Here is a 72,089-nt window from a genome sequence, read left to right as displayed (position 1 = left end):
AGCCAATGGTGACAGAGTTGAAGGCTTCCGAATCAGATGCATGTTCCAACTCTGAGTCAGAACCCGACAAGGGGAATGACAATGGGAAGAAGATTATTGACGTGGAGCCTAGTGCCACCATTTCCACCGCAAATATCCAAAAGGATGAGCCTGAAGATTTAGAGGATGGTGAGCACCTCTTCCACTCATATATGTGGGTGAAGGGTTCTTTGCTACAGTTCATTATCGACAATGGGAACCAAAATAACCTCATTTCAGCAGAGGTCATGAAGCAGTTGAGCCTATCGACCACAACACACCCACAATTATACACCATCAGGTGGCTTCACCAAGGACGATATCTCCACGTTAATCAACAGTGTTGCCTTCCCTATAACATCATTCCCTTCACAGATGAGGTACTGTGTGATTTTTCTCCTCTTGAAGTTTATGATGTATTATTAGGCCAATCATAATTGTGGAAGTGACATGTTGTGTATGAGTCTAGGCCTCACACTGTTATTATTACTTTAGGCAATAAGTTGTATAGGATACCAGAGGTAGCACTGCCTACCACCATTTCTTTGATCACTACAAAGAAATGTAGTAAGATCATTTCCCAAACAAGAAATTTGTTTTCCTTATGATTCGCCCTTAGGGCAAGAAGAAGATTATGGCCACGACCTCCAGACAAGGCTCCTCTGCACAACAACAATAGATGGACAAGGTCGTGGACGAGTACAGGGACATCTTCACCTCACCCACAGGGGTACCTCTACACTCTTAGGTCAAGCATTCCATCGATCTAACCCAGGGTGCGCTGCTACCCAATGGACCAATCTATCGACGCTATGTTATGGAGAACGATGAAATCAAGAGGCAGATTCAAGAGTTGTTGCAGAAAGGGCACATCGAGCCAACTTCATCACCCCATGGGAGGCCGATCGTGCTAGTACAGAAGAAGGATTAGACTTGCAGACTTTGTACTGAGTATTGGGCCCTAACAGGATCACTGTCCAGAATAGGTATCCAATCCCACAGATTGATGACCTTCTAGACTAGCTCAAGGAGGGGAAATATTTCAACGAAATTGACTTGAAGACTGATTATCGCGAGGTACCATTCAAACCCTCAGATGTGTGGAAGATTGCCTTTAAATCCAAGGAGGGCATTTTCGAGTGGCTGGTCATGTCTTTCCGGTTGACGAATGCCTCCGCAACCTTCATGAGGTTGATGGATGACATCTTGCAACCCTTCACTAACTCATTCATGGTGGTGTATTTGGATGGCATCCTGATTTTGAGCCAGAGTTGAGAAGAGCACCTCCACCATATTCGACAAGTCCTCCAAACCCTGCGACAACACAAGTGTCGTGCCAATTTGGAGAAATGCACTTTTGGGATGACCCGGGTTCAATATTTGGGGTATATCATTGATGAGCGAGGTGTGCATGTGGACCCAGCCAAGATACAAGTCATTTTGGATTGGTCATCCCCAACCACTCTGACAGAGCTCCGCATATTTCTGGGTGTTTCAAATTTCTACTGCAGGTTCGTGTTGGGGTTCTCTCATATCACTTGGCCTTTCAGTCAAGTCACCAAGGGAGGAGTGAAATAAAATTTCTTTTGGTCTGAATCCCAATAGAATCCATTTTCTAAGTTGAAGCATCACCTTTGCTTTCCACCAGTGCTCATCTTACCAGACCTGCAACAACATTTTGAGATTGAGAAAGATGCCTCCGACTATGTTATTGGGGCATTTCTTACTCAACAGGGGCATCCAATGGAATATCATAGTGAGACACAGTCTGAAAGTATCCCACCTATGACAAAGAGATGTATTCTATTGTGCATGCATGTCGGTAATGGAAGCATTACATTCTAGGGAAGGAAATGATCATCCACACAAACCACCGACCCTTGCAGTTCATACAGACACAAGGGAAGTTGCATAAAGATCGCCATAAAATATGGTCCACATACCTACAACAGTTCCATTCGAACATTGAGTAAAAGAAGGGCAACACCAACACTTTTGCACACTGCCTCAGTCGACCATTAGTCATACCACTGACCATTGTGCTCGACTCTTGTGGGCTCGAGAATTCGGAGTGGATGCATCATTACAAGAGAAATTCAGAATTCGACAACACATACTAAACACTCCTTGAAGGCAAGAAAATTCCAAAATTTCACCTTCAGGATGCACTGTTATGCCACTTGGGACACCTTTGTGTTCCTTCAAGCGACCATACCAAGATGATTTTGGAGGCACACTACAGTCGAGTCGCTGGACATTTTGGGGTAAAGAAAGCAGTGGTAGTGTTGCAGAAGTATTTTTATTGATCGAACCTTTGACAAGATGTTGGGAAGTACATCAGATCCTGCGCCATTTCCGAACCAACTGTTAAGAAGCAATGCCTATATACTCCTTTTCCTACTCCTAGTCAACCTTGCGAATCCATCTCCATGGACTACATGTCAGGTCTTCCTTATACTAAGCATGACAACGACTACGTTTTTGTGGTTGTCCATGGATTCTCTGAGATGGCCGTTATGGCACCTGCAAAAAGAGTATCACAACATAAGCCACTGCTAAGGTCTTCTTTGAACGAGTGTGGGTACACTTTGGGATCCCACACTCCATTATCTCAGATTGGGACAACGGGTTCCTAAGTACATTTTGGTCAAATCTATGGTCGATGTTGGATACCAAGGTCACTAAGTCCACGACTTTCCACCCCCAAAATTATGGCCAAATAAAGGTTGTCAACAAGATGATCATACACATTTTGCGCATGTACAACTCGGAGATTCCATGAACATGGGATGAAATCCTCCCCTATGTCTAGCACAACTACAATATAGCTATCCATAGCTCAACTAACCATAACCCCTTTCAGGTGGGGTTGGAATTCCAACCATTGTCCCATTGATGTGGCCATACCATTTGCAACTACTGAGGCAGATTCGACTCATGTCCAGTCTGAAGCTGACAGTGTTAACAACTTCATTGAGCACATTCACCACATTCGCCAGCAGGTCCATGACATATTGGACAAAGCCAATGTTAAGTACAAGCGTCGACATGATCAACATCGGGTGCAACACAAGTTCTAGGTGGGCGACAAAGTTTGTTTACATTTGCAGAAGGAGCACCTCGCTAGGCCCCACCGCAAACTTCACCCGCTCCGATATGGCTTGTACACCATCACCAAGGTTGTAGGGGATAATGCCTTCAAGCTTTGCATTCCACCATTCCTTGGCCTGCACCCAATATTCAATGTGGACAGGTTGTGACCATACTTTTCCCCATTGTTGGACGCATCATACATTGTTGAGCAACTAACACCAATAAAGCTCAACCCAAGCTACATCAAGCAGGCAAAAACTAATAGGATCATGGACACACATATCAAGAACACTCGCCAGCAGAAGATCGAACTGTATCAGATTGTCAAAGTTGGCCAACTTATGCACTAAGGCAAGTGGCTCACCAAGGACCAAGTTCACCAGAAGTTTTTCCATCTCATGGAGGCACTCAATGCAATGGGGACCATTGCTTCCTAATGGGAGAGGACAGATCCAGGTGGAAATTATTGTCCAACCACCTATTCCACTTGGACTCCCACCATTGTACCATTATTTATTTCAGTTTTCTTAATTGTAGCACAAGTTATTATTTTTGGCAATTTTTCAAGTCGTGAAATTTCAAAGCCGTTTTGAGGCCCTAAATGATGTTTTTTTGGAAAATGGGAAAAAATGATTCATTATTTGACGTGTGTAGTCGAAAATTGTAGTCCTCGAATAGATATTTCTAACGATGTATCGTGCACCTCAAGCAAAGATCGTATGCCAAATTTACGACCCCAGAAAGTTGATGTACTAATTTACCCCAACGTGGCCCACAATTTTGGCGTTTCATCTCCTAGGGTTAGGTTTTTCATTATTTATCAATCATTAATAGGCCCTCACACCTCATTGTAACACATTTCAGAGGCATGTAGCCACCACAATAAGCTACCATCGCCCAAGCTAGTTTATTTCCATTCTGTATGTAAGCATATTTCAGTTCTTTGATGTTAATGAAATGAGGTGTTATTTCTATTGCATCTCTATATTTATGGCTATATTTGTATTCTATTATGTTCATGTTTAAGTTCAAATCAGTCGTATCAGAGTAATCTGTTCTTTCTTTATTTTTCTTTGCATGTCCCCAACGAGGTCTGGGGATAAGGAGTTAGGGCTCGAACTGGTTGAACCTTTGCAAAAACAACCTCACAGACCCCGACAACCTCCAATGGCAGAAGAAAAGAAAGACGAGGGAGAAGGAGATCCTTTTAAAATATTGCTCGAAGAAACCCTCGAGCGATAGAGGAACGCGGTGATGGATAACTTTACCCAGATCCTTTGGTGGCTACCCACAGGCAACACATCTTCTTCCAGCAACCACTCTGGAAGCACCGCTCCCTTTAAGGTACAAGTTAACTTTGATATCCCCATTTTGAAGGTCAAATAGATGAAGATGTCATAGATAAATGGTTAAATCTGCTAGAAGGATATTTTTCAGTTCATGAATTTCCCAACTGGGAAAATATTACTTTTTCACTCCTCCAACTCGCTCCCACATCAAGCACTAGTGGGAAACCTACTGTGAGAAGAGGGACGAGAGTGAACCCTCACTATTTTTAGCTGCACCCACTTGGAATTATTTTTGGGACGCCATCAAGGAACAATATTACCCTATCAGGAGATATGAGGATAAATACATAAAGTGGAACACACTGTGGCAAGGAATGGACCAAGATGTGTCAGAGTTCAAAAATATTTTTCATACCCTTTGAATGAAGTTGGGTATCAGGGATTCTGAGTGACATTTGGTACTCAAGTACCACGACTATCTACACAAGTACATCTAGGACGAGATGGAGTTCCTGGACATCTCCTCGCCCGGCGCTTCCTATTGATATGCTGTTAAGATCGAGCAAAAATTTAAATAGAAGAAGTGAAACTTTGAATCTGCGAATCCGAAGCAAGGGAAAGGCACCCGCAAACCATAAAACAAAGGACAAAGCCAAGGTAGGGTAACCTAGGACAAGCTGCCAAAGTTGAAAGCGAAGAACAACACCATGAAGACAAAGAAGGACACGGGAAAATGGTGCGAGTTCCATAAGAGCCCCACTCAGAACACAAGTGAGTGTCGGGCCAAGTAGTCACTGGTGGCCAAGCTAAAGGCTTCCAAATCAAATGCATGTTTTGACTCTTAGTCACAACCCGACAAGGGGAATGAAAAAGAGAAGAAGATTATTTACATGGAGCCCAGTGCCACCGTTGCCACCACTAAGATCCAGAGGAGGGAGAGCGCCTCTTCCACTCATAGATATGGGTGAAGGGTTCTCTGTTACAGTTCATTATTGAGAGCGGGAGCCAAAAGAACCTCATTTCAACAAAGGCTATGAAGCGGTCGGGCCTATCAACGACAACACATCCACAGTCGTACACCATCAGGTGGCTTCACCAAGGACGAGATCTCTGTGTCAGCCAACAGTGTCACCTTCCTTATAGCATCAAGCCCTTCACAGATGAAGTATTGTGTGATGTTGGTCGTCTTGAAGTTTGTCATGTATTATTAGGCCAACCATAGTTGTAGAAGTGACATGATGTGTATGAGTCTAGGCCTCACACTTTTATTATTGCTTTGGGCAATAAGTTGTATAGGATACTAGAGGTAGCACCGCCTACCACCATCTCTTTGATAACTACGAAGCAATGCAGTAAGATCTTTTCCCAAACTAGGAATTTTTTTTCCTTATGATTCGCCCTTAGGGAAAGAATAAGATTGTGGCCACGATCTCCAAACAAGGCTCCCCCGCAGAGAAGCAATAAATGGACAAGCTTGTGGAGGTGTATAGGGACATCTTCACCTCACCCACAGGGGTACCTCTACACTGTCAGGTCAAGCACTCCATCAATCTGACCCCGGGTGCACTGCTACCCAATGGACCAATCTATCGATGCTCTGTTATGACGATCGATTAAATCAAGAGGCAGATTTAGGAGATGTTGTAGAAAGGGCACATCAGGCCAAGTTTATCACCATGTGGAAGTCCGATTGTGTTGGTATAGAATAAGGATGGGACCTGGAGACTCTGTATTGACTATCGGGTGCTAAACAAGATCATTGTCCAGAATAGGTATCCAATCCCACAGATTGATGACCTTCTGGACCATCTTAAGGGGGCCAAATATTTCAGCAAGATTGACTTGAAGTTTGGTTATCACCAGGTATCAATCAAACCCTCTGATGTATGGAATACTACCTTCAAATCCAAGGAGGGCCTTTTCGAATGGTTGGTCATGCCTTTCGGGTTGACAAATTCCCCCGCAACCTTCATGAGGCTGATGGACGACATCTTGCGACCATTCACCAACTCATTCGTGGTGGTGTATTTGGATGACATCCTGATATTTAGCCAGATTTGGGAAGAGCACCTCCACCATATTCGACAGGTCCTCCAAACCCTGTGACAACACAAGTTGTGTGCCAATTTGGAAAAATGCACTTTTGGTATGACCTAGGTTCAATATTTGGGGTACATCATTGATGAGCAGGGTTGCATGTGGACCCAACCAAAGTAAAAGTCATTCGGGATTGACGAGCCCCAACCACTCTAACAGAGCTTCGTAGCTTTCTGGGTCTTGCTAATTTCTATCACAGGTTCGTATTGGGGTTCTCTCATATCATTTGGCCTTTGAGTCAAATCACCAAGGGAGGAGCGAAAGCAAAGTTATTTTGGTCTGAGTCCCAATAGAAGGTGTTTACCGAGTTGAAGCATCACCTTTGCTTTGCACTAGTGCTCACCTTACCAAACCTGCAAAAGCCATTTGAGATCGAGACAGATGCCTCCGACTATGCTATTGGTGCAGTTCTTACTCAGCAGGGGCATTTAGTGGCTTATTACAGTGAGACACTTTCAAATATAGTCTAAAAGTATCCCACCTATGACAAAGAGATGTGTTCCATTATGTAGGCCTGCCAATAATGGAAGCATTACATTCTAGGGAAGGAAATAGTCATCCACATAGATCACCGATCCCTGCAATTCATACAGACACAAGGGAAGTTGCATAATGATCGGCATAAAAAATGGTCCACATACCTACAATAGTTCCATTTGAACATTAAGTACAAGAAGGGTAGCACCAACAATGTTGTAGACTGCCTCAATCAACTACCGGTCATAGCGCTGACCACTGTGCTCGACTCTTGTGGGCATGAGACTTCGGGGTGGCCGCATCTTTACAAGAGCGATCCAGAATTCGACAACACATATCAGATGCTCCTAAAAGGCAAGAAAGTTCCAAAATTTCACCTCCAAGATGCATTGTTATGCCACCTGGGACACCTCTGTGTTCCTTCAAGCGAGTGTGCCAAGATGATTTGGGAGGCGCACTATAGTTGGGTCACTAGACATTTTGGGGTAGAGAAAATAATGGCAGTGTTGCAGAAGTATTTTTATTGAACGAACCTTCAACAGGATGTAGGGGAGTACATCATATCTTGCACTGCCTACATTGTTGCCAAATCGACCATCAAGAAGCAAAGCCTATATAATCCTCTACCTACTCTTAGTCGACTTTGCGAATCAATCTCCATGGATTACATGTCAGGCCTTCCTTCTACTAAGCATGACAATGACTACGTTTTCGTGGTCGTCGACAGATTCTCTAAGATGGCCATTATGGTGGCCTGCAGGAAGAGTATTAGAAGCCACTACTAAGCTCTTCTTTGAACGAGTGTGGGTACACTTTGGGATCCCACATTCCATTATCTTAGATTGGGATTGCAGGTTCCTAAGTACATTTTTGTCAAGTCTCTAGTCGATGTTGGATACCAAGCTCACTAAGTCCACGACTTCCCACCCCCAAACTCATGTCCAAACAGAGGTCGTCAACAAGATGATCATACACATTATGTGCATGTACAACTCGAAGAATCCACGCACATGGGATGAAAGCCTCCCCTATATCTAGCACAACCACAACATAACTCTCCATAGCTTAATTAGCCACAACCCCTTTCAAGTGGGGTTGGGATTCCAGCTACTATGTCCCATTGATGTGGCCATACCATTTGCAGCTACTCAGGCATATTCAGCTCATGTCCAGTCCAACACTGACAGGATAACAAATTCATTGAGCGCATTCAACACATCTGCTAGCAGGTCCATGACATATTGATAGAGCAATGCTAAGTACAAGCAGCGACATGATCAACATCGGGTGCCACACAAGTTCTAGGTGGGCGAGAAAGTTTGGCTACATTTGAAAAAGGGGGGCCTCACTGGGCCCCACCGCAAGCTTTGCCCGCTCTGATATGGGTCGTACACCATCACCAAGGCTATAGGGGACAACGAATTTGAGGTCAGTATTCCACCATTCCTTGGACTGCACCCAGTATTCAATGTGGATCAGTTGCGGCCATGCCTTCCCCCATTTTTGGACACATTAGACATTGTTGAGCAGCTGACACCAACATAGCTCAACCCAAGCTACATCGAGCAAGCCACAACCAATAGGATCATGGACACACAGATAAAGAGCACTCGCCAATAGAAGATACAACTATATCGGATTGTCAAAGTTGACCAAATCCTGCACTAAGGCAAGTGGCTCACCAGGGACCAAGTTTAGCAAAAGTTTCCCCATCTCATGGAGGTACTCAATGCAATGGGGACCATTGCTTCCTAAGGGGGTAGGATTGATCCAGGTGGATATTGATGGCCACCCACCTATTCCACTTGGACCCCCATCATTGTATCATTATTTATTTCAATTTTCTTAATTGTAGCACAAGTTACTATTTTTGGTTGTTTTTTCGGGTCCTAAACTTCTGGAGCTGTTTTGAGGCGCTAAATGATGTTTTTTTGGAAAATGGGCAAATGTCCTATTTGAGTTGATGTTTGTAGTCAAAAGTTGTAGGCCTTAGATAAATATTTATAATAAGGTGTTGTGCGCATTAAACAAAGATCATATGCCAAAGTTACGACCTCGGGAAGTTGATGTACCAATTTACCCCAATGGGGCCCATAATTTTGGCGCTTCATATCCTAGGGTTAGGTTTTTGGTTGTTTAGGGTTTTCCATTATTTCTCAATCATAAATAGGCCCTCGAGCCTCATTGTAGCATAGTTCAGAGGCATGTAGCTGTTGAGAATTCAATAGGGCAGTAAGTATGTTAATTCTCTTAACTTGATAATTGTTTGTGTTACCTTTTTACTTATTAGCTTTGTTCCTTATTATTACAGTGTGTGATACATCAAACAACTACCAAAACAATAAGAACAATGACACAATATATAAGCTACAAGCTAGGGCCAAAACCCCTCCTCTTGAGGGGAAAACCCGTAAATCTCTTCTCTTCTTATAGATTCTTCAATTGACGAATACCATGACCTAGTGACTCAAACAAATACCCTCCAAGATCAAGATCAACTCAACCTCCTGTTGTAGTGACTTCGACCTCCCACTGTAGATATGAAATTCTGGCTCATGACAACTGTTGTTGCTTCTCTTAGAGACTTTGATCTCCCTCGAATAACCTTCTCTTCCTCTTTTCTATCCTTCTCTTGAGACTTAGGGCTAATGAGATGCCCTAAGTGACCTTTGCTTGCCTTTCCTTCTTTCTTTCCTTCAAGATCAAACTAGTGATAGACCCAACGCAGAAACCCTAGCTTCGACTTTCACAAGGGAGATAGATATAGACCAAGCACTTCGACTTCTTCGACTTCCTCTTCTTTGACTTCTTTCTTCCTCTTCTTAGCATAGAGAATGAGATGAGTGAATGTGTCTAATGGAGGATGCGTTCCTCTCTATATATAGGCTCTTCTAAGGATAGAAATGGCTCTTCATGTAGGCCGACTTGGCAGCTCCTTAGGCCGACTTGATCTTGGAGGTATTTCGACACTTTAAAGACAAAATATTTTTTTCTTTACAGCATAAAATGTGCTCATAGGGTCTTCAATATATGACAATGACTCTTAAACCTAGGGCAAACCCTAGAAGCACTCAATGGGTGCTTGACCTATAAAATAAAAGAACTTAAGCATGAAACCCATGCTCCAATAACAATAATAATTTATTTTCATTTTTTTATTTACAAGAGTACATTTCATACTTATGAAGGCCGAACTTAGTTACACATTTTTCAACACTCCCTCTTAACTAGGGAGGTATTGATAAGAGGTACATGAAGAGATCGTATAAAAAGAGTCGGATTGGTAACCCATCTGTCTAGCATCGTATCCATCAAAATTGTTACATAGGAAGGCCTTTACTAACTATTTTATCCACATGATCAGAGCACAATTCTAGCAAGACCAATGCTTCATAGACACCAAAATCATTGTCTCTCAAGGTACATACTCCACCCGAGTTTTCACAGAGTATGACCTTCCATTGGACTATTCTTATCTTGGGTAGCTAATCCTCAAATAATATCGGTCCACAACTACTCTTGCCTTGAATGCCCTATGACATTCTCAAAGAGTATCGAACGTAAGATGGTTACCCAATCCTCCATTCTTTCTTCCCAAGTGAAGGCAAGAATGTAGTGTTTATCTCTCCCTCTCAATTAGGGAGGATATATCAACCAAACCAAGCTTGTCTATTAAGTATACAAGATTCTTGTTCAGAAGTGATTTTTTCAATATGTCAGCTACCTGCTCATCAGTGGAGATATATTGTAGCTGCAACACACCATTTTGTACTAGTTCTCAAATATAGTGATACTTGTTGTTTATATTCTTTTCTTTCCATGAAACGTTGGATCTTCAGATAAACATATACAACTGGTGTTATCACAAAGTATCATTGTAGGGTTCATCGGTCCTTCAAACAAGTCGGATAGTAGCTTCCTCAACCATATTGATTCTCTTCTTACTTCACAGGCTGCAATGTATTCATCTTCAGCACTACTCAAAGCAACTGTGTCTTGCTTTCTACTCATCCATGAGACCATGGAGGATCCCAAATTGAAACATCCTCCTGTAGTGCTCCTTCCATCTTTCTCACTGCCTCCCTAGTCAAAATCTGTATACATCATTTCTTCGGTCATGCTTCAAACAATAGTGGATGGTTCCTTGAAGGTATCTCAGAATATGTTTCATTGTCACGCAATGATCATGCTTCGGCTCCACTTGGAATTGACTAAGAACATTTACTGCAAAGCATATGTCTTGTCGAGTATTCACCAAGTACATCAATGAGCTAATGAGTTGCCTATACTTGGAAGGATCCACGGGGCTATATTCAAAACTTCTTAGTCTCTTCAAGTTAGTGATCATCGAAGTATTCATAGGTTTGCAGTCCATCATGTCAAATCTTTTCAGTATCTCGATCACGTACTTTCCTTGACCCAAATAAACTTCATTAGGTCCTTACCAGACTTCTAGTCCCAAGTAATAATGCATCAGCCCAAGATCTTTCATGTCAAATTCTACTGCTAGTTGCTTCTTACATTCTTCAATACGACATTCTACACTTGTCAAGAGAAGATCATCTACACATAGAAGAATAATTATAGGTTCTCTATCTACAACCTTGATATAAAGGTTTGAATAAGTAGAAATTTTTGTGAAGCCTATTCTTTGCAGGTATGCATCCATTCTAGTATACCACGCCCTTTGTGCTTGCTTGAGGCCATATAATGCTTTCTTCAATCTGCAAACATATGCCTTTCTGTCTTTAACTTCGAATCCAAAGGGTTGCTCTATGTAGACTTCTTCATCTATTGTGTCATTTAGAAACGCAATCTTGACATCCATTTGGTGGATGTTCCATCCGATCAATGATGTCAGAGAGACTAATGATCGAATTGTTATATATCTTGTCGTTGGAGAAAATGTCTCTTCATAGTCGATGCCTTCAAGTTGAGAGAAGACTCTAGCCACAAATCTTGCTTTATACTTATCTATACTTCCATCAGCTACATGCTTGATCTTGTGGATCCACTTAGAAGTAAACACAGATTTGTCTTTGTGCCTAGGTACGATCTCCCAGACTTTATTCTTCATTATAGACTGATACTCTTCATTCATGGAATCTTTCCATTCTCGATGATTTATAGCCTCTTCAAATGAGGATGGTTTTGCTTCTATTAGCTTTGTCATGTATGCAACATACCCAGAATATCTCTTTGGTTTCTTGCTTTCTCTAAATGAGTCTGTCGCTGCTCCATGACCTTCTGCATCAAGTAGTGTATAATTCAACCAATTAGGTCTTTTCCTTGTTTCAGGGATGACCACATATTAAATAGGTTCATAGGGACCTTCTTCTTCATGGTGTGATTCTTCATTCCCTTGGTCAGCTTCTTCCTTAAATATCGAAAGTTCTTCGTCATCAGAGTCTATGGAAAGTTCCTTTAATTTCTTGAATGCTATGCTTTCATCAAATATGACATCATGATTGACTTCTATGTGATGTCCATCTTTCATGTAGTTCTTATAAGCTTTTGATGAGTTGATATACCCCACAAATATACCCTTCAGACCGGAATGATCCAACTTCTTTCTTTTGTCCTTTGGTATATGGATATATACAGGACACCCAAAGATCCAAAGATGATCTACAAATGGCTTCTTTCCAATGAACACTTCTTCTGGAGTTTTGTTGTCTAGAGATCTGTGGGGACTTCGATTTTGAATGTAGACAATTGTCTTCATGGCTTCTCCCCACAAAAACTTAGGTAGATCCTGATCGTGTAACATTGCCTTTACACTTTCTTCAATGGATCTATTCTTTCTTTCTGCAACTCCATTTTGTTCGGGATTATATGGGACTATCAACTCCCTCTTAATCCCATATTCCTTACAGAATGTTATAATCTCTTTGGATGTATATTCTCCTCCATTATCAGATCTTAGTATCTTGATTCTCCTTTCTGTAAGGTTTTCCACTTCAGCTTTGAATTCTTGAAATTTTGTAAATACTTCATCCTTGGTTTTCATTAAGTAAACCCAGGTCTTTCTTGAATGGTCATCTATAAATGTGACATAATATAGATGTCCTCCAAGAGATTTAGGAGTCATAGGGCCACATACATTAGAATGAATGAGATCCAAGATTTATTTTGACCGTGAAGCATTGCTTCCAAATGGTCTCTTGGTATTCTTACCCAATGCACATCCCTTGTAGACACCTTCATCTACTATGGAGCTTAGAGTTGGAAGGATTTTGAAATGTAGATGACCAAATCTTCGATGCCAAAGTTCACATGGGCTAATTTCAATGTGAACTAGGGCTTGGGCCACAAGAGATATTAATTTGTAGAGTCTTCCTTCTCGGATGCCAATGACCTTGGATTGATTTATATTTGAGTCTTTTCCCCAGACAACGACCTTTCCATCAATGAAGGCTATTCTATCACCCTTATCTTCTAGACTTGAAATAGAAAGTAAATTCTTATGCAAACCTGGAACAAATAGAATGTTGTTGAGGTGTATGTTTCTTCCATCTTCCAACTTTATGGAGGTTGATCCAATGCCTTTCACGGGATAAATATGTTATCTCCAAGTTCCACTGATTAAGCGAATTTTCCTTTTGATAAAGTCTTCAATCAGTTGGAGTGGCCAGTCATGTGCCTTGATGCACCACTATTAACTACCCACATGTCTTCATCTTGGAATGTACCAAAGAGAGTTGAGAAGAGACCTTCATCCCTTTCTTTGTATGATACATTATTTGAAGAAAATAAGAAACTCCATGTTTCCTTAATACCTTTCTTGATATGGCTTGCAATTTTCCTGATGAACTTTTTCACTATAGAGGAGATCTTCATGATGCCCTTAGATAACCTTAGCTCTGATACCATGTTGAGAATTCAATAGGGCAGTAATTATGTTAATTATCTTAACCTAATAAGTGTTTGTGTTACCTTTTTACTTATTAGCTTTGTTCCTTGTTGTTATAGTGTGTGATACGTCAAACAACTACCAAAATAATAAAAACAATGACACAATATATAGGTTGCAAGCCAGGGCCAAAACCCCTCCTCTTGAGGGGAAAACCTGTAAATCTCTTCTCTTCTTATATATTCTTCAATTGACAAATACCATGACCTAGTGACTCAGACAAATACTCTCCAAGGTCAAGATCAACTCGGCCTCCTGCTGTAGTGACTTCGACCTCCCACTGTAGATCTGAAATTCTGGCTCATGGCAACTATTGTTCTTCTCCTAGAGACTTTGATCTCCCTCGAATAGCCTTCTCTTCCTCTTTGCTAGCCTTCCCTTGAGACTTAGGGCTAATGAGATGCCCTAAGTGACCTTCACTTGCCTTTCCTTCTTTCTTTCCTTCAAGATCAAACTAGAGATAGACCCAGCGCAAAAATCCTAGCTTCTACTTTCACAAGAGAGATAGATCTAGCCCAAGCACTTCGACTTCTTTGACTTCCTCTTCTTCGTACCCTCTTCTTCAACTTCTTTCTTCCTCTTCTTCGCATAGAGAATGAGATGAGTGAATATGTCTAATGGAGGATGAGTTCCTCTCTCTATATAGGCTCTTCTAAGGATGGATGTGGCTCTTCATGTAGACCGACTTGATCTTGGAGGTATTTTGACACTTAAAAGGCAATTTTTTTTTCTTTACAAGATACAATGTGCCCATAGGGTCTTCAATATATGACAATGGCTCTTAAACCTAGGACAAACCGTAGAAGCACTCAATGAGTGCTTGAACTATAAAATAAAAAGAACTTGAGCATTAAACCCATGCTCCAATAACAACAATAATTTATTTTCATTTTATTATTTACATGAGTACATTTCATACTTATGAAGACCGAACCTAGTTACACATTTTTTAATAGTAACCGCCACATCTCTTCTCATATGTAAGCTACCATTGCCCGAGCTAGTTTATTTCCATTCTGTATGTAAGCATATTTAAGATGAATTGAAGTGTTATTTCTGCTGCATCTCTGTATTTATGGTTATATCTGTATTCTGTTGTGTTCTTGTTTAAGTTCAGATCATAGCCAAACAATCAAGATTCTCCATGATAAACATAGTAGCGAAATCCCAAATATTTAGAGAGAAAAATCTAATGAGTTGCTGCCTAGAATTACAGTTACGGACCACGAAAAAATTCATACATATAGTGTTATAGTCACGAACCACAAAAAAATTATACAAACAGTAAAATTACTTCCAACCATAAAGAAGAAGGGGATCAAAGACTGTTTCACATTACATCGAGCTATCATGGGAATGTTGCTATTCATTTCCAAAATTGGTACAAAAGCACAAGGTGTGACCATCATTGGAGACCATATCAATAAAAAATGATAACTAGAGAGAGATGAGACATAATAAATGATGGGGAATTAATGTTGGGTTGATCATTGACTACTCCAGGAGGTTTTGAAAGTTCCTCTGTCTCATAATCAAAGATCTTGATATCGAAAACATCAACCTTCTCACATTTAAAATGACAAGACTATAGTTGGGTTGTTCGACCTTAATCACCATTTACTATGCCACCTTGCTTGAAGAGAGAGACAATTGGAAAATTTGGCATGCTTTTCAAACCTACCATTTAAGTTCATGTACTAACCCCCATCAGGGATCCAAAAATATTTGTTTTGAGTTTGATTATGTCGAACTTGCATGAAATCCCTGAGAGTATTAAGCCCCCATTGTAACATAATATAAGGACAAAGCGCGTTCTAATCATCACACGCCATATGTGTACCTAGGAAGCCTGCCATTCCTCTAACTTGAATCCACCATGAATTTGTTGACCTGGAAATGCTTTTGTTCCCAAAGAAAGAAGCATAACAACTTGAAACATATTGCGAGACTTAATAAACAATTATCCACTCTATATCGACGTATCCACATTGCACTATCCATAATCTTCTGCAAGTAATACATTTAATCTTTTTGTAACTTCCATTCTATCCTGTAGAGGCCAAGGTAGATCAATATGAATATTTGGACAAGAACAACCCATGTTCGCTAGATAGTCCGCAACTCCATTCCCATCTCTTTTAGTATGTAATACTATAATGTAATCAAAACCTCTCAAAAGATAGGCAATATTTGACACCAATCCTTCTAGTCGCCAACTATGCACAACTTTAGAAACTGTATGTCCATTGATAATTCTTTGTACACAATTAACCACCATTAAGGAATCCCCTATGATCTGTAATAACTTGTATCCTTCTCTGAGAGCGATCTGAAGTCTTGTTTCAAGGGCCATGAACTCTGCATAATTGTTACTAGCCACCCCACAATCCATAGCATAGATTCTCAAGGGATTGAGTTTATCATCCCAAAAAATACCTCCAAACCCTGCGATACCTGGATTTCCTTTAGAAGCCCCATCAAAGTTTAATTGAATAAAATGTATAGGAGGAGAACTATGACTTGACGTAGCAACAACTTGTTTAGTCAGAATCCCTGTGGGTTTTGTGATTACCATTGTTTTATGCAGGCTTAGATTTCGAAGTATAGGAGCCTCCATGACTTCAACCTCCCAATCTTGTGATGTCCAGGGTATGATCAAGAGAGTTTCTCGAATGTTTGACAAGATTTGATCCCAAACCATTATTGGATTTCTCTTCTTATCCTTGAAGATTTAGTAATTACACTCCTTCCATAGATTCCACAAGATAAATCCCAATGTAAAGTTCCAGGCTCTCTTAATAATTGGATTCTTGAAATGACTTGTGAACCATTGAATCATTGTTGTCTGAGTGATCTCAGCAGGTGCCTGGGAGTTGATAAAAATTATAGGAAGGAGTTTCCAGACTTCTATTGCATAAATGCATGAAATTAATAAATGATTCAATGATTCCTCTTCTTTACCACACTGAAAACAAATTGAAGGGCCTTCCACACCCTTCTTACGAATACTTTCCTATGTCAAAAGACATTTCCATGCAATTAACCATAAGAAGATAGAAAGTTTTGGCCAACCTATATATATATATATATATATAGATATACTTCCACAACGACACCTTCTCCAATCTATTATGCGCCACAACGATTAAGTAGGCCTCTTTAACTGTGAAGGAGCCTGTAGAAAGAGTTCCCCATCTTAATATGTCAGAATCATCTGAGGATCTAATCATCCTTTGTGACAACTCCTTATGCAATATTTCCCAAGGGAGACTCTGTAGAAATTTGGGCTAATCTTGCTTCTGTTTCCAAGATCTCCAAAAATTACTATCCCCTTCTCCTTTCCAATAATTTGCTACTTTTGTAAAACCCATATGTTTCAAGAGTATTTGCATTTCTCTAAGAGTAGGATCGTCCTTCAACCTTGGCATCTGTTGCCATGCTTCATCCCAAAAATATGCCTTCTCTCCTGACTTAATATCCCAGAACACATTATTTCGTACCAAATCCCTACTATTGTTCGCCCATACCCATAAGCTGGAACCTGTAATATTTCTATCGTAACAAAACCTATCTTCCTGTGTATGTAACGTGACATATTTCCTTAACCAAATTTGTATCCAAAGTTGGTTCCCTCCTTTTATCCATTGTCACCCAACCTTAGTGCCAAAAGCGATATTCATGATTTCAGAATCTCATAAGCGCAAACCTAACCCACAATGTGAGGGGTAAAATAAGCTTCCCCACCCAACTAACTAAAATCTAAAATAAATATTAACTAACTAAAATCTAAAATAAATATAAACTAAATGTGAACAACTCTAAAATAAATGTAAACTAAATGACCAGTAATACCATAACCCCTCGAACCATTAACTTTAAACACAATTTTTGCTAAAATAAAGATGAAATAATGTTCTCCTTTCTTCTTTTCTTCTTCAATGAAACAGAGTTAAATAATCCCCCGAAACTAGTCGGGTCTTGCGTTTATTCGACACCAGTTGGGTCTTCACATTTATTTACTGTATTGAATCAATATATTTCTTTGACGTTATAAATACCAACGTATCCACTTGTTCATCTCTTTAGGTATGGATTTTCCATTCATCAAGCTGTGTGGGTAGTTGTGGAGAAATCGGTCGAATTTTGCTTGCGCTAGCGAAACCTTGACGTTATTTTGATTTGTACACGGTGAGTATTTCCCGAGATCTTTATAACACGGTTCTCTGCGACTCAGGATATTCCATATTTTCGTTTGGTTTCGTTAGATCTCGCAGGCGAATTTGTAATTTTCTTGGAAAGCCATTTATAGGATATATACTTTTTACTATCTGGCTTTGCTCCAGTGGCTATGCCGCTTGTTTCATTCACCAAAGTCCGGAATTCGATCCCTACAGCCGACACTGGTAATATAAATTATATTTTTATCAGGGAACCATTCCGGAGTCACTTGGCGCATAGCGAGCATATTGTTTATTTCTATTCATCGAGGGTTATTTAACATAGTTCTGTTTTCTGTTATTAGATGTCATTAGTATAGAGGTTTCTAATTTGTGCAATATCTGGATTAGGGTTTACAAATTTGGGTATAAAAATATATTAAAAATGCGACGGTCGGCATCTTGAAATATTTTTTTACCTTCCTTTCTCTTGTAAACTCGACTACATGTGGGATCTGATAACGTTTCAAGTTTTAACGTGCGCCAGTTTCGGCTGATCTTTAGAGCGTGTAAATGGCTGGGTTTGAAAGCACTTGCCTGATATTACATTCTTCTTCTGTAAATTTTCCAACCTGTCAATTGAGTTGTGATTATAAGATTAAATTTAGGAAGTCGTTCCATATATAACAATCTGAGTTCTGGATGCATTTCTTTCTCCCTTTTTCGTTATTGGTTGACTGTAACACGTATTACTACAGCTTTCTGAAAAATGTCGTTTGTTAGTTTTATTATATTTATTATTGCATCGAGAATACTCTCTGTACCCTGCGACCCAAACCCAGTATACCGAGAACTTGTCACGAATCAATTAACAAGTAAACAAAAATCAAACCAGAAAAATTAAATTAAATACAAAATAAATAAGTAGTTTTTGTGATAATATTAAAAGAATAAACCAGTTGAAATTCATTTTAAATCTGGAGTGATCCAGTATTCAGAAAGTACTAAGAAATTAACACAAGATATGAAATTAAATGATAAAAAAATTTAGATATGAGAAATTTTGTAATTTTTATTAAGAAAATAAAAATTACATTTTGTTGATACACCCAGTGTATATGCATATCGACGCAGAAACATTTCTGAAACAAAAAGTATACCTCTCACTCTAAGGGTTCTGTGTAAAACTTTGAACCTCATAGCAAAGGTCTATATGAAAGATATCAGATAAAACAAATGTCCATGATCAAAAAATATAAATTTAACATCTGAGATGGTAGTCAAAATGGGAACGAAAATAAACAGTGCATAAACAACTGACAATATTCTGAGCAGATCGGACTATGAGGAAAACCCCAGGCGGCTGGGCAAGAGGCTCCAGAAATGGTATGCAAGAATAAGAGAAGCTGGTACCCCACGGCCCTCAGAAATCTGCCAATGACCCTGTTCTAGATCCAAGGCCGATTTTAATAATCTGTTTGCAACCTGACTGCATTCTCTGTGTATATGAATTTGATCCCTTTTAATACTTGGATAGTTTCAGATTTAACATAGATGTAGATTGATTATTCCGTTTTATAATTTAATTTTTACAAAATGGATTTGTAGTATCATATCTCAGGTCAGAAGAAGATCCGAGTTTGTGCATGAAATGTTACACTTGGATTGATGTCCTGAACCTTACTAGTAATTAGTGGGGAATTTGATTAGATGAACGTTGTTAATGCCAGAGAGTTTATGCCCGGGTTCCTTAGGCTAAGATAACGACAGATGTGATTGTCGTTATGGCACAAGATGCATACGCAGTTGTCCTTTTAACATGAATTGGATTTGTGTGTTTTTTTTATCGACGCGTGGCAGAACTGATAAATCTATTGAAAATTCAGTGCGTTATATAGGCTAATATTGGTCATGTTTCAAAAAATGTTAAAATGCACGGTGATGCATTTCTAATCACTTTTTTTACCTCTGATAGAGTCGTGTAGCAAAGTTGATTTGTCAAAATGGAGAACCGGTGGTCTAATAGTCAAAATGGAATGAGTTCACGGGAAAAACGTCAGCGAGAGCGTGAAGAGGTAAAATTTCATTTTATGGTTTCTACGTCATTCATATATATATTTCAACTACTCGTGATTGTTAGTATATGATATATATATTTTAGCCAAATGGTATTTCAACCTACTAACCCCTCATGTCATGTTGGCCACACAATTTGCGATTCAATTGTTGCTTGTTTGCCCCATCTTTAGGTTCCCCATACTGTTAAAAAGGGTCCAAGGCCTTTGACATATTTGCAGTGGAAATGGACAGCTTCAAAATTCAATCCCAAGGTACTAAAAACACAAAAAAATGGCATTAAACCCCCACGAGACAAAAATAACAGCCTATTCATTTAAAAATCAAACTTTAGAAATTTAGATTAGATTATTTGCAATGAAAAATGCCAATAAGAGGGTTTATTAAAAAATAAAATCAAGCTTGCTATCCCATCATAGAAAAAACCCTTACATTGTTTTATGGACATGAAAATCATGACAGAATGACAAAAAAAGAAGTCAAATGTATTCAGGCAAGGAGACAAGCAAGCATGCCTGAATCTATGGAAAAATATCATTAACATAGTGAGATTTAAGAACATACCTGTGAATGGAAGATGACAACTCTGTTTGGCTGATTTGGCAAATGAACTTGAACCCTTGCTCCACTAAAAAAACTTTGCTGGTGATGATGATAGTTGGTTGGCCCTCAACCCCTCATTGAAGATGACCACAAGCTTTCTTCCTTCTCCAACAGCACACGAACAGAAACCCTTAAACCTTGCAGTTCCACTGGCCCCACAATTTTTTGTATTGTGGTGCGAGGTTTCTGCAGAACTCATGACTTTTTCAAAGTGCAAAAAATCATGATTTTTCAGTGAGCGTTGAGTGTCGTGATTTTTCGTAACATTGGAAAAAAATCGCTGACTCGCCAATGTTATCACACAATGCTGAAAGCCGTTACAACAATATACTCAATATGACCTCACCATATTACTTGCAGGAATTAAACTTGGGTGAGAAAAATAATAATCATTCCTCCCAACCACCTGGCATAAACCCAAGATGAAAAAACTCAGTTATCTTGTAAGTTGTAACCTTTAATACATCTATCTACAAGACTGCACTATTTTAATGCGTCAACAAGTTCATTGCAAGTGGACAGGTTAGGGGAAGGAATAAGCAATGACTTCTTGTCAAACATTATCTAATTTGAGCCTCAATGATAGATTTTATTGTACCTTAGAATACCACACAAATTAATTTGTGTTTGTCGCTGTTCTCTGGTATCATATGACTTTTACAAAATTCTGAATTGTTTTTCTGATATTACCACTAGGTTTGCTTTCTTTTTGGCATTCTCTTTGCTGGATTGAAAACAACTTTGAAAGGGTGTGCATGTGCCGATTGAAAATTTTCTTATTAACATTGTGTGAAAAATGAAGTGGACAGCTGCTGGCAGGATTGGGAGTGCTAGTAAGTACTTTTTATATTGCCTGTTAAAAGTGGGACTCGATGGTTTTACAAAGGGGGGACTCGTGATTGATAAAACTATGTTGCTTTTGTTGGTGTCTCCGTTTTTTTTGTGATCCTTTTCTTTTTTATGGTTCTAATTGTGTTATATGGTGACTGGTCTGTAGGCATATGAAGCATCTCTTGTTGAGGATCTGGGTGAAGATTTCCGTTTGCCTATCAATCATAGACCGACTGAAAATCTAGATACTGACAATTTGGAGCAGGCATCTGTAGACACACAGTTAACATCCTCAAATATTGGATTCAGGCTATTGCAGAAAATGGGATGGAAAGGGAAGGGTCTTGGCAAAGAGGAGCAAGGTTCTTTCTTTTTGGTTCTCCAGATGTTTGCAACTTTGCATTATTACCACTGGTGTTGTGGAGCTCATAGAATTTTTTTTCTGTAAGATGTTATTATGGTTATGGCTTTTCATTTATGTGTTTGAACTTTGAATGGTTACAGGTATTACTGAACCCATAAAAGCAGGGGTACGTGAAGCAAAGTTGGGAGTTGGAAAACAAGAACAAGATGATTATTTCACTTCCGAAGAAAACATTCAAAGAAAGAAGCTAGAAGTTGAAGTGGAAGAGACTGAAGAGCTGACAAAGAAACGTGAGGTATGTTCCTAGCAGTAGCATGAGCCATATACCCTATATTGTGGTCACCTTACAGTTGTTCGTAGCTTCTCTTAGTAGTCAATGAATGTCTTATTTTGGAACTATATCTAAAAGCAGAATGCAGCTATAGGCCATATGTGAGAATGTCTTTTCAAGGGGACATCCACTTTGGAGGGTCTCTTGCGCATTTGTTGCGGTTTTTATTACCTGGTGGCTTCTCCTGCCTGCTTCGTGCACATGATGAAAATCCAGGTTGTAGCAGAGCGTGAGCAGAAGATCCAGTCTGAGGTGAAGGAAATACGTAAGGTGTTCTTTTGTGAGCTTTGCAACAAGCAGTACAAGTTAGCAATGGAGTTTGAGGCACATTTAAGCTCATATGATCACAATCATAGGAAGGTAAGCTTTCAAATTGTAACCCTGTTTATTTTGGTTATATAAACCAATGTGAGGCAATCAATGGCCAGTTTTGGATGTAAGGATATCACGGATCCAAGCCTGAAGACAAAGCAGGCACACTTAGTTGGACCATACTTTGAGTGGGTGATTTGATTATTATTTTGGATGCAGCGCTTCAAGGAAATGAAGGAAATGTACTCTGGTAGTAGTCGTGATGACAGGCAAAAGCGTGAGCAGCTTCGGCAGGAAAGGGAAATGGCTAAATTTGTTCAGATGTATCCTTTAGATAATTGTTGTGGAATGCTTGACGCGTCTTAGAAATGTATTGTTCATATCAATTCCCTCTTTCTTTGGATTAGAGGTCTTTAACTATTTTTTAGTGCGGATGCCCAAAGGTCACAACAGCAACAAGAGGACTCTCGTTCTGTCCCAGCCTCTGGCACAGAAAGAACTGCAACATCTCTTGCAGTACAGGATCAGCGAAAGACATTGAAGTTTGGCTTTGCAACGAAGGCTGTTCCTTCCAAGGTGGCTCCAAATACACTGTTAATTTTGCATAATATGCTTTTTTTTCTTGTTAAGATGTTTCTAGTTGACATGCTAGTTAAACTCGGAACTTTACACTGTTGATTTTGAGGCTGCTTTATACGAACAGTCAAATTTAGTTAACATGTGTGTTCACTTATAATTCAGTCCAGTTTACTGTTTATGAAGTTTAATTGATTTTGTTAATCAAGTGAATGTTTCTGAAAGTTGCTTCAAGATCTTTTCTAGCTCAAACAACACACCATAACTTCCTGGTATTTGTTTGTGTTTTCCATTTAACAAAGATTTTCCACTAAGTTGGTACAGAGTACTCATTGTATACAAGACCGAAATTACAGATCTGTGCCTCGTCTTGCATCCTGTGAATAACTAGTTTAGGGTCCCTGAATGCTTGAAAACTTTGGATATTCTTTGCAATGGCTAATTTCATAAAAGCATACCGAGCAGTAAGTTCTGCCAAGTTGTTGGAACGATTCTCAATGTTTGCCTTTCCATAAAAATAGTGGCTGCCTCGCCTGGTCCAAGAAACTCCGAGGGCTGTGCTGATTGATTGGCCCAAATTGCCACCATGTGTGGAGGGGAGACCTTATCTTTAAAGAGTCTTCTGTTTCGAGTAATCCAAATTCCCAAGACACTACCAGTGGCAGTGCCCTATACCTTTTTAGTCCTGGCTTATCTTCCATAGCTTCCTATATAACTAGGTAATGTCATTCTGATGAACCTCTAGAAGAGAAATATAGCACACTCTAGCAGTGTATTGTTTGCCATTAGAATTGAACAATGAAAATCCACATCAACTCATCCTGTCCATCCCTGATCCATATATGTGCAGAATTAAGCTGAGGAATGAATTGAATCCAAGAATCGATCCATAAATTATCAAGTTTCAAATCCATCGCTGAAAACCATCCTTATTGCCAAATTGAAGTGGTATTCCTTTGACAACTTTATTGAGGGTACAAATACCCCATTCCTGAACATGTCCAACTAAATTATCGGGCAAGAAGACATCATGTTTGCAACCTACACTTGCATCCTTTCCAATGGGAATCATCAAACTAGATCTGATCCATCAAGCCAAATGTTTGTCAACCATTGAGAAAGTGCTCTCTATTGATTTGAGGAGTTAGCTGTTGACTTGTTGGGAGATCGAATCCAAGCACAAATAGTCCAAGACAAAGTATAGTTTGCTATGAGTATTTTTCTCCATAGACTATCCTAGGTGAGAAAGACCCATAAGGATTTACCAGCCAACGCTTTCTCAAAATCCTCAATTTTTTTTTAAACCCCAACCCTCAAATTCCTTGGGGAGGGCAATATGCAACCAACAAGCAAGATGAGACCTTAGGTTCTTTTGTGGAAGCTTAACTTGCTCCTCCTTCGACATACTCATAGCATTGGAAATTGAGATATCACTAATGATAAGTCTAGAATTGGGTTGAGTGCAATTGTCCACATGAAATGCTTCCCCCATCATTTGGCTATGACTCACTTACATATTGGGGAGCAATAGGAAAAACCCTAGAACTGACCAAATCATTCCCAGAGAAACTATTGCTGCAGTCGTCCCAGAGCCATCCTTACAACACTCAAATGTCCACATTATGAGTTCCTTCATTACTAGGATTTTCACCTCCTGCTGATGGGGAATGAAAGGATGGGGGCACTTTGCCATCCAATGGCCCACAACATGACATATAACAATAGAAAGGAACATCCAGATAGTCTAACATTTGAGTGTATGGCATATTACTGTTAACAAATTGGATAAATATTAATAAAGTTTAAACCTTGCATGTTGTTGATATCAACTAGAATTTCAATTTGTACCATTGATTGTAAATGGTTCTCCAAATAATTGAAATCCCCCAAACTGAAATTGTCAATAGCTTTAAACCAATCCTCTTTCCACAACTCCAATGGAAGATTTGGTAACTTGAAAACCTAACATGCTATGATCCCAGAATCACCTTTGATATGAGATTTTTGAATTTTTCTAACATCCTCTTCTCTTTGAAAAATGAATCCATAGCACCCCCTCGATAGACAATGACTAATGGGGTCATAACTCGGAATAGGCTCCCAATTCTATTGTATCCAAGAACTTAAATGGATCATGTTATTTCTTTGACCAAAAAACTTGTTTCCATCGTTTTGTGAAGGAAGTCTTCAACTTGGTTAGATATGTTCCCTTGGAATTGAATGGTCTTCCTATGCCTATGACCCTACTGTGGTGATGTTGTAATGGGAGTAGGACTATGCAGCACTTCTAATCCTACACCAGAGGCAATGAATCCACCACCTGTTGGCATTATGATACAGGTGTTGTCCTTGATGGCAACTCACTCAGAGGTATGATACAGGTTTTGTACTTGATGGCAACTCACTCAGATGACAGATCATAGTGCAGTAGGTCAAGAGAGAGATATACGCATGTTAACCTTGATGAAAGTGCGTATACACGGGGGTTAGCAGAACAAAATTTGCGTATACGTACACATGCAGGTTCACAGAAGGAAAGGCACGTACATGTTGGAAAACTAAGTTTTGGTCTGTGGTATTTGATCCGTAGTATTTAGTCCATGGTATTTTGGTACTGGTCCAGGGTATTTGGTCCGAAGTGTTGACCCCAGGTATTGGTTCTACATGGTTTTGGACCATGGTATTGAGAGAAGCCTAAACCTATATAAGGAGAAGATCATTAGGCCAAGAGGGTTGCAAGAGTGCAAGTGATGAATATCTGATGAAGTGTGAGATCTAGTACGCTGGTTATGGGTTTGTGATGCTTTGCTTGATCTGAACCAAGGATGCACCCATGTGAATGATGATGAAGGATGGATCGAGATCTTAAGGCTTGGAATGTTTTATCATTATATGGTTTGATTATGGATAGACTAGATCTGAATTATTGACGCATGTTTATTCTGTAAATGTTATGCTCTGGGTATAATTGATGTCTGGAATAGCTGCAAAGTTATAAGTTAGAATTTGCAGATCTGTACGCGAGTTCGCTTTGGTAAAAGCGCGTATACACGCAGGTTGGGTTCATCAGGGTAGCGTATGCAGTATGAAGTATGATATTCTAAAGTTGCAGTTGGATCTGATTGTTATTGCAGAGTTTTGTTGTCTGTTTTGTGTTCTGGTGATTGTGCTGTTGACAGGGTTTCAGTGTTTCAGTATTGGGTGATTCAAAGATCGACGATGCAGGTTTAGTTGATGGGTGTTTTGCAGTGGTGATTGATTTTGTGCTTCAATGTTGTTGATGGGTCCAGTATGAAAATTGGATGAAACGTGGCCTTCAGATTATGGTGTTGTGCTTCAGGAGTATCCAGTATGAAAATTTATGAAACGTGGTCCTTGGAGGAAGAGAGAAGATCGTAGCCTTTTGTAGGCCGGCGCCTACGTACTGGTAAACATATCGGCCAGTACAAGAGCCAGGGGGTTGGAGCTCCCTTCCAGTAGCATCTGGAAAACGAGTGAAGGTTGGAGCCTTCAGTAGGCTGGCACCTACGTACTAGTAAATGGATCGGCTAGTACAAGAGCTATGGGGGTTGTAGCTCCCTTCCAGGTGAAGTTGGAGAATGGGAGAAGGTTGTAGCCTTCTGCAGGTAGAAGCCTGTGTACTGGTATAAGACTGCACCAGTACATAAATATTGTAAAAAGTTGTTTCTTATTAAAGGAAGATAGAGACGAATTGTATCTGGTGGTTTTCACCCACATTGGGTTTCCACCTTATGTCATGGTGTTCATGTGTGCTCCTTATGTGTGATGATCTGTTTTGTTTTATTGCACCTGTTTACTGTTAATATGGTTAATAATTTTTTGATGCACTCATTGAATATCAACTAACTGAATCATAAGTTTACTGGATATAGGCTAGTTGCATTAAACACAGTTGCATATATACGTGCATTAAACACAGTTGCATATATATGCGGGTATCCTTAACTGAAGTAGCGTATATGAATCTGAGTATGAAAACGAAAAGATTATTGATTTGCTAACACTGGTGCACCCCCCCTCAGTATTATTTTCAACAATTGGAATCAGAGCAGGTCCTTTGGTAGAAGCTTGATCGCTTGAAGGAGATTTGTAGAACAATGGGAAAGAAAGTGCGTCAAAAGAAGAAGACAGCTCAAAGGAACAATGACAGCCTGCCGTTGAGTGGAAGCAAGTATTCAGATCCTGAATCACCTCAGATTGAAGATGGACAAGCAAATGAAGCATTAGATAAAATCATAGATCAACAAGATCTACCTAGGAAAAGGGAGAGTGCCCTCAAAGAAGAAATTATCAACTTAAAAGCTTAGCTGGAATGTGCCTTCAGAGTTCGTCAAATGCTGCAGGAGCTGAATGAAGAACAAGAAAAGGAGATTCTCAAACTAAGGCAACAAATGGAAGAAGGAAGAAAGTCTGAGGAAATTTTGAAGAAGCAATGTCTGGAAAAGGAAGAACAACATCAGGTTGAGGTAAATATCTTGAAAGGTAAATTAGAAGAAAAGGATAAACTATTACGATTTCAAGACAGTACTAAGATTTTGGATGATATTCTTAGTAGTCAAAGGTCGCCTGCTATCAAAACTAGTCTTGGTTTTTATGAATCTGCTGAAGGTGAATCTAGCTCACAAGGTGAGGCAAGGAACTCTAATGAGAAATCTAAAATGATCAACAAGGGGAGATGAGCGGACAACCCCGTCAACAGCCAAGGAAAGAAATTCCTCAAAGAAAATCTTTTGCTCCTAATTGTGGAAGTGATAGACGATTATTTCCTCCGATGAATAATGTTGAATGTTATGTATGTCATAATCTTGGACATGTCGCAGCCAGATGCAGAAGTAGAATGGTTCAAGACTGTCACACAGAAAGATCATCACGTTCTAGGTACTTTAAGGGATATTGTTTTGCTTGCAATATGTTTGGTCACAAAGCCATTGACTGTTTTAGGAGGAATATGAAATATGTAAGATGTTATGCATGCAACAAGCCTGGACATATAGCAAAAGAATGTAGGACAAGATTGTGGACATCATACCAAAAGGAGAAAACATCATCATAGTTGAAGATATGGAAGAAAAAGGAAGTACAGCCAGAAAGATGTGGCATAGCAGAGTACACAGACATGACAAACTCAGAGGAAGCTGAAAGTGTGGAACATCAGTGTTCTAAAACTCATATGCAGGTTTCATGAAGACAAGTCGTGTATATACGCGTGTTAGACGCTGCACAGTCGCGTATATGATGTTCTGAAGAAAAGCAGCAGTACAGAAGTCTGATATGGTTCAGTCACTGTTTGATGATCGTATGACACAGGTTCAGGGGGAGCATATACTTCTAATAATGCATTGTTGGCATTATGGTTAGAAGTCTTTGGTGATGATGCTTATGTGGCTAAATGATACATCTTGCTGGTTGGTCAAAAGAATGGTATTGCAGGTTACTGAGCTGGATGCTGATGCTTATGGTGCAGATCATATATGGTGTATGATAGTTGCTGATGACTATCATGGTCTTGATTAGATTGTTGGTCTTTGATTTGTAACCCCACTATGCATAGGATGGATGATGTAATGTTTCTTATTTTTGAGTCATGTATAAACATTTGGTATATCCCCACTTGGTTGGGTGGATGAGTCAAAATGGTGTATCCCCACTTGGTTGGGAGATTGATGTATGTATAGAGTCATGTTATGCTTTTGCAGACCTTGCATGTGCTTAGGGGGAGCATGGATGGATTGGTACATCTTGGCATGTACAAAGGGGGAGCTCAATCAGAAACTTCAGCATGTACTCAGGGGGAATATGGACAGCAGAATGTATATCAAGGAAGAGAATATCTTGGTCCGCCCTTTTGCCCTTAATGTCAAAAGGGGAGAGTGCCTTGGTGTGGTTGTTGACATCAAGTCCAAAGGGGGAGATTGTTGGCATTATGATACAGGGGTTGTCCTTGATGGAAACTCACTCAGAGGTATGATACAGGTTTTGTCCTTGATGGCAACTCACTCAGATGACAGATCATAGTGCAGCAGGTCAAGAGAGAGATATACACATGTTAACCTTGATGAAAGTGTGTATACATGCGGGTTAGCAGAACAAAATTTGTGTATACGTACACACGCAGGTTCACAGAAGGAAAGGCGCGTACATGTTGTAGAACTAAGTTTTGGTCCGTGGTATTTGGTCCGTAGTATTTGGTCCATGGTATTTTGGTGTTGACCCCAGGTATTGGGTCCGAAGTGTTGACCCCAGGTATTGGGTCCAAGGTATTGGTTCTACATGGTTTTGGACCATGGTATTGAGAGAAGCCTAAACCTATATAGGGAGAAGATCATTAGGCCAAGAGGGGTGCAAGAGTGCAAGTGATGAATATCTGATGAAGTGTGAGATCTAATATCCTGGTTATGGGTTTGTGATGCTTTGCTTGATCTGAACCAAGGATGCACCCATGTGAATGATGATGAAGGATGGATCGAGATCTTAAGGCTTGGAATGTTTTATCATTATATGGTTTGATTATGGATAGACTAGATCTGAATTATTGACGCATGTTTATTCTGTAAATGTTATGTTCTGGGTATAATTGATGTCTGGAATAGCCGCAAATAGTGTTGCGGGGGAGTGCCCCCCCTTCGAACCCGCTCCCGAAGCGCGCTCCGGGCGGGAGCGGCTCGGGAGCGGGAGCGGCTCGGGAGCGCGCTCCCAAAATCGCTCCCGTAAAAAAATTTACGCTCCCTGGTCTGTTAGGGAGCGATTCAGAGAGAGATCGCTCCCGCGCTCCCGGAGCGTTTTTAATGCCCGGGAGCGATCGGGGAGCGATCGCTCCCTGATCGCTCCCGGACATTAAAAAACGCTCCGGGAGCGATTTCAGACGGGTCGGGAGCGGTTCGGCGGAAAAAAAATCCGTCGGACCCGAAATTTCAAAATTTTTTAGAATTTTTATTTTATTTTATAAGCCCAATGGGCCAAAAAAATTTCATTTCAACTTCATTGAGCAAGAGATTGAGAGCTGGAGCAAGAGCAAAGGAGCAAGGAGCAAGGAGCAGGAGCAAGGAGCCAGAGCTGAGGAGCGAGGAGCAAGTGCCAAGGAGCGAGGAGCAAGCCTGCAGAGGTAAGTAACTTAATCATTTAGTTAGTTTAGCTAGTTAGGTAGTTAATTTGGTTAGTTTAATTTAGCTGTTTGAGTTTAAAGATCATGTATTTAAATTAAATTAATAAATTAAATGAATTAATCCCAATAAACTAAATTAATTTGCAGATTCAAGACTCAAACCCTACAAACATCAAACAACATGGACCTGGGGATATTTATTGGCATTTTCCTCTTCCTGGTCCCTTTTATGGTTATTATGGTGGTGGAGAGTAGGAAACGGAGGGGGCCTGAAACTAAAGAGGTGGATGAAGAAGCCGGAGGAAGTCAAATGGGTGAAAACCCCAGTGAGGAGGAGGTGGAGGAGGGTGAACATGACCCTCAAAAAACTAAACAAGACCAAACTCCATTGTGGAAATATGTTCACAGGGCTGAAACAGGGAGAGGGGGTGGAACCACTAAATTTCATTGCCCCCATTGCAACACTGATTACACAGGCTCATACACCCGTGCTAGAAGACACCTCTGCGGGAAAAGGCCATGGGATGGAGAGAAACAAATAGGAATCAAAACTTGTGCAGCGGTGTCAACAGCAGATAGAGCCAAATACATAAAGGAAGAGGAGGACGCCCAATACAGAACAAAAAGATCAAGGGGTTTCTTTGAACCAATCTCACCATCACAAAGAACTCCTTCAGCATCCTCCCAAGGCAGTGGATATGGACATGGAGGCACAGGGTCATCATCTTTAAGGCGTAGAACCATATCAGATTTCCTTGATGAGGGGTGTAGGAATGATGTGGATTCAAAAGTTTACAGGTTCCTCTATGCATGTGGGATACCATTCAATGTTCTACGCTCACTTTTCCCCAAGAGTTGTAGGGGGTTTTTCCAGGGTCACATTGACCAAAAATCTCAGTGTTTAAATGTGTTTTAATGACTGTTTATTACTGCTGATTTTTATTTCTGCAATTTCCAGCATTCTGTAAAATTTCCAGAATTTGTGTTTTCAGCAAATTTATTTTTTCCAGCTTGTTGAATGTATGGTTATGGGAAAGGGCATTTAACTATATGGGAGAAATAAGGAGAAACTGAAAACCGGGGTGGGAAATGAGAAATTTCTACATGGTATCAGAGCTGGAGTGCTGAAGGGCAGTTTGAGACAGCAAAAGAAAAAAAAATTACAGTTGCTGATTTTTCACTCAGAAAATTCCAGCAAGCTGATTTTTTCATAAACAGCAGTTTTATCTTTACTACAACAGTGCTATTTTTCAGTTTTAGGACAGCAGGATGTCATTGGGATTGAGGGTGGAGGATAGGTTGGATGGGCATACAAATTACAGTGTTTGGAAGGAGAGAATGCAGAGTATCTTTGAGGAGGCAGAAGTCTGGGATATCATGGTGCATACAGCACAACACCCTGTTGTTGTGCCTACTGATGCAACTCAGTTGACAGCTTATAATAAAAAGAACAACAAGGGTAAGAGGTTGATTCTAGACGGAATCAAAGACCATTGCATTCCTCATGTGAGAGGAAAGAGCAATGCCCATGAGATGTGGACAGCATTGTCCAATCTCTACCAAAGTACCAATGAGAATCGAAAAATGGTCCTGAAGGAGAAGCTGAAGAACATTAAGATGGGTAATGATAGTGCAGCTGGATATCTCACAAAGATTACCAATGTGAGAGATGAGTTGGCAGCGATTGGAGAGGCCATTCCACCCACTGAGTTGGTGCGGATTGCAGTGAATGGCCTCCCCCGTTCATGGTTGAACTTTGCTGATGGGGTTTGTGCACGTGAGACCCTTCCCACATGGGAGAGGTTTTGGGATGATTGCATTCAGACAGAGATCAGGAAAGGACAGCTTGGGGCAGCCAAGCCAGTTGAGCAGGATGAGGACGTAGCACTGGTGGCAGGAGGCAAGAAAGGCAAAGGGAAGAAGCAGGCTTCCACAAGCGGTGGTGGGGGCAAAGGCAAAGGTAAAGGTAAACAGGGGAACACACAGAAGGACTATTCCAAGGTGAAGTGTTGGAATTGTCAGAAGATGGGACACTATGCAGTTGTGTGTCCGGAGAAGAAGAAGAAGAAGGGGAAGAACCAGGACGTGGCAGCTTCAACAGAGATTGAGGACTTTGCAGGTCGTTTTGACCGGGAGTTTGCGTTCACTACTTGTGAGTCCTCTAGTGCAGGATCACCTGCCACACAGGTTCAGAGGGAGCATGCTTTTCCCTCGATTAGTGGAGCATCTTCAGGTATCTGGTATGTGGACAGTGGGGCTTCACGTCACATGACAGGAGTCCGAGAGTACTTCTCAGAGCTTTCAGAGAGTGGCACTGATATTGAGGTAGTACTCGGTGATGACAGAGTTGTTAGAGCAGTCGGGGTGGGGACAGTGACATTTCAGAGGGAGTCCAAACCTCCCTTGAAGGTGTCAGAGGTTCTTTATGTGCCAGGGATGAGGAGGAACCTCATATCCGTCTCAGCTTTGGAGGACAGAGGATATGAGGCACTGTTCAGGGAATGACAGGTGTTGATGTATCCCAGGGGCACTCCAGCTGATTCAGCTAGAGTGATAGGTGTACGCCATGCAAAGGTGTACAAGTTTGCATTCCAGCCCCTTTTGGCATTGAGCAGTAGTACCGACAGCAGAGCTAGCATTTCTGAGCTGTGTGAGATTTGGCACCGCAGGATGGGACACATGTATCATGGAGCCTTGAGGACATTGCGGGAGATCACTACAGGTGTGCCAGATTTCAGTACTGATCACTTTGATACTTGCAGAGGTTGTGCGATGGGCAAGTTTGCCAAATCCCCTTTTCCCAGCAGTGACAGCAGAGCGACTGGGATACTTGATTTGATTCATTCTGATGTGAGCGGTCGGATGTCTCATGTTTCCTTGAGTGGATATGAGTACTATGTTTTATTCATTGATGACCACTCCAGGAGGACCTGGATTTATTTCTTGAAGACCAAGAGTGAGGTCTTCAAGCGATTTCAGGAGTTTAGAGCTCTTGTGGAGACACAGACAGGTCGGAAGATCAAGTCCCTGAGGTCGGACAATGGAGGAGAGTACACCCTTGGAGAGTTTGTTGACTATTGTGTGGAGGCAGGCATTAGGAGGGAGTTCACTGTTCCTTACAACCCCCAGCAGAACGGGGTTTCAGAGAGGAAGAACAGATCCATCATAGGGGCTGCCAAAGCCATGTTACATGATCAGGGGTTGCCATTGTTCTTGTGGGTAGAGGCCTGCAACACAACTGTTTACTTGCAGAACAGGAGTCCGCATCGTGCCTTAGGGCACATGACTCCGGAGGAGGCTTTCTCTGGGAAGAAGCCTGATCTTGGTCATCTTCATATCTTTGGATGCATTACATACTCCTATATACCCAAGGAGAAGAGGACCAAACTAGAGCCCACCACAGAGAAGGGTATCTTTGTGGGCTACAGTGAGACCTCAAAGGCCTTTCGGATTTACATTCCTGCACAGAGGAGAGTTGTTGTCAGACGGGATGTGAAGTTCGAGGAGGACAGGGCCTTTAGGAGGTCACAGGAGTTAGAGTATCTGGATCAGCCAGACCCTCAACAGCAGTTGAGTCAGTCGCAGGGATCCAGTGGGCAGGGATCAAGAGGATCCGGAGGTACATCTATGAGGATGTCAGGTCCATCAGTGAGGAGTGGCTCGCCGAGCCAGAGGGGTGGTGCTCTGGGCAGCATGCAGAGCAGTTCACAGAGCAGTTCACAGAGCAGTTCACTAGGGAGTCCACTGATGGACAGTTCACACGGTACCTCAGCTTCTACAGGTTCAGGTGCAGGCAGGAGGACAACAGACAGACAGTCAGGAGTTCAGGCTACTGATGGTGATGAGGAGGAGGAGTTTCATTCTCCTATGGGAGAAGCATGCTCAGGGAAGAGGAAGCCCAAGTGGCTTCAGGACACCTTGAGAGATGCCACATCTGTTGCTGAGCCGAAGAGGCCGGTCAGAGAGAGTAGACCACTTGAGAGGTTTTGTAGTTATATGGCGATGGTTACCAGCATCCTTGACTTTGAGCCTTCTAGCTATGAGGACGCAGCTAGCCAGCAGGTCTGGAGAGAGGCCATGCAGGAGGAGTATTCTTCTATCATGAAGAATGATGTTTGGGAGGTGGTGCCGAGGCCTGAGGGCAAATCCGTGGTTACTTCCAGATGGCTTTACAAGGTAAAGCATGCTGCAGATGGCAGCATTGAGAAATTCAAAGCAAGGTTTGTGGCTAGAGGGTTCTCCCAGGTAGAGGGAGTTGATTATGAGGAGACCTTCGCTCCCGTGGCTTGATATACTTCGATACGCTCCATTATATCGATAGCAGCAGAGATGGGTTGGAAGATCCACCAGATGGATGTGAAGACCACATTTCTCAATGGCTTCATACAGGAGGAGGTGTACATTGAGCAGCCACAAGGCTTTGAGGTGCATGGGAAGGAGTCCCATGTGTGCAGATTGAAGAAGGCCCTTTATGGCCTGAAGCAAGCTCCCAGAGCTTGGTACTCCAGGATAGATGCATACTTGCAGGGGATGGGTTTCACAAAGAGTGAGGCAGATCCGAACCTTTACTTTATTGTGATTGGTGAGGAGCCTCTCATTCTGGTGCTGTATGTGGATGACTTGATCATTACAGGTGCAGAGAGACTCATAGAGCACTGCAAGAGAGATCTTGCGGCGGAGTTTGAGATGAAGGACATTGGCTTGATGCATTACTTTTTGGGTTTGGAGGTGTGGCAGGAGGAGGGGCACTTCTTCCTGGGACAGGGGAAGTATATTGTGGACATCCTTAGCAGATTCCACATGGAGGATTGTAGACCCATGTCGACACCGATGATCACCAACTGGAAGAAGCTTCATGCTTCGGATTCCGAGTTGGTGGATCCCACATTGTACAGGCAGCTGATTGGTTCCTTGATGTATTTGGTCAACACTAGACTAGATATCTGTTTTGCAGTCAACACGATGAGTCAGTTTATGTGTGAGCCTAGGAAGGTTCACTGGGTGGCTGCAAAACACATTTTGCGGTACTTGCAGGGGACAGTGGATTATGGTCTGGACTACAGGCAGGGAGATGGAGTGAGATTGGCATGATACACTGATTCTGATTGGGCAGGTTGTGCTTCTGATAGGAAGAGCACTTCAGGGTGCTGTTTTGGGTTGGGTTCAGCAACAGTGTCATGGTTCAGCCGGAAGCAGCAGTCAGTAGCACTGAGTTCAGCGGAAGCAGAGTATATGGCAGCCAGTCTAGCTAGTTGTGAGGCCATCTGGCTTCGCAAGATGTTGTTTGGCTTATTTGGTCAGCCGTTGAGACCTTCAGTGATTTACTGTGATAATCAGAGTTGCATTAAACTCACGAAGAATCCAGTATTTCATGACAGGTCAAAGCATATCGAGATCAGATATCATTTCATCAGAGACTATGTTCAGAAGGGAGCTGTGAAGCTTGAGTATATTTCCACTGATGAGCAGGTTGCAGATATTCTTACCAAAGCCTTACCACGTGGCAAGCATGTCTACTTCAGAGACAAGATGGGTGTGGTGAGGAACACCTTCCTCGGTAAGAGGGAGTGTTGAAATTTGGTACCGGAGGACAGGTGGTTCCCTAAGGCTTTGATCTTTGGCCTAGGGAAAAGTGTCCAAAAGAATTTAATTTTTCTCCTGAAGTAACTTTATAATTTTTATAAAGTTAAATCTAATTTAAAAGTGACTTTAAGTGATAAAGTTACTAAGTCTAATTTTAAAGTGACTTTTATAAAGTCAATGAAAAATTAGAAAGGAAAAGTGACTTTGGAAATAAATGACTAAGTGGGTCTTTATTAAAGTGGGGTGAATTAAAAAATAGAAAGTGAGATTTAAATGAGCATTTAATCTCAGCCATTGATCTAAATCTATTTCAGCCATTGGATTTAGGGATCACCCAAAAGTCACTTAGGGTTGGGTTAAGGGAGGAAAAGGAGGAAAAAGATCATTCAATTCTTTCATGAGCAGATTGAGAGAAGGAGAGCAAGAGAGCAAGGGAGATTTCTGGGCGGAGTAACAGCAAAGCTGAAAGCGGAGTAACAGCAAAGCTGAAAGCGGTGTAACAGCAAAGCTGAAAGCGGAGTAACAGCAAAGCTGAAAGCGGTGTAACAGCAAAGCTGAAAGCGGAGTAACAGCAAAGCTGAAAGCGGAGTAACAGCAATAGCCGCGGTGTAACAGCAACAACAACGGTGTAACAACAACAGCAGCGGTGTAACAGCAACAACTGCGGAGTATCAGCAACGGTGTTTTAGCAAGGCTGAGATAAGTTGTAAAAGTCTGTTTGTTGATTTTTGCTGAACATTTCTCTCACTGTAAAAAGGCATTTTCCAGAAATAAAGAAGAGCTCTCAAACTGGTTTTCCCCAAGAGTTGTAGGGGGTTTTTCCAGGGTCACATTGACCAAAAATCTCAGTGTTTAAATGTGTTTTAATGACTGTTTATTACTGCTGATTTTTATTTCTGCAATTTCCAACATTCTGTAAAATTTCCAGAATTTGTGTTTTCAGCAAATTTATTTTTTCCAGCTTGTTGAATGTATGGTTATGGGAAAGGGCATTTAACTATATGGGAGAAATAAGGAGAAACTGAAAACCGGGGTGGGAAATGAGAAATTTCTACAAAATGATGCCCCTAAAGGATACAAGAGCCCTGGGTATGACAAGGCAAGAACTGTTGGCCTTGATCATGAAAAAGCAAAAATATCACATTCTTTGAATAAAATGACAAGTTCTTGGACTGACAATGGGGTGTCCATTGTATCTGATGGATGGACAAATGTAAAAGGCAAGCCATTGATAAGTGTTCTTGCTGTGTCCCGAAGTGGTCCCATCTTTCTAGCTGCACATGATTACTCAGACAAGTTCAAGACCGCTATCAACATTGCAGAAGCATTGCTTGAAACAATTGAGCGTATTGGCCAATACAATGTCATCCAAGTCATCACTGATAATGCTCCTAATTGTAAGGCAGCGGGAGCAATTATTGAGGATAAATACCCGAACATATTTTGGTCTGGATGTTTGGTTCACACATTGAACCTTCTGTTACATGATATTGTCAAAAACAAAAATGAACAATACCAATGGATTGGTGATTTGTACAAGAAAGGAAAAAAATGATAAAATTTATTACAAATCATAGCAATACCCATGGCCTTTTCCGCAGTCACTCGAGATTGGAGTTGCTGAAGATTGCGAGGACTAGATTTGGTAGCTATTACCTCACCTTCAGGCGCCTTTTGAAGGTAAGAGAGGCATTAGCTAGCATGGTATCAAGTCCACATTGGCAGGTGTTAAAGGAAAGGGCTACAAATGTAGCTGACATGGCAGGTTTTGAAACGGTGGAGGAGGTCGCTCTTGATGGGCAGTTTTGGACAACTGTGAGACAGGTATTGGATTTCACCAAGCCAATTTATAACATGATTCGGTTTGCAGACAAACCAGTGATTGGCGAGGTGTATGAGCAAATGGATACCATGTTGGGGGAAATAAAATACATTGTTCATAATAAAGATCCCAACTTGTACAAACTGATTCATGATTGTGTGTGTGAATGGTGGAATAGGCTTAACCTTCCACTACATTGCTTGGCGTATATCCTTACGCCGAAATACTACTCAGAATCTTGGTTGGGCAAACCTGCAGCAGGGGGTGGTGTTAGGACCAAACCCCATTTAGATCAAGAGGTAACTAGAGGATATCTGGAAGCATTAGAAAAGTTGGTGCCTTACAGGGAGGAATGTGCAGCTGTGCGCCTTGAACTAGGCAGATACTTCAGTGGCAGTGGTTTGTATGGTAACTTCCATGCAATGGACGACAAAGATAAATTTGATTCTCTCACATGGTGGGAAACATATGGCGGCCACGGACTTTTGCCAAAATTGGCAAAAAAAGTTCTTTCACAGGTTGTAAATTCTTCTTCTGCAGAGAGGTGTTGGAGCACCTACAGTTATATACATAATGTGAAAAGAAACAGACTCAACGAAAACCGAGCAGAAAGCTTGGTTTATGTGCACTACAACTTGAGGTTGTTGAGCCATTACTATGATCGGGCTAATGAATATCCCACATATAAAATTTGGGACAATCACCCTGAGGACGACAATTTGGAGGATGGCATTGTACATATTGAAGAACTAGAAGAGGAGCTTGTACGGGATGAAAATGAAGCAGCTGCAGCAGCCATGCCACCTCCACCTCCACCATCCAGTAGCAGTTCTCGGGGCCCGAGTCTTGTTCCATTGTTGTCGCCACCTCCATCGACACCCTCGCGTGGAGGCTCTAGTTCTGGTCGTCGGTCTGTGCGGGAGACTCCTAGAAGACCACCACGACCTGCTTATACTCCTGGAGACTCTCGTGGCAAGGGCCACTTGTAGATTTACAGTTTACTTGTCTTTTTTAGTTTCTATTAGACTTTGGTTTTCATAACTGTTGAGTTTTGAGTCCTTGACTCTTGACTCTTGACTCTTTCATATCATTATGACATTATGATATTTTTTGTAAACATTATATCACTATGACAATGAAAATTTGAAGTTTGAAGTTGGGCCTTGGCAATTATAACTCATTGGTAATGATTGTGAATTATGAATATGATGCTTTGTGAAAGACTAAAGTTGTTTCATTTCATCTCATTATTCATGTTTCATTTTATAAATTTTTAACATTTCATATCATGTTAACAGTTAGAAGTTCGGACTTAGAAATATCTTCGATATTACTTCTTGTAATGGTTAAACTGGCTTACAAGTACAACTTGTTACTTTGGTGATCAATGATGATAAATGTTATTGAATTTTCAATTCTGAAAGCTTGAAGTTGAAACTTTAATATTGAATTTGATGAATCATGATTTATAAGACTCATGGACATGGTTGATGACGATTATAATTTCTAGATGATTGATGTGATATGGTTCAATGATCAATTTATGTTATTTTATGTTTTTTATGTCTATTTCATCATTCTACATGTTTTTGTTGACATATATGTATCAAAAATTAAAAAATATAAAATATATATATATATATATATATATTTAAAAAATCGCTCCCCGATTCGTTCCCAAACCGGGAGCTTCTGAAAATGGTCGCTCCCGCTCCTGCTTCCGCTCCCGCTCCCGCTCCCGCTCCCAAGTAACATTGGCTGCAAAGTTATAAGTTAGAATTTGCAGATCTGTACGCGGGTTCGCTTTGGTAAAAGCGCGTATACACGCAGGTTGGGTTCATCAGAGTAGCGTATACAGTATGAAGTATGATATTCTGAAGTTGCAGTTGGATCTGGTTGTTATTGCAGAGTTTTGTTGTTTGTTCTGTGTTCTAGTGATTGTGCTGTTGACAGGGTTTCAGTGTTTCAGTATTGGGTGATTCAGAGATCGATGATGCAAGTGTAGTTGATGGGTGTTTTGCAGTGGTGATTGATTTTGTGCTTCAATGTTGTTGATGGGTCCAGTATGAAAATTGGATGAAACGTGGCCTTCAGATTATGGTGTTGTGCTTTAAGAGTATCCAGTATGAAAATTTATGAAACGTGGTCCTTGGAGGAAGAGAGAAGATCGTAGCCTTTTGTAGGCCTGCGCCTACGTACTAGTAAGCATATTGGCCAGTACAAGAGCCAGGGGGTTGGAGCTCCCTTCCAGTAGCATTTAGAAAACGAGTGAAGGTTGGAGCCTTCAGTAGGCCGACACCTACGTGCTAGTAAATGGATCGGCTAGTACAAGAGCTAAAGGGGTTGTAGCTCCCTTCCAGGAGAAGTTGGAGAACGAGAGAAGGTTGTAGCCTTCCGCAGGTAGAAGCCCGAGTACTGGTATAAGACTGCACCAGTACATAAATATTGTAAAAAGAAGTTTCTTATTAAAGGAAGATAGAGACGAATTGCAGCAGGTGGTTTTCACCCACATTGGGTTTCCACCTTATGTCATGGTGTTCATGTGTGCTCCTTATGTGTGATGATCTGTTCTGTTTTACTGCACTTGTTTACTATTAATATGGTTAATAATGTTCTGATGCACTCATTGAATATCAACTAACTGAATCATGAGTTTACTGGATATACGCTAGTTGCATTAAACACAGTTGCGTATATACGCGAGTATCCTTAACTGAAGTAGCGTATATGAATTTGAGTATGAAAATGAAAAGATTATTGATTTGCTAATACTGATTCACCCCACCCCCTCCCTCTCAGTATTATTTCCAACACCACCCCAAGTTATGGGTGATAAATTGGGTGCAATAGGATGTGAGGTCGAACCCACCTTCCAAAGATTGTCAAAGTGATTGATTGTTGGAATGATGTGAGGTCCACACTAGTTTTCTCATAATGAGGCATGATCATAAAGAGATTTGTAATTAGAGATCTCGAGCATGCCACATCATGTGAGACTGTTAGAATCTGCCAGAGGTTAGGTGTGAACGTGCAAGAAGTAGTTTGTGACAACTTCTAGTGACCACTTAGTAAAAGTGGAAAATAGTACCATCTTGTAATCACTTAAATAAATGCAAGTGAAAGTCAATTTTCCAATATTCTTCTAGTATTTTCTTTTCTTTGTAGAAAAACACCCCTAATGTCATTAATATAAAAATGAGTGAATTTACATTTTGCATATACACTACAAGATTGTATTCATGTAATACCCCAACAGAGCAACGTTTTAAAAAAGCACGCCTGTGGATAATATTGAACAAAAAAGACACTACATTTTATCATCAACATCATCGAAAACTATATCGCCAAAAACAACTGGCAAAAATCTGAAATAGGCATAAAGCCAATCTATCCAAAGTGTGATGCTGGACGAGCAAGAAAGATATTCGTATCCATCCCAAACATAAGAATAGCTACACCACGACTAACAGGTGTTAGTTGCAACATCAAACAAAAATAGAGTTGTCCATGTGCATACAAAAACAGGGTTGTTCATGAAAATCAACAAAAGTTGACCTCTCTAGAGGAAACCTGAGAAACCAGTCAAAAGTTGCACCAGGAACCTGAGAAGCAACCTAGAAAGGTCGGATAAGAACATTGAACCAACCCTTAGGGCCCTCCTTAGCACCAAACCACAAACTAGACCACAACCAGACATAAATGGTCACGAAAACCCTGCTAACCACATTGTACCAATGAAACTCGAATCATTGCGACTAGAATGCTTTGACCCACCTCAGATTTGCACCACCATTTATTGCTTTTACACAGATCTGCCCACGACATGCACAAAATATGCCTATGGCCCAGGTTTGCGGCACCATATGTAGACCCAACTAGAGCACAAACATACCTAACTAGGTCAACCCCTAGTCAAATTCTAACCAACTATGAGGCACAAGGCTTCTCGTCTTGCCTCAACACAGGCTTGAGGCGCGTGACCCCTCCAACAATCACCAAACCAGGGAAACGACCCACATATCCACTAGAAAATGCTTAGGCAGGCCCAAAAGAAATGTAGACATTGAAGTGGGACATTGAGCCGAAGACATGGAGGGCTGTGACAAACCCTAAGAAAACATGTGAGAACACTTGAGAGAGGTAGAGACTTAGAGGAGGAGAGTGCATTTGAGAGGAGAAAGGGCAGATCCATTGTAGCAAATACCAAGATGGAATCTATATAGCAGTAGTATTGTATGGCTGTAGAATAGTAGTTGTTGCATTTCTTTCTTCAATAGCACCACACTTCTATTTCAACAAGATATGTTTCTCAGAGATGGCAACAACTAACCTTAGATTTGAGGATAGATTGGATGGTGCCTCCCCATTTTTTTCCATGGAAAGTCAGGGTGACATTGCTATTGGAAGAAAATACTCGTTGGGGTATTGTCAAGGATGTTGTGCCTCCACCTATAGACGAACAAGAATTGGCAAACATATAATAAAAAAGAAGTGAAGGGCAAGCAAATGATCTTGGATGATGTGAAGGATCACCTGATTCCTTACATATTTGAGAAGGCAATGATGAAGGAGATATTCAATGCCTTGGTTAGCTTGTACGAGAATGAGATGATTAACAAAAAGATGATAGTGGAACAAACTCATATTTGTAGAAATGACCAAATCATACACCATTATTATGACCAAATCACCTGAAGAAGATGATGTAAAACTGTGATCAACTTCCAGTGGTTGGAGACAAGGTTGTAGATAGAGAGTTGGGTGAACATGGCATTGGATGGATTCCCTACTTAATGGGAACCATTTGTCAAAGGTATTTGTGCTTAGGAGAACCTTCCTAACTTTTAGAGGCTTTGGGATGATTGTATCGAGGAGACTTGGATGGAGTCAAAAGTCAGCAAGCGTAGGAGAGAAATTGTAGACACAGAGTTGGTGAACATGGCATTGAATGGATTCCCATCTTAATGGGAACCATTTATCAAAGGTATTTGTGCTTGGGAGAACCTTCCTAACTTCCAGGAGGAGACTCAGATGGAGTCAAAGGCCAACAAGAAGGGTGGTGATGACAACCTAGCCCTAATTGCCCTTGAAGGGCAGAGGTAAATGACCACCAATATCTTTGTAATGACTAACAGGGAAAGACTGAGTAGTTAGCCTCACAAAAAGGGAACTATGAAGGTATGGAGCTAGCGTTTAATCAAGATCACCAAACCCTCCTTGTACCTTGATGTTAGTGGCATTGATTGTTGAACTCCTCTATCGTGACCCCAGTAAATGTACCCATCATTCAAACAAAATCTAGATTTGGCATGTTAATCTTTTTGTATTTAGGCAGTGATTTCGATGATATGCAGGTACGTGTTGTAGCGTGATTTTCTTGGGCCTTGGCATTTGCTGATTTATTCATGAATCTGTATTTGATTTGTATTTGTATTCTAATATAAATATATATTATATACATACATATACCGTTTCCCCTTTTCCTGATTTTTTCTTTGGGGGGTGGGGGGGTGTTGTCGGGGATGTCATGTTTCCAGCACGCTCCTGTTTCAAATATGTGCTTATGTTTCTCTGTACCATGCAACTTAGCTTCAAACTGATTGAGCTGACTCAGTGGGACTGGTTGTTTTCCTATTATCAAGGAGTGTGTACATGTGATTAACTCTATTGTGCATAGGTTAATATTAAGGAAATTGATTTTTTGGGTGCTACGATGTCTGTTGAATTTATTTTGTTTTTAAATATGAAATTATTAAATATTTAGAATGGAATATTGGAACATAACTTCATATTTTATTTCATCTTTTATATGTGGTTAGTTTAGCTTCTCTTAGGTTATTGAACTGTAATGTTTATCCTGCTTTTGGTGTTTTTATTTTAATTTCTTCCCTTTAACGGTCTCAGATTTCTCCAGCAAGTTTTTGTGATGGCCGAATACTTCGCTCGATAGAGTTGTTAATGAATGAAATATTAGAGTAGAGTTTGTTAGTTGAATATGTTTATTTAGTGATATGCTGATGGCGTGTTTAAACGTATGAAAAGCATTGTACTCCCGGTATCAAATTTAATGACAACTCATTATTTTTTCTTAATTTGATTTGACAGACTTCTTCAGGTGCTGCCTCCAAGAAAGCAAAAGTTCTTTCCAAAGTGTCATCAGTTTTCGGGAATGACAGTGATGAAGAATCGTAACTATTTGTGACAAAATTAATCGGATTTTCTTTAGATGTATATGGTATTCCATCAGTTGTGGTCCGCGGGGATGACAGTAACGAGGAGTTTTAATAACTCTCCCTGACAAGGATTTGTATATCCTCTTCAGATGTACATTGGGATTCTGAAGAGCCATTACTTCATTTGATTAATGTATTCTAGATGATTGCTCTTTATGATTTTTTTTTTGCCTTGACTGAGTTGTGCACAGACATTCGAAACTGATGAATTTGACACCAAGCACTTTGACAATTAGGTTGTGAAAGCCCCAAGAACATATGAAGCAAATGAATTTGAAAACAAACACTTTCATATGCTGTGAAGTATTGTATAAGGAGCCTTGAGGTATTTCCATGTCAATAGGTACTTGTCTTGAAATTGGTTACCAATTTGTTAGATGTTATTATTGCATTTGAATGCATTTATCTTGAAATTGGAACTGAGGCCTCTTTAGTATTTTTTGCGGAATCCTTTGGAATGGGTCAACTGTTTGTCCAACATTTGCCGAATCTTTTGGAATGGATCAACTGTTTGTCCAAGATATCTGAATGGTCATAGATAGTAATTGGTACTCTTCCCAGAGTAGTAGCTTGTAAAGGAATCTTTTAGTAAAGCTAGCCCCTTGATTTGGATGTTCGTGTTGATATTAGCTGTTTTTTCTAGATTTATAATAACTGTTTTGGAGAAATCTAACCATTATCAATCTTGAAACCAACATTTATATATTTTTATGCTTATTAATTCTAGGTTATATTTGTCCCTAGCTGACACTCCCAAATATGTTTGCATCATCTACACTCCTTCCAAACCAGCAAATAGCCTGCTTTTTATTCCTCGTCTTTAGGGTTCTATCTTAATTAAAAAGAGCTTCATGGTCCAATGTCCAATCAGTTATTTCTTTTAGAGTCTGTCGTGCTTCTATCAGACTTTCTGATTTGGAAGAAATGAGGTTGTTATCAGTTTGAGCTATATATGAATCTTATCATGATAATGATATTCATTGATGGAGAAGGTGGCATGACGATCCTTGATGGAGAGGTTCAAGTCCAGAAATAAAATATATCAAATTTAAAGAAAAAACTGATTATATATATATATATATATATATATATATATATATATATATTCCTTCTCATTTTATATACAGATAGATTTCAAAATCATTTTGAGTCCAGTAAGTTCTTTAATTAAAATTCAAGTAATATTTGTAATATGTTTAGCTATAATAATGAAATTTTAGGAGTTTAAATTAATTTTTCAATAGTTTATTATTTTTTTGGGTTCAAATTATAAACTAGTAACATTAAAATTTAATCATAGATGTAGATGTAGTATTTCTAAAGCTCATTGTATTAATAGTACTCAAAATTTGTAAAAATAACTTATGGCCAAACTTGCTTGTAAAATTTGACTTATATTTATATTAAAGTATTGAGTTTGTCTTTAAAAATATAAAAATGAGTATCTTTTTAAAATAAAATTTACTTACTTTTAGTATAGTTAAATTTTGTAAAATATAAATATTGATTTGAATGTTAAATTTGACTTATATTTATATTAAATGATTGAGTTTGTCTTTAAAAATATAAAAATGAGTATCTATTTAAAATAAAATTTACTTACTTTTAGTATAGTTAAATTTTGTAAAATATAAATATTGATTTGAATGTTTTAGTCAATTAATGATAACCTTATCCAATAATGGTTCTAAAAAAAATAAATATGCCCATTATTTATTTTTAAAAGTTCAGAAACAATATATGTTCAATCATGCAAATAGGAGCTTGTCTAACAAGATTAGATTTGAAATGGTTCTAAAAATAAATAAATATGCCAATTATTTATTTTTAAAAGTTCAGAAACAATATATGTTCAATCATGCAAATGGGAGCTTGTCTAACAAGATTAGATTTGAACAAGGATTGATGATAATTGTTTGATTTTGAAACTAAACAACTTAAAACAACATTATATATGTACACATGTATTTTCTTAATAGCAATTTTGTACACTAACTTATTTACTTATATTAACTTTTAAACATGAGTTCTTTGATAATTACCCTGATACCTAAAATTGTAGAATAAAAATAGCACAACTCATATAGAATTATTATTTGATAAACAGTTGGTTTAAAATGTGAGTGAAACTGTGTTATTCTATGAACTAGCTCCTGGATTTGGAGATGGGTGGTAAAATAATGTTGGTTGTGAGAAAATTGTATGATGCTAGGGCTATTTTAAGAAAGTTATATATGGGAGGGAACACTTTGAAGGGAATGGAAGCTCTAAAAAACAGTCGCTTTAACCTCTATGCTTAAAAATCCTCCTATTAAGGTTTTTTTCTTAACGAGGGTTATCAATTTACAAATTATTTGCTTATGGGTACATCTCTGCTCCCCCCTCCTTAAGGTGGTTGGAAAAAATTATAAATAATTTTATGTTGAAATCAAGTCTCACTTGGGTTAAAGGACAGAAATATTTCACGACCTTTAGACACTACACACCCTCTCACCAGGGATGAAAAATTTGCTATTGAGTTTCTCCATTTTGTTTTCACACAAGCTGCAAGTTGCCATAAATACAAAAAAACATTAGCTTAGATACCCAATAAATTGCAAATTGATTTGTAAAGGAGAAAATGTTGTGTTTGTGACCTTTGGGCACTACACATCACATGAGAGATGAGAGCAAAACTTGATCTTGGCAATCGCCGCAAACATGAACATATTCATGTTTGCAAAATGCATTAGAGAAGGAAGAACACAACCAACAAGAAAGAGGTTGTTGCACTTAAGAGAATGAGAAATGAGGGCAGCAATGTTCAATGTTAAAAGATCCCATTGATTTGTCTTCCAACCAAGAGAGAGACAATTACACTTAAGGGAACAAACATTGTATTTTAAGTATATTTCAAGTCTATCTCATTGTTGGTCTATCAAAAATATTTACTTTTATGGTTGAAATTATCATCTTAAATTTTATATGGGTTTTGAAGTTGATATTGACAGTTCATTTGTTTTTGTTTTAAGGCTTATGTATTTGCTCTCAAAATTCTCCTAATGATGGAGGCAAATCACTATAGATAGTAGGCAGTTTGTTGAGGTGACTTTTTTTTTTTCAATTGAAATGGGGAGGGAGTGGAAGGATGGGGCAAATAATTGACCTTCGAGTTGAAGAAGACCCACTTGCTAGTTATGAGGACCTTTGAGCCTAACTTTGGAGGCTTGTTGGTCTCTTAACAAATTTTTTCTCCTAAGTCAATGGTTTCATACTTAGAGAAATGTAGTTGAGAGCAAAGGAAACTTCATCACTAATCTAAAAGGTGATTTTTCCATCTTATTAGTGATTGACATCTCGTATCAGCTAAAAGCTAAATCTACTCATTAACAATCACAAGGGGGATTGAGGCTCCAACAACATATCTTTGCATGCTTTGAAACAAGAGTTGAAACTCTTTTTCTAAAATTTTATATTCATCACAATTCCTGTCGTGTAAGTTTAAGATCCAAAACAAACTTAAGGAAGTCTTGAAAAACAATTAAAAAATAGTTAAATTGATGGTCAATAAAGTCCATTGATTTTTTTTTCTTAAAACCATACATTCTCCATTTGATCTCAAGTCATCAAACTATGTATTTCAAAGTGTGGAGGACATCAAGATTATTCCATTGTGTGGTTGGAAGCCATATTACCTTTTCCTATCAATTTCTTTCATAACTCGAGAGTAAAAAACTAGCTCATTGATGATGATTTTTTTAATTCACATTTTCATAATTGTGGGCCTTGAAATTTAATTCTATCAATTGTTTGTTTATAGCCCATATATATATATAGCTCCTTTCAACATCAAATCACATTTTGATAGACTAACAAAAATATATGGAAAATACCCTCATAGGCTTAAGTATGGACTTGCAAAATGGTGCTTCATTGGAATCAAAGTTCCTCTATGCATCTTTTATCTTTTCCATATGCACTTTGATTCAAGTCAATGACATTAGTTAGAATTTGACATAAAAAAAGAAGTTAAAACTAAACCATGAAGGAGGCCTTAGAGTGTTAAACACACCTATGAACAAAACAAGTTGAGGAACATGATTTTATCTCAAAATTCAACCTAAGAGTGAGTATAATATGCTTACCAAATTCATGCTTGCATTTTAAATCATTTCCTTTATTTCATTATTTTGGGCTTTGTTCTTGCCATGCATGTTATTGCATTTTTGGTTCTAATACCATGAATGCCATGCCACAACTTTGTGGGTTACATGGTTATGCTATTTCTTCCTTGGATGAAACTTAATTTCATTGTGATGCTTTGGTACTTTGTTAATCATAAATCCATGCCATTGAGATGTACATGTTGCTAATGAGATACATAACTTCTCATGTCATCTTGTGTCCTTGTTAAAGGCATATGTTTCTGACATGTATTTCAATATCAATCATGGAAATAAGATATGGCCATGTTGGTATATTTGTGATCCTAATATGATTTTTTTTCAAAAGAATAATATAAGACAACACAAAATGCTCAGACTAGAAATATATATCTGGCAAGACCCTAACAGTGTGTCAAGGAAATATCCATGGGGCAAGATATCAATATCATATTGATCAAAGAACAAGATTACAATTGGGATTACAACACCTCATCCTCTAAGGACCATAAATCTATATTTAACTTGGTACTACTACAAATTTTCAGTGCACTGCCATGGTTTCAAAAACCAAGATCGTTATACAAACTTCCAAAAGTTTACGTGAAGTAAATTTTGGATTTTACAGTATCTTTTTCTATTAATTGTTGTAATGATTCCAAAAAACTCCACATTTATAACAATTTACCTGATACCTTGTCGAATCCCATTCAACAACTCTTCTCTAAGCCAAGTGAAGCTAAACACCACCATAACTTCTCTAATAGTATTCGTTTTGTAAACATGTGTACACATTTTTTTAGTATGGACTTTCTTAATAACTACTCCACCTCCATTAATAACTTGTCTTACAGAATGGTACTCAATATCAATACACTTAGTCTTATTATGGTAAACTAGATGGTTGTCCAAATGCATTTCACTTTGACTATCACAAAATACAGTGACATTGTCTTCTATGAATCATCTTGCATGCATATGAGATTGATATATTTAGCCTTAGCATTGGATAAAGCAATTATTTCTTGAAGCTTTGAAATCCAACTAGTAGATCCTCATGCAAGAATAAGACATAAACTAGAATAGATATTCTCTTATATAAATCACCAACAAAATTTGAATCAAGATAACCACAGAGAGAATCACTACAATTGTTAAAAGTGATGCAATAATCATTTGTGCCTCTAAGATACCGAAGCACTCATTTCACTACTTTTCAATGCCCTCTTCTTGAATTTCCCATGTATCTATTGACAACACCAACTGCATGTGAAATATATGGTCTAGAAAATACCATCGAATACATTACAATTCCTATTGTAATGAAATATAGTACACGAGACAATCCATTTCTTCCTCACTACTAGGACGTAAACTTGATGAAAACTTAAAATGGGAAACTAAAGAGATATTTATAGTTTTCACATTGTTCATACTTGCGATAACCCGAGTTTACCATTTTTCCTGTCTTTGTGTATTTCTTTGCCCGATATTTGTTTTGCTTCTCCTGAATCATTCATATCGAAAGTCTTATCTAACTAAGCCTTGAACCTATTGATCTCATCCATGCTTTTGCTTGCAACAAACATATTACCTAGTTAACACAATGGTTAAACTCACTTCTAGTATAATTTTTGCTCACAATGAAAGAATTAAATTTCTTGTACCATTGCTTGGGATATCGCATCAGACCATACAATGACTTCTTGAGCTTGCAAACAAGCATTCTTTTATGATGTTAAACAAATCCTTTTAGATGTTCCATGTATATTGGCTCATCGAAATCTCCATGTAAAAATATTGTTTTAACATTTACCTACTTTAACTATAGATCAAGTAAACAAACTAGTGCTAGTACAATATGAACAATGGTGAAAATATCTCATGCAAATCAATACCTTCTATTATGAAATCATGAGAATACCTCTTTGCTACTAGTCTTGCTTTATATCTTTCAAGTTTACCATCAATACACTTCAGTTTGTAGACTTGCTTACACCCAAAAACTTCTATCTTTTGGAAGTTCTATTAGGTCCCATGTTTCAATTTTCTCCATGGCATCCATCTCTTCTTTGATTTCTATCTTCCATTTAGCATGATCAATATCATATATTGTTTCCTACCAACATGAAGATCTCCCATCATTAGCAATCAAAGAAAGATGAAACAAAATTGGTATACCTTTGATGCAGGAGCATCCAACCAGGGGTAGACAAGTGGAGGTGTTTGACTCGCAAGCTAAACAGGTTCACATGTCATTGTACTTGAGTTTTTTTTTCTTCTTATTTTATTGCCTTAGTTATCCGCAGTTGGGACATTACAACAGTTTCGGTTTCGTTTTTTTGTTAAGGAGTTTTGTTTTATTTATTTACAAAAAAAAAAAAAACTCTGTTTCTTTTAAAATTAATCCTAGAATTTAGATAAATAGGAAATTGACAGTTTCTTATGGTAACTGTATGTAACTATTAACAATTTCCAAAAACTGTTTAACAAATCATATAAAAGCAAAAAGAACAAATCATTGTAAGGTTGATTTCCATCATAATAGAAGAGCAATAAAGAATTTACAAGTAATATTTCACAGTCATCTGAATTCCATGTGCAATTAGTTTCTTTCCTGTTCTTAAAATATATTGAGCGCATTTCCAAACAGAAGCAAGCATTAGAAATTGAAATCTTTTAGCAGACATCAAGACAAACAAAGACAACAAGACTGAGAGCGTGAAAGTGCTGTTGCAAGAATACAGAGAGGAAACCATTGAAGAACCGACAAGCCTCACAAACAACCACTTACAGTTCTGAACAGTAACGAGCGTACAACAAGGTGAACAAGCAGAGGGTTTCACATTTAACATCACCAGAATCACCAATACGAAAACAACATCAAAGTCCAGGTACTACAAGACTCATTATATAAATCTTTTCATTGCAAATACAGTTTGAAAGATAAGTTACAAGAGTCTTTGCAAAATAATTTATAAGTTAAGTTAAACAGTTCATATTACAAGTAGATCGAAGACCTGGGTTCAAAACCCTGAATTACATATACATAAGTTAAACCAGTTCGTGTCACAAGTAGACTGAAGACCTGGGTTCGAAACCCTGAACATACGCTCACCCTAAAACCCCAAAGATCTTAAGCAAGACAAGCAACCTATCCATATTCCACAGAGGGACTAATTAAATGATAGAGAGGCCGAAGCCTGAAACTAAGACACAACAGCATCAACAGGTTACAAGTATGAACATCATGGAAAGACCCTACCCGGTCTAGCGAAGCGCAAGAGGAGCCGAAGCCACCGTTGCTCGCTCGCCTTCCACCTGCAACCACCACAAGCAGAGAATCAACAACAGAACACAACAGAACTCAAACGAGTAAAGAAACAGGGTAAGGGTTTCACTTACCAGAGAAGGGGTCGACGAACTGCAAGCAGAGAGACGACAACAGGCTGCGAACCGGAAAGGGACCCTGCTCACAAGGAGCGTTCACTGTCAGGACCGGAAAGAGAAGCATAGCAAACACTAAAGCAAAGAAAGAAAACATACCTGAGGAGTCTGCGAGCTGAGGATGAGAACGGGGTCACCTCGTGGCCGCAACCTGAATGCACAAGTAACCAGAAGCAAGATTAAATAGCAGAGCCATCAACCAGTAACCAGTGAAACATAAACACAATAATGCCAGATACATTTAGGAGGAAATAAGTTGTCATCGTGTCACAGAGAACCTTCAGACATAGTCGCAGAACGCTGAAAGGCAGCCCAGAACCCTCAGGCAGACCGATAAGCAAATACAGGCATCCATCAAAACAGATAAAACACTAGCAGAGTCCTGCTACTGGACAAGCCGTGGCCGAGAAGCCAAGTTGAGCGCCAGAGCAACATTAACGGAACCCTCAGGAGGAAAACCAGAGAGCAGACCCTCTCAGCGCAAACAAACAACAGTTGAAATGATGGACCAAGTGAGAAGCTAGGGTTACAAGCACAGTGAAGGCAGGAGAACAGAGCCCGAGGTCGAGACAGGTGTCTCCCTCACAAGAGTATCGTAGCAATCAAATTAATCACAACCAAAATATCTAAGTACCACTAAACCCTACCAAAATCATATATTTAATAATTTTGAATAAATCAAATCTTATGTCTGTTTAGAGTACACGGGTTGGTCCCATCAAATTTTGGTATCAGAGCAGGTTAGTGGACTAAAATGGAAGTTGGGAGAAGGGGACGTGGTAGAGCTATTCGAAGAGTCGTAGATGAGGGGTTGAGGGAAGAGCTTAGGATCCTGGATGCCCATTTCATGGCAATAGAAGCAGGAAGGAGAAGGGATCCGGAAGTAGGAGATGACAATGAGGAAGAGGCTGTAGTTATAAAAGATGGATCAGATGAAGAAGGACCTGGGATTAAATTATTAAGGTCAGTTTTGTTGGCTAGAAGTAAGCCAAAACTTGAAATTCCGAACTATGATGGAAGTTTGTCCACAAAGGTGTTATTGGACTGGATTAGTGAGTTGGATAAGTATTTTGAATGTGAGGAGGTCAGCGAAGATAGGAGAGTTAAATTCGCCGCTACCAAGCTGAAGGGACACACAGCCTTATGGTGGGACAGTGTCCAGGCAAAAAGGAGAAGATTGAACAAGTTACCAATTAAAAAGTGGACCAGAATGGTCACCAAGATGAAGGGCAGGTTTCTGCCCAAAGATTATCATGTTGCTTTACATTGACAGGTATAGAATTTGAAGTAGAGAGGAATGACAGTGAAAGAATATACTGAAGAATTCTATTAGGTGAACTTGAGAGATGGATATACTGAAGACACCCGAGAGAAGACAGCGAGGTTTGTGAATAGCCTAAGGCTGGAAATATTGGACGAAATAAGTATTCTTTCTCCAAAGAATATAGAAGAAGCATATTAGAGTGCCTCAAAGGAAGACGAGAAGCTCACAAGAAAGCAGAACGCTAGGAGGGGATGAGGAACAGGCAGAGGAAAAGGAAAATCCTTTGGCAGAGCAAGGACTGCCAATAATTGTGAAGAGGGAAGCAGTTCCAAACCTTTAGGGACAACAGAAAAGGATGGCAACACAAGAGGAGGAAGGCCATACCAGAGAGGCAGGGGAAATGGCAGAGGCAGAGGAGATGCCTACCAGTGCTACAAGTGCCACAAGTGGGGGCACAGATCCTTTGAATGTCTTGAAGGAGAACAGGCTGGTCAAAGAGGAGCATATGTTTCTCAGACAGAAGAAGCAGAGGCACCGCCTCAGGAGGTAGAAAATACACCAGAGACAGGAGAGGTCTTAGTTTTGAATAAGGTATTGCTGAAACCAGTGAAGGAAACAACTGAACAAACCCAAAGGAAGGCATTGCTTTGAGCTATGTGCAAGTCACATGGAAAACGCTGCAAGTTGATTATAGACAGTGGAAGCACTGATAATCTGGTTGCAACAGAGATGGTGGAAAAATTGGGCCTGAAACGATTGAAGCATCCAACCCCCTATAAGGTGTTCTGGTTATAGAAGGGTCACCAACTGCTGGTTGATGAGTAGTGTGAGGTGGAATTCCATATTGGAAGATATAAGGACAAAGTTATTTGTGACATCATGCCCATGGATGTGTGTCATATTCTTCTAGGAAGACCGTGGCAGTATGACTGGAAAGTCATTCATGATGGGAAGACAAACTGTTACAAGTTTGTTAAGGATGGAATTAAGCATACGTTAGTGCCCATCAAGGAGGAGGAAACAACAGAAACTAGCGGAACAAAAGTGTTATTGGTGGGTGGAAAACAATTTTTAACACAGATTGAAGATGATGAAGTAAAATATGTTGTTGTGAGAAGACCAAGAACAGTGCTGTTGCACACAAAAATTTCTGATTTACTTGCAGAAATTTAGGAAATTTTGCAGGAATTCAGCGACATTGTGGTGGATGATTTACCAGATAAATTGCCACCAAAGCAGAGTATCAGTCATCACATAGATTTCATCCCTGGAGCTAGTCTACTGAATAAAGCTGCTTACCGGATGAGCCCCAAAGACAACGAGGAGATTAGAAAATAGGTACAGGAATTGTTGGATAAGGGACTAATTCAGGAGAGCTTGAGCCCATGTGCAGTTCCGACGGTGCTTGCTCCCAAGAAAGGAGGCGAATGGCGGATGTGCATGGATTCGCGAGCAATAAACAAGATTATGATCAAATACAGGTTTCCATTGCCACGAATGGATGATATGATGGACTGTTTGAGCGGGGCAGCATATTTTTCGAAGATAGATTTGAAGAGTGGATACCACCAGATTAGAATCCGGGAAGGGGATGAATGGAAAACAAATTTCAAGACTAATGAAGGGCTGTATGATTGGCTGGTGATGCCATTTGGGTTAATTAATGCACCTAGTACTTTTATGCGCCTGATGAACGATATGCTGAAGGAGTTCATTGGGAAATTTATGATTGTGTTTCTTGACGATATACTGATTTTTAGCAAAACTAGGGAGGAACATTTTCGACATGTTCGATCTATTTTGGAGAAATTGCAGCAAAACAAGTTGCTGATAAATCTGAAGAAATGCACTTTCTTTCAGAAGGAGTTGGTCTATTTGGGTTTCGTGATTGCAGAGAATGAGCTAAAAATGGACCCAGAAAAAGTTGCAACTATACTTAGCTGGCCATCCCCTAAGAGTCTGTTCGAAGTACAAAGTTTTCATGGGTTGGCAAGTTTTTATCGTAAGTTTATAAGGGACTTTAGTGGAATCTGCGCACCTATGTTGGATACAATCAAGAAGGAAAGTCAACCTTTTTAGTGGACTGAAGCGGCGGAAAGGAGTTTCCAGATGTTGAAAAAGAAGATCACTGAGAGGCCAATTTTGAGGCTACCTGACTTCAACAAACTTTTTCAAGTTCGTTGTGATGCCAGTGGTACAACCATTGGGGCCGTACTCAGCCAAGAAGACAAACTTGTTGCTTATTTCAGTGAAAAGTTGAATGAAAGCAGGCAGAAGTACTCATCATATGACAAGGAGTTCTATGCTATCGTCCAAGCATTGAAGCATTGGAGACACTATTTGCTGGGTAATGAGTTTGTTTTGTTTTTAGATAATTCTGCATTGCAGTACGTTATGCAGTAACACAAAGTGAACCACAAGCATGCGAAGTGGTTTGAATACTTTCAGAGTTATGCATTTGTGTTGAAACATATTAGTGGATAGGCCAACAAGCTAGCAGATGCATTGAGCAGAAGGGTTTTTCTTTTGTAGGAGAGCACGATACAAGTGCTAGGTTTTGAACACATGAAAGATTTGTATTAGACAGATGCAAATTTTAAGGAGGCTTATGAAGCCTGCCAAAACCCTTTGATGAGGAATAATAGTCTGTGGCTGGACTATAACCTACATGAGAAGCTGTTGTTTATGGGAGGACAACTACATATTCCTGACTGTTCGATGAGGAAGAACATCATCTAGAGAAACACAGTGGAGGTCTTGCCGGAAATTTCAGCATTGACAAGACCTTGGATCAACTCAGTCACTTTTATTATTGGCCGAGGATGCGAAGGGATGTGCAGCGATTTGTAACCAGGTGTAAAGTGTGTCAATTGGCAAAAGGACACAGTCAGAATACGAGACTCTACACACCACTGCCTATTCCAGGTAGACCATGGGACTCAGTGAGCTTGGACTTTGTCTTGGGTTTGCCGAGAACAAAACATGGTCATGACTCTATGATGGTGGTAGTAGACCGGTTTTAAAAAATGGTGCATTTTATTCCTTGCAGGAAAACCAGTGATGCCACTCACGTAGCACACTTGTTTTTCACAAAGATTGTCAGGTTACACGGCTTGCCTAAGTCCATTGTCTCTGACAGAGATGTGAAATTTACAGGACATTTTTGGCGCACCCTATGGAAGAAGTTGGACACATAGTTGAACTTCAGCTTCGCTTATCACCCACAGACGAATGGGCAAACGGAGGTGGTGAACAGAAGTCTAGGAAACCTGCTAAGGAGTCTAGTGGGAGAAAATTCATGTATGTGGGATCGTGTGCTTGCTCAAGCAGAATTTTCTTACAACGATTCACCAAACCGAAGCATAGGAAGCAGTCCTTTTCAGATTGTGTACGGAATGCATCCCCGAGGAGTGCATGAACTGCGGGATTTAGGACAGCTAGAGAAAAGAAGTGCTGATGGCGAAGACTTTGCAAGAGCAATTAATGACCTACATGAGCAGGTGAAGATGAAATTACAATACATCAGTCATAAGTACAAATAAAAAACTGATTTGTAATGACATGAGGTACAATTTAATGTAGGGGATCAGGTCTTGGTGCATATGCGCAAGGAACGATTTCCTAGGGGCGAATACAACAAGCTGAAATTCAAAAAAATTGGACCTTGTAAGATTCTGTGCAAGTTTTCTGCAAATGCTTATGAACTGCAATTGCCTCCAGCTATAGGAATATCGCCCATTTTTAATGTGGCAGATTTATTTCCATACACTGCCAATTTGGAAGAGGACAGTTCAGCACAGCCAAAACGGGACACCCAGGAGGAGAGTAGTTCGTGGATGAGACAAATGCCTTCAGCTCAGCCACTCGAAATCAAGGGAATCCTCGACACACAAGTGGCCAGGCAGACATGGAAGAAGGAGTACCTACAGTACCTCGTCAAGTGGAAGAACCGCCCTATAGAGGATAGTTCGTGGCTTGATGCGGGACAGATACAACGTGCAAGGTATTCTATCGAGGAGCTCATGGACCGGAGCCATGACTTTTTGTTACCCTGGGAGCTTGATGCAGGAGCATCCAACCAGGGGTAGACAAGTGGAGGTGTTTGACTTGTAAGCTAAACAAGTTCACAGATCATTGTACCTGAGTTGTTTTTTTCTTCTTATTTTATTTCCTTAGTTATCAACAGTTGGGACATGACAACAGTTTTGGTTTCGTTTTTCTGTTAAGGAGTTTTGTTTTATTTATTTACAGAAAAATAAACTCTGTTTCTTTTAAAGTTAATCCTAGAATTTAGATAAATAGGAAACTGACAGTTTCTTATGGTAACTGTATGTAATTGTTAACAGTTTCCAAAAACTGTTTAACAAATCATATAAAAGAAAAAAGAACAAATCATTGTAGGGTTGATTTCCATCATAGTAGAAGAGCAATAAAGAATTTACAAGTAATATTTCATAGTCATCTGAATTCCATGTGCAATTATTTTCTTTCCTGTTCTTAAAATATATTGAGCGCATTTCCAAACAGAAGCAAGCATTAGAAATTGAAATCTTTTAGCAGACATCAACACAAAAAAAGACAACAAGACTGAGAGCGTGAAAGTGCTGTTGCAAGAATACAGAGAGGAAACCATTGAAGAACCGACAAGCCTCACAAATAACCACTTACAGTTCTGAACAGTAACAAGCGCACAACAAGGCAAACAAGCAGAGGGTTTCACATTTAACATCACCAGAATCACCAATACGAAAACAACATCAAAGTCCAGGTACTACTAGACTCATTATATAAAATTTTTCATTGCAAACACAGTTTGAAAGATAAGTTACAAGAGTCTTTGCAAAATAATTTATAAGTTAAGTTAAACAGTTCATATTACAAGTAGACCGAAGACATGGGTTCAAAACCCTAAATTACATATACATAAGTTAAACCAATTCATGTCACAAGTAGACCGAAGACCTGGGTTCGAAACCCTGAACATACGCTCACCCTAAAACCCCAAAGATCTTAAGCAAGACAAGCAACCTATCCATATTCCACAGAGGGACTAATTAAACGACAGAGAGGCTAAAGCCTAAAACTAAGACACAACAACATCAACAGGTTACAAGTATGAACATCATGGAAAGACACTACTCGGTCTAGCGAAGTGTTATAGACATTTTTGGTCACTGCAACCCCAATCATATATGTCCATAAACAAAGGGCTTCTGAGTCCCTAAAAGTGTTGTTTCATGCCCTAAAGGAACAAGGTCAGCTGATTACATCATCTCCCAGAATTTCTCCACAAAAAACTGCTCAGAACTGGTCAAAACTAGACCATACAGGTTGCTCAGTGCTAAGGGTGCGATGCATCTCACCTGCCCAATGTAAAAGGTGCGATGCATACTGGAAAGCCCTTCTATAGGGTGCGATGGGTGAGAATGGACAAATGGCAGAGACAGTTTGCGAGGTGGATGATCATGGAATCTTCCAGAAACTTCTCTTATGACACTTGCCTCTCTGAATTCGCCCAGTGATGAGTAAGAGATCATCAATCTCCAAGTGGAATTGAGAACTATTAGAGAGAAGACACTAATCAAAATCCCAGAAGCTGACTCACCTCCCTGCAATCATCTATATATGGATCCCTCATCCCAGAGATCCAGAGGCTGGAATTTTGTATCTTGTAAGGAAGTGCTGTTGGTTTCCTAGTGGAATATCATAGTGTTGGGTGATCTAAGATTTTCATGAGGTGAATAAGGGCTTTCATGCTAGGAGGATGACGCTGGGTCAGATCAATGGGTTGTAATCCTCTCTTCTAATCCTTACATCAATAAAGCTATTTAAGTTTTCCCCCACATTCTTGTATGTCTGATAGTATATGCATTTGTGTGGTCAATATATATCTGGTCCTATATTGCTTATGATTGTAGATCTCTGCACTTTGAAGGTATTATGCTGCTTTGACTTTACAGGTACTCTTCGAAGCAGAGTGGTCAAGGGAGAAGCGGCAAAGACCTGTTGGTGAGGAGAAGGAACAAGCAAAGAACCGAGCGAAAGGTCGAGGTTGGTATTCTTTGATCCTCTCCTATCTACTTCTCATAAAGGAAAACGAAAGTAACTTTAATCTGTTTTTTTCTAAGATAGCTACCCATCTTAGTGGGACTAGCAGCTCTGCATAGACACTAGATTTCCCGATAACAAAATGGCGACTCCACTGGGGAATGAATAGCTTGTTTGATTTTTTATAATTGTTTGCTTTATAAACTTATAGATGGAGCCTAAAGTTAAGCCAGCTAACTTTCGAATTGCATTTTCTATGCAAGTGCAAAGTAGATCAATGATGCTTCAGTCTATTTCCGGGTTTTGTTTATAAACTGAAAAATCGATTTGAAAATATCCTAATTTCCCTAGTGGTGGCTCTAGTAACCTCATTAGATCAGCCCCTGTGATTTCTATTTACTGACTATCATTAGCTCAACCTAAATCCCTGAACTAAGCTGCAAACTGTGACCAAGAACCAAGTTGAAGTCTCGTCCCTAGACCATTGCACTTTCTCCTCTTGGGAATCTGGATGCATTGCACCTCCCGTGTGCAGTAGGTGCGCTGCATCGCACTTTCCCTGTGTTGTAGGTGTGCTGATCAGATAAGACCTCTTCAGCTTTATTCAGGAGTTTTGCTGTTGTGATCAGTATACCACTGTGGAAACTCCCTTCCTTTGCATGATTCCACCTCCATAGTACAAAGAATTGTGAATGTTTTTATGTATTGTGCGCCATTTACAGTTCTCTTTTACAAAAAGTAGCGCAATCAAACTGTCGTCTTTTGATTTGGAAGTGTCGCAAGTGTCGTTTTCAGTCAAAGAAAAGAATCCTATCGTTCTTAATGGTCGATTATACAGTTACTATTGTATTTGATTTGAATTAGTGGTTTTTCAAGTGTCGAAAGCAGTTTTCAACTCAAGATCACAAAGTGTCGTCATTATCTTCCTTTCGTGTTTTGAAGAAAAATTGTTAGTACTGTCTCTTTGAAAAGATAATTCAGATTTGTACTTAGCATTCTTCTTGTCATTCACACATTAATAAGGCTGAAAACAAATACATGCATGTGCATTTGCATTTGGACTGCTTGTTTTAGGACAGTGCATCTAGTGTGTGCTCTTTGCTCTATGTTGAAAGAATCTCATTTCTCTTTCCTTAGTAGCTAGGATTTTCATTGCAAAAAGAAGATTAAACGATTGTTTATCATCCTAGATTGCATTTTAGGAATTATATATCTACATCACACGGTGAACTTGAAAGGAAAATTTATTAAGAAAGATCAACTGTAAAATAAATTCAATGAACATAAAAATGCTTTGGAACCTAACACACAACATTTAGAAGTTTAGGCTAGAGACGTATTCCGGCATCGTAAAGCCTGGTAACTATCGCTTTCATTGTTGGTTGGGTGATTCCTCCTCTTTGAGATGACAAGTGCCAGTACGGATTTGTGCTCCCACGTACCGTTGAGTATATATTGGGAGACCACAATAGGCTATATCCTTTATCCATAGGAAGCCATGTCTGCCGCCCTATCGATCACAATGCACTGAACACAACATTCAGGAAGATTCATTGCCGTACCGTAAAAAGTATTCTGCAGTTTTACGATTGGTTTGGTAATCCCTCTGTCTAGATTTCCAGAGTAGCCTCTTTCGTTCCTTTTAAGACTCCTTAAAGGAAAATGTCCATTTGAGCACTTGTCACTTCAGGCTCATTAAAAATCGAAGGTGACTAGAGTCATCTTTTGTTTTTTCGCGACTCTTAAAAATTGAAAAAGCAAGTTGTGTCAAAGCATATAAATTTCATTTAATTCGGAATCATTTTCCCCTTTATTTTTAGTTGATTGAGTAATCCGCAATCGTGGAGGAAATTCAATCAAAATCCCATCGTTCATGGAGACTTACGAGTCAACCGTCTTTGTCTCCGGAAACAAAACTATTCCGGACAAAGGGAACTCGTTTAACCGAATCAAGGTCCCCTGGTTTGGTTGGAACAAGTGTTTCGACACCCTCAGAGACTTCGGTTACTCCAAACATTTCTGGTATCCCTACCTCTACAGAAGAAGTTCTGCAGCCACAAGAGGACAGTAGAATTGATTCTAGTGTGACGGTAAACACTTCTATTCCTGAACCGGCTCCATCTATAGCTGATTCGGAAGGTGTTATTCCCCAAACATCTGTCGCTGCAGAATCTATACCTTCTTTGGCACCGAAAATATTTTACGGACCTGATGGTCTACCTCTTCCACCTGGATTGATTGCTATAGAAGAGATTATGGAGGAACCTCCATCTAGTACTCCATCGCATTTTGGAGTTGGGATCACCCCATATCCTTCTTCGTCAGAAATTAGTCTCTCGTCATTGGAAGTTCCTGTAGAATCGTTAGGAAATATTTTGGATAGACTAGATATGTCTGAACAACCGTTGACATATAGGACTGTGTCATCTGACACAGCAATGGCAGAACTTCCTGCTGTTACTCCAACAATGTTCGCCGGCGTACCATCTATCCCAACTAGCTCTCAATCGCTGGATGGAATCCATCCAGGGGCTGTTTCGACAGTATGGTCTGTTCCTGTTTGTTCGTCCAGAATAATATCTGGAATCTCTTATGTTGAGTCTCAGCAAATTGATCCTTCGCAGTGTCAATTTGGGAAGTACGGTCCTCAAAGGAAAATAATTCCTTTGAGCACTGGATTACCGCCGTATGGGGGGAAATATACCCTTTCATTGTCTCCTCCGGGAGAACAAACATACGAGAGTTCACAACAGAATTCAGGTTATGCTGGAATTACATCTAGCAGTTGGGTGCCGATACTGCCTCAACAACCAAGAATTGTATACTCAATGCAACAAAGTCTACCTGTGTCAAATATCCCCACTACATTGGCTATTGTGACTGTGTCGCAAGTACAAGCGTTGCCTGCTGTATCCCAACCTCAAGCTTCTCAGGTCGTAATACAACAACCTCTTGTCTCTACGACACCACCAAAATCGTCGATTAGTGGCTCCTTAACTGGAGTGACCCAGGCTCAAACAGGTACCATCACCTCTCATCTTGGTCAAACAGCCAGTATTGGACAACAAAAAATGGTTTCACAACCATGGCTGGTGCAATATCAACAACCGCAATTCCAACAAGTTTACCAAGGATCTGAGCACCAAATCTTTGCAAGTAATGGGTAGCCGTATATTCAAAACGGTCAACATCAACCATTTCATAGTGGTTATGCCCATCAACCTTACCAAAGTTATCAACATCAAATGCACTATGCTGGTATGCAAAGACCCACTGCTCAAGCAATCCCATCTTATCCTAGGTATGCTTCGCCGAACCTGAATCAACAGTTGCCCTTCGTGGCAACTTTAGAGTTACTAGATCTAAATCAGCTAACAAGCGATCCAATTGCTTACGCCCCTTGGTGGCCGACGATTCCACATAAACTTCCGTTGGATATTCCTAAATTTAATGGAAATCCGAGTGAAGACCCATCGAATCATGTGATGACCTTTCATCTGTGGTGTTCATCTAACACTCTAAATGATGATTCGATTAAGCTTCGCCTTTTTCAGTGAACGTTAACTAGTCCAGTAGCAAAATGGTATATCGAATTGCCTAGAGCTTCATTTGATAGCTTCAGAACCCTAGCCACAACCTTTTTAACCCATTTCAGTTACCCATAAGGTACGAAACAAGAATAGAGCTTCTTACCAATTTCAAACAAACGACGGCCACTCACATATCTGATCATATTCATGAGTGGTGATGTCGTCGTAGAATGGTAAAAACATATGTTCCTGATTAGTTGCTAGCTGAATGGTTTATTAAGTCATTATTACCTTCTATTACGGAAGATGTGGAAAAGGGAGGAGTCGTCACGGAAGAGCAAGTCGTTGCTCGTGCGCAATATCTAGAATTGATATATACTCAGTCTAGCACGCTCTATGATAAAATCCCTGATGCTCCTAGACTGGAATTCTCCATTCCTCCCCCTCCTAAATCAAGCAAAGACTCTCATGCCGGCGATGGCGTGATAGGTGAGACTAGCACAAAAATAGTAAAAGCTACATGAAAGAAGGCTCATATGGTTTCAAGTCAAAATGCAAATGAGGAACTTCTTGCCTCAGAGGTAAATTCCGTGTCGACTGACAAAGGTAAAGAACCAAAGCAACCAGGGGGCAAGAAGAAAAAGAAAGGGAAGAAGAAAAAACAGGAGGAGTCATCTCCTAAAAAATATTTTGCAAACCCTTCTGGAGATAGGAAACCAAGTCATCCATGCTTCATATGTGATGAGTATCATTGGACGAAAGATTGTCCACATAAAGCCGAGATTAAAAAATTCTTTAAGAATTCAAAAACCTCGGCTGTATTGACTGATCCGTTTCCGAATCGAAGAACAAATCTGGTTGCTAGTGACAATGCTTCCCTGTCCCAAGTGCTAATGTTGTCTGTTTCGAAGCAACAAAATGATGCTTTGATATCGACAAGGAATAAAGATTACGGGAATCCACAGCTGTCGGACAACAAGGTTAATGATCAACCTAGTAATTCGACAACAACTTCAACCGAAGTTGTGCCACCCATCATTCCTGAACTAACGATAAAGCTGCCAAAGGGAGTAGTACACAAATCGACATTTAATCCTCGTGCCAGAGCAGCACAACATTATAATATAGTGGAGGATCTAGCCCAATCGCCGTCTGCTATGTCGACACTTGAGGTACTGCAAAATTTCCCCTCCCAAAAGCAGGCTTTATTATCAGCAATAGGTGGGATTGACCCAACGGATTCCAATCTTGTGGCCTTTAATCATAAAGGATATGACCCTCAGTTACCAGCTCAACTAGCTTTCCTTATTCAAGTGAAAGCCCTCAACAAAACTGTTCATCGAACAATTATTGATGAGGGGGAATCTACATGTATTATGTCGATGAGTTGCTAGAAAACTTTAGGATCTCCACCCTTGTCGCGATCTTCGATGACATTAAAAGCATTTGATGGACGAACATACACCCCATATGGGATTTTAAGTAACTTGCAAGTCGAACTGGGGGAAAAACAATAGAAATTGATGTTGAAGTGATCGACGGAAACCTCGATTACAACATCCTACTGGGAAGGCCCTGGATATATGCTATGGCTGCCGTTGTGTGCATTTCCCTTCCAAGGAGGTATTACAATCGTCGACCAGCAAACATTTCTCCAACAGTTCACAAGTTACGGGAAGCATTCCGATGATCCATGGAAGCCCTCATTCGCTTCAAAATATTAGAGTAGGCCTACTAAAGGACCCTATATTAATGGGGACTTTTGCCCTACTACCTCCAATCAATCTGGCAGAAGTGGAAATGGTGGGAACCTGCAATATGATATATTCTATTCAAAAGATGTCCGAAAATGATATTAGCATGGATCATCTGCAGGTATTGCCTCCAAGCCCAATAGAAATATTGTAGCAATCAATGTTTTCGGCATGGGAGGCAAACCCAAATCAACGCTCATCAAGCGTTTGGATAGATAGGTCTAAGGAATATGGCACCCCTTCAGATCCTTGGTCGCAAGTACATTCTACAGATGAAGGAATTGTTCAGTCAATGATGATTGACAGGGCACCATGGGAAGATTACCACCATCATTCCCATCTTCCAGATTACAAGGAAGATAGTTCTAGTGACCTTCATCATCCCTCAGTGTTTGATTTTCTATCAAATACTGTAAACACGGTGGATTCCGAATGAAACTTGTCCAATATTGAAGAGACTATCGCCATAAATATCTCGACCAAAACAGATGTTGTAGAGAATATTCATGTCGGCAAATCTTGTTCTTCTTTAGAACTGGAAATATATTATGCTCTTTTTCACGAGTTCAGAGATGTGTTTGCTTGGTCGTATGATGAAATGCCAATCATTGACTCGAGCATAGTTGAACACGAAATTAAGATGTATCTAGATGTCAAATCGGTACGACAACGGCTGCGGCAGGTGCACCACAAGAAATCTGCTGCCATCAAGGCAGAAGTTGAAAAACCTGTCCATGCTAGTCTTATTTACCCGGTTCCTCTAACCGATTGGGTATCGAATATTGTTCCTGTAATGAAAAAACAAGGAACGATTAGAGTGTGCATCGATTATAGGGATGTAAATTGTCCGAAAGACAACTACCCTACACCCTTCATTGACCAGATAATTGATGAATGCACTGGATGTGAAATCTTTTCATTTATGAATGGATTTTCGGGTATAATAAAATTAACATCCGCCCACAGGACCAATCAAAGACTGCATTTATTTGTCCGTGGGGCACATTCGCATATCGCAAGCTACCCTTTGGTTTAAAGAACGCAGGGGCAACATTTCAGAGGGAAATGAATTATGCCTTCCATGACATAAAGAACATCGTTCAACCATATCTCGATGATCTTTCGGCTCATTCGCGAAAGCGGACCAATCATCCGCAACATTTGAGAGCGATATTTCTACATTGCGACACTACATGATACGACTCAATCCACACAAATGTGTGTTTTGTGTCAGTTCTGGTCGTTTACTTGGCTTTGTGGTCTCAAAGGACGGGATTCATCTCGACCCATGTAAGGTTCAGGAAATCATTGATTTGCCTCCACCTTCAAATTTGATTCAGATTTAGAAACTACAAGGGAAAGCAAACTTTCTGAGGAGGTTCATTCCAAATTACGCCGAACTTGCTAAAGGTTATACTCGTCTATTGAAAAAAAAGTAGCCTTCATCTAGGATCAGGTCGCACAAGCTTCCTTTGATGCTTTAAAGGAACCCCTAATAAAAGCATCATTAATGTATGCTCCTGATTATAAAAAAGACTTTAACTTGTATCTGGCTGTAGCAGATACGACCATCGCAATGGTTTTAGTTCAAGAAGACAATGGAATTGAGCATCCTATATATTATTTGAGTAGAAACTTAAATGATACGGAAAGAAAGTACTCCTACGTTGAAAAGCTAGCTCTCGCAGCTGTTCAAGTGATATAGAGATTTCGACACTATGTCCTCTTTCGAAAAACTACCATTTTGTCAGATTACAACCCCATGACTTATATATTGTCACGACAGTTGCTAGGGGGCGAATATTCAAAATGGATAGCAATTTTACAAGAGTTTGATCTGGAATTCATAAAATCCAAATCAAAGAAAGGCCTGGTTTTCACGGAGTTACTATACGATCTCCCATCGTCGTCCAACGATGCAACATCAGAAGAAGCGATTGTGCACGAATCTTTGTTTCTGATATCTTCAAGCAATCCGTGGTATGGAGACATAATAATATATCTCCAAACCCAAACATATAGGTTTAATACCTCCCACTCGGAACAACGAAGCATTCAATACCAAGCAAAAGACTACATGATCGTCGGTGATATGCTTTACCGTCATGGTGTCGATACAGTTCTGCGAAGGTGCCTCACCCACGAGGAGGCTGAAAAAGTCCTGAATGATTGCCATTCAGGCACGTGTGGGGGGCATCAATCTGGTTACGCTATGGCGCAAAATATTTTACGAGCATGATACTTTTGGCCAACAATGTTCAAAGATTGCATAACCGCAGTCAGAAGTTGCCATGCCTGTCAAATCTTCGATTGCAAAACCAGAATACCACCCGCACCTCTGCAACCAGTAGTTTCTGTTGGGCCATTCGCCAAATGGGGCATAGATTTCATGACATGTAACCCCACCTCGACCGGGGGGCATGGGTATATCATAGTCGCAGTAGACTATTTTACCAAATGGGCTGAGGTGATGCCTACATTAAACAACAACGACGAAACGGTTGCCCTCTTCTTTTTCAATCATGTAGTCTCCAGATTCGGCGTTCCACAGGCCATAGTTACAGATCATGGATCACATTTTCGAAATCACATGATGATTGAGTTGGCTGCCAAATTAGGACTGTCCTACGACATCTCTACTTCGTATTATCCGCAAGCTAATGGACGAGTTGAGGTAATCAACAAGGTCCTAAAGCGCATGCTGCAAAGGATGATCGGAGTCCATAAACAGAGTTGGCACCTGATCTTGTACTCGGCCTTGTGGGCATATCGGATGTCGGTGAAGAATGAAACCGGGTTTACACCCTTTCAACTGGTGTATGGCCTGGAAGCGATCTTACCAGTTCAGTGCGAAATCTCGTCCCTCAAGCTCGTAGTCGACCTTCTCCCCGGAACTTCAGAAGAGGAGGCTCGTTTCTTGGAACTAATCCAATTGGATGAAACTCGTCATGATGCCGCTTTGGCTAACGAAGCCCATAAGAAACGAGTCAAGGTGCAGTTCGACAAGAATGTCAAACCCCATGTCTTCTCAGAAGGTGACCTGGTCTTACTTTATGACCAGGAGTCCGATAAGTTGGGAGCAGGTAAGTTCAAGTCTTTATGGATGGGCCCCTATATTGTCAAGCGTGTACTAGCAAAAGGAGCCTACGAGTTAGTGGATTATGATGGGATTCCATTGGCGCAACCCCGCAACGGGTTGTACCTTAAGCGTTACTATGCTTAGCTCAGTATAGTAACCCCTGTGCTTTTGTTACATTTTTGTTTTCGCTAAGGGTATTTTTTTTGTTGCAGATTTTGAACCTATTGGAATCATTTGTTGGATATGCCGAAGAAGCGAGTCGTAGTTCGCAGAACCTATCTTCTACGGCCTAGGCCATCTTTGATCCAAGCGGCGAGTTAGTAAGTTTCAAAGGGGTATGTATTGGTCGATCAATGAACAACATCGCTGAATACAACGCGTTGATAGAACTCCTCTCTGATGCCATTATGCATGGCATACGCCTACTGGTCGTCAGGCTAGACTCACAACTCGTCATTCTACAACTCACCAGTATCTACTCTGTACGGAATCCAACTATCTATCGCATGTTCCTAAGGGTCAAGATTTTGGAAAGGTAGTCTGATTCTATTCAATATCAACATATTTCCAGAAACTTAAACACATTAACAGACTCATTGGCAAATTACGTCTTAGATAGACATTTGCAACATTTATAAAAGAAGTATTTCATCAATATTTGCATCAAGATCATGTAACTTAACCAAAATAAAGCTCCGAAAATCTATATATATATATATATATATATATATATATATATATATATATATATAAAACTATTTATGGTTCGTACATAATGTTCTGCGATCAAGACAAAATCGGTCAAATGACCCAAAACTCAAAATGCTAGGGGGCACCCTAGTCTAATGATGCTGGTGATAGCAAGTCACCGCCTATGTAATCATGCATAAAAGCCTAGTCCATTGACGTGGCACACTAGTAGTATGTCGCTGCAGCCTCAAAGGCAACTCGTCGGTCCTCACATCCAAGATACCAAGAGTGAGATCCTCGACCTGCTCCTGTAATGCTGCAAGAGTCTTGGCCACATCCAGGTTGAAGGATAGCCCTCCCCACAGCCTTTCCTGCTAGAGCGGCAGCTGGTGCTCTCAGGCATACTGCTGGTCGCACTGGTCCGATATATGCATGAGCACAAGATTTTTTGATTAGCCTTGATAGAAGAAAACATAATAACATTATAAAAACAATAAACAGGGATATGGTCAGAGAATTTACCTATAGCACCCCACAGCTCACCAGCCGACAACACCAAATTCGGGTCACCTCGGAAATCCATACTAGCATATGGACACTCGGCATAAACCATCTCCTGATGGTTAAACCACTCGAAGAAGGTATCAGAGAAAGAAACCTGGGACTGACCAGCATGTCAGGCCATGAGGTCAACCCATATCTGCATACGTGGCTCATTCGGTGGAGGTAAACCAAGTGAAATGTACTACGGCTGCATCAGTGGGATCTTTTACAAGGCGAAAGCGGTCAAAATAGAACCATAGCCAAAATTCTTGGATATTCCGCTTTTTACCTTGGTCAGTTGTTCTTTCATCACAGGGAGTACTGCGTCACATCAGTTGAACACCTTTGGTTCGAGGCATTCCAAGGCGTACTACATATAGGACCTGTTAGCCACTTGAAGAGCCGCACTACTAGCCAGTCTAGAAAAAGTGAACAGAATGGTCCTTAAGGACTGGTCAGTGACATCTCAGATGTTGATCTTGCCGTCCCTACTCGGCTGAGATCCCTCTCTGCAGTACCGGCGAATGTAATCTCTCATGGATTCGCCCCCACGGGCGGAACCTGATAATGAGAGAGGGGCACCACGCCTCGATAAACCGGTCAAAAAATAGATGTCCACGACAGTCAAGGGGATGGATTTGCCTCTGATCTGGAACACCTGGTTGGTAGGATCCCATGCATTGAGGAAATATTGCAACAAGTTGATTTGTTGCCTCATGCTAGAGATGCGGAAAAACTTGAGCAGGCCACAGTTTCGCAGTGCAGTTACCGTACCCGGATCATGTAAAGAAACCATGTCCTCTTCTTCATGCTCACATTCTCGCCATGTAACAACCATTTTGCTCCGATGAATCTCTGCAAAACAAGCAAGAGAAGAGTCAGGGTCCTGATTTGGCAAAAAACAGGCAAAAATTCCATGAGAAAACAATGCAAAAGTTTCCCTTCTTGCGCCCATCGCACCCCAGCAGTGTACTGGGTGAGATGCATACTGACTGGCGAATGGCCAGGCCAGTATGCATCGCACCTTTCGATATAGGAAGGGTGCGATGGAGCCAGGGCGATTTTTTCAAACCCCAGGGGCTTAGAAAAACAGGGAAACATGCTCAGAATTCAAAAAGGAAGGAATGCAACTGAAGAGCTCAGGTTTAGCTCTTACCTGGTCCAGACTACGCCGAGAATCATCCACAGAATCTCCCGGAATTAGCTAGTGAAAATCAAGGGGGGAAAGCACCTCCAAAGATCCAACAAACCAAAGTTCAAATGAAATGGTAAAATGAGGGGTAAAAACCACTTTTAAATTACTTTTCACGTAATTCGAGTAAGGTATTAGTGTTTTAACTCATTTTCAAGCATGTATTGTTCATTTCTAATCGGTTTGATGAATCAATTGAACAGGCAATACGACCGTCGAAAGAACAAAGTGTTAGCGGTGAAATCAAATAATCGATGACCATTATCATGAGTAGTTTTTATGCGAAGTTCAATCTCGTTAAAAATTAAACCTAAGCAATGAGCAAATGTTCCCCCCAGAGTTTAAGCTCAAAAAATGAACCAATTTCCGGTAAATAACCATTGTGAATGCATTACCATCAGCTCTTGAGCCTTGGACGTGTTCTCATCATCACCTCCACTTTGTTTTAGCTGATCATATGCCTCCATTTGGCTTTTTACCCTTTTGAGTAACATCTACGACGAGTGATCTTGTTAGCCATCCTTGTGACATTACCGTGATTGGAAAATTCCAAACCTTACCTAGAATTAGCTACTACCTGAAAATATCACTCGTTCCTCGAGAAGCGAGTCTCCTTTAAGCTCTTTTCATCTGACTCATAAAATATGAAAATATTGCCGAGCAGTTGGCCTCTCCAGCTCATTAAAGCTATTGGGAGTGCTATCCCTCCTCTAGATTTTAATATTTTTGGACATGAGAGATTATTACACAAAAAGATCGAGCGCTTGTCTTGTTCGGCTCGTTAAAACTACCGAAAATTCATCCCTTTCGTATTATTTTATACTTTTTCGGACTTAAGGGATTACATGACGAAAAAGGATCACTGGAGTTTCCTTTCCATCCCTTTTCAGACTCTCTAAAATTGGAAAAGGACCGAGTTGTCTTTGTCATTAAACTCGTTAAAACCAATAGCGACAAACTTGTCCATGCAGACAAGAACGAGTTTCACTGTCGCTAGGCTTGTTAAAACATAGTGACGGGTTTGCCCGAAGGGAAAATATAGAACAAGCATATGTTATCCTCCTCAAGCTTGATAAAAATAAAGAGGTACTGGTCAACAATGACTAGGGAAAAATTGGGAAGGAAACTTGAAACTTTATTGGTAGTGAGTCGCTCTTGAACATGACACTTTCGCTCCATCACCATGATTGAGTCAGGTTGGGTTATTTCGTTCACCGGTCATATTACCATTGGTCCACCGTACCATCCATCTTTGGGGTTAACACTACCAATCCATTTCAGTGTCGTCGATATGTTCAAGAGAAGTCGATCAGAGAATTCACCAACCCATCTTGTGTCTCATCCGCTGCAATACCTTTACACTTCATTCTTTCATGACCGCCACCCTGAACCCTGTATCATCAAATTGTTTTCACCTCCAAAAGTCATTTGCTCCATTCTGCATCGTAGATGTGGGATTCATTAAGGCCCTCCTACGACGGGTCACTTCTTGTCGACATCAACTCACTATCCAAGAAGTCAACCTAGGAACAACCCTTTCAGTACTTTGAAGCTTGCATGCCTTAATGGCAAGTTTCTCACTTTCGACGACAGGTTTACATCAATGGCCTTCGACCGAGAGATTTTGCATGGTGTTCAATGCCAAGTCCCATTTTCACACCACACGAATTGTACTGTCATACCTTGAGGGTCATCATTATTATCAGGGATTCCTCTGGCGCCTGTTAACAACTTACATCATTGGCTGGTAATTAGGCGATGTCTTTCCATGTTCGACTCCAGAACATTTTTCACATGGATCGACTTGTACTTCGGGCGAAGATTGGACGAGTTTGAAGACCCCGGATCTAGTTTCATCCATCCGGGCTGCGATATATTCAGGAAAATAAAGACATCAAATGTACATCATTGTTGCACAGATGATCATCCGAATCAAAAGATGATGGCTCTATCAGAATCATCAGTTTGCCACACAGACGGTTGCCTGTCCTATGTACATGAAAATGAATTTATAAAGCTGAGCATGGGAATGCCCGCCTCAGCTAGATCATGAAAATGTTATGAAGATAATGTATTGTATTGTATCTTATTACAGGTTGCCTTCCAGTTCAAAAAACCTCGGATCCTCATGATAAAGCATTTCACCCGACATCAAAAGATTAATGACCTTATGATTTAGGGGGCAACTGTTATAGAAATTTTTGGGCACTGCAACCCCAATCATATATGACCATAAACCAAGGGCTTCTGAGTCCCTAAAAGTGTTGTTTCATGTCCCTAAAATTGTTGTTTCATGCCCTAAAGGAACAAGGTCAGCTGATTACATCATCTCGCAGAAGTTCTCCACAGAAAACTGCTCAGAAATGGTCAAAACTGGACCATACAGGTTTCTTAGTGTTAAGGGTGCGATGCATCTCATCTGCCCAGTGTAAAAGGTGAGATGCATACTAGAAATCCTTCTGTAGGGTGCGATGGGCGAGAATGGACAAATGGCAGAGACAG

General features: G+C 40.1%; 2 protein-coding genes across 3 annotated transcripts; both read left to right on the top strand.

The window, feature by feature from the left end:
• The first annotated feature begins 17,906 nt into the window (after window positions 1-17,906).
• On the top strand, window positions 17,907-44,190 carry LOC149228613 (uncharacterized). Of its 2 annotated transcripts, none has more exons than XM_089378289.1 (8): window positions 17,907-18,075; window positions 20,020-20,119; window positions 21,721-21,916; window positions 22,059-22,213; window positions 22,466-22,609; window positions 22,781-22,884; window positions 22,990-23,137; window positions 43,771-44,190. In XM_089378289.1, the coding sequence occupies exons 2-8, from the start codon at window positions 20,048-20,050 to the stop codon at window positions 43,855-43,857; spliced, it is 906 nt and encodes a 301-aa protein (XP_089234415.1). In that variant the 5' UTR covers window positions 17,907-18,075; window positions 20,020-20,047; the 3' UTR covers window positions 43,858-44,190. The 2 variants fall into 2 exon arrangements, with proteins under 2 accessions (XP_089234415.1, XP_089234416.1); XM_089378290.1 differs by lacking the exon at window positions 17,907-18,075 and adding an exon at window positions 18,141-18,290.
• Window positions 44,191-56,053: 11,863 nt separating this feature from the next.
• Window positions 56,054-56,839, top strand: LOC149228612 (uncharacterized). The gene is made up of 2 exons (XM_089380815.1): window positions 56,054-56,251; window positions 56,342-56,839. The coding sequence occupies exons 1-2, from the start codon at window positions 56,054-56,056 to the stop codon at window positions 56,837-56,839; spliced, it is 696 nt and encodes a 231-aa protein (XP_089236941.1).
• Window positions 56,840-72,089: the final 15,250 nt, after the last annotated feature.

This window comes from Pinus tabuliformis, chromosome J, assembly GCF_031772625.1.
Source record: "Pinus tabuliformis cultivar Carrire ecotype Pingquan chromosome J, CPIR1, whole genome shotgun sequence".
Lineage (NCBI taxonomy): Eukaryota > Viridiplantae > Streptophyta > Pinopsida > Pinales > Pinaceae > Pinus > Pinus tabuliformis.
Note: the sequence above shows the minus strand (reverse complement) of the source record. Positions and strands in the feature narration are given on the sequence as shown.

What these genes read in the sequence shown, in the direction of transcription:
- LOC149228613 (XM_089378289.1), top strand. Translation starts at nt 20,048, where the DNA reads ATGGAGAACCGGTGGTCTAATAGTCAAAATGGAATGAGTTCACGGGAA. An exon ending in ATGATCACAATCATAGGAAG is followed by an intron (nt 22,610 to 22,780) that starts GTAAGCTTTCAA and finishes TTTTGGATGCAG; the next exon opens with CGCTTCAAGGAAATGAAGGA. An exon ending in CGAAGGCTGTTCCTTCCAAG is followed by an intron (nt 23,138 to 43,770) that starts GTGGCTCCAAAT and finishes TTGATTTGACAG; the next exon opens with ACTTCTTCAGGTGCTGCCTC.
- LOC149228612 (XM_089380815.1), top strand. Translation starts at nt 56,054, where the DNA reads ATGTGGGATCGTGTGCTTGCTCAAGCAGAATTTTCTTACAACGATTCA. An exon ending in TTAATGACCTACATGAGCAG is followed by an intron (nt 56,252 to 56,341) that starts GTGAAGATGAAA and finishes GTAGGGGATCAG; the next exon opens with GTCTTGGTGCATATGCGCAA.